This window comes from Wolffia australiana, chromosome 9 (genome assembly GCF_029677425.1).
Source record: "Wolffia australiana isolate 7733 chromosome 9, ASM2967742v1".
NCBI classification, from domain to species: domain Eukaryota; kingdom Viridiplantae; phylum Streptophyta; class Magnoliopsida; order Alismatales; family Araceae; genus Wolffia; species Wolffia australiana.
In genome coordinates, this window is record NC_135843.1 from 12,769,586 (window position 1) to 12,841,674 (window position 72,089).

Sequence of the window (72,089 nt, forward strand, 5' to 3'; positions counted from 1 at the left end):
TGCCCTTGAGCTGATCATGAATCTCATTATGGCTCTTCTGCAGGTGCTTCCAAACATAGTTATCGTCTCGTCTTTGTTTCTCTCAATAATAGTAATAATTGGAGGGTTGTTCCCCTTGCACACCATACATTCGTATGGTTGGGGTCAAAATCTTCAAAATAATGTATCGCCTCTGATTCTAGCCCACGTCACTTTCTATGTGAGGTTAACATAGTAGTCATATTTGTGCAAGTCTCCCATTTACGGGGACGACCTCGTGCCCTTTCAACATTTTCCTCCATTTGGTTTGAATTTCTGCCAGTCTCACCTTTGCCAACGCTCATCGAGGATACCTATATCACCCTATTGTTGGATATATTATGAGGTCCTAGAAATGAGGATTAGAGAAATCACACGTAGACATGGATCTACAACAATACTGATCAAAGATAATGACTCTACTTCTTTAGACACTTAGAAACCCTTTCCAAGACATCTCGAGTAAGAACAATGTAACTCGTTACATGTACATATCAATTCTCACTATTTAATACCACATGTCATAGATAGATGCATTGATAGATAAAAACATAGATTGACGCAATTGTCATTATCTAAATGAAAGATCAAACACATAAATATTTCTTCATCTCAACACTTAGATTCATTACAAACTACCAATCAATAATTACAGGTATCATTTGGAATATGCTTTATTGGAGATCAACAACAAATAGCAATGAAACACAAAAATATGTAATTCATAGGATTCCTTATAATGAAAACAATATCAGTAATCAAGTACCTTTTCCAGTTAGCTGGAGGGGATGCCTTGCCAAGGGGTGGGAATGAGGAGGAAGAGCCAAAGTAGGGAGGGGGGGGTTGCTGGAGGCAGGAATGAGAGGAATGACTAGGGGGCTTGCTGGACAGGGGAACGAGGGGGAGAGGTGGGGCTTGCCAAAGAGGGAAATGAGGGGAGAGGCTTGTTGGAAAGGTGAATGAGAGGAAGGGAGAGGGGGTTTGCAAGAGAAGGGAGCAAGGGAAAGGGAGAGGGGCCTTGATAGAGAGGACCGGAGAGAGCTAGATGGACCTTGTAAGAGAGGACGAGAGAGGGGGAGAGGGGCCTTGCCGGAGAGGACGGGAGAGGCTGAGAAGGGGCTTGCCAAAAAGGTGAACGAGGGGGAGAAAAGGTGAGCGGAACAAGAAGGAAGAGGGGGAGAAGGGACTTGCCTCGGGAACGCCAACCGTTTGTGAATGATTTGTCTGTTGGCGAATGGTTTGCAACCTCAATTGGGTTGTATTTCTCTCGTTGGTGTCCGTGTTCATCAGTGTTTGTTCACACATTCGCAAACAAATGAAACTTCTTTCTCCATCCCTGACAAGGATGGGAAGGGATCTATTCATATATCCACGCATGGATAGATCAGATAAGGATGGAACTGTTCCCAAAATTTAAAAACTAATTCTAGTTTATTGGATATCATTGTTTGAAGTTAGAGCAATCTAATCCATTCAATTTTATCTCTCCACCAATCTATGTAGAGGATTGCCAGCATGGCAAAAAAAAATTACAAAGAGCCAAAAAATTCAAAAAACTCAAAATACCATAAAATTATGAAAACTCTAAGCCTCAATCTAAAGTTGTAATAAATTGGCTTTAGCTATAATAACACACATTTATGATCATCTAAATGAAAATATGCACGTAAAGTACATACAATTACAGCTAAATAAAATATGTTATTTGTGATTATCAGAGAGGCTATTTAAAGATCTGATGGTATGGATGGATAGAGAAAGACAGACAAATGTACTTTCAAAATTTTAACCCAAAACTCCTTTTAGATTGTATATTATCTATGTGTTAGTCCTCTAGCATATCAATAAAGTCTTCGTAGTCACCTATGATTTTGCTCCAATTTTTTAACTTAATCATCTTGTGTTGCGTGTAAATTCACATCCTATGATTCTTCAAAAATATATCTTCATTTTTTGTTAAAGACCACACGCCCACATTTATAAGCTTTCTTAGTCTTCATAACTGCATTGAATACAATTAAAATTTTCAGATTTTGTTATACCAGCACATTTTCCTACCTTCACTTTGTTGTTATGGATATTTAAAATACAGAATTGCATTGTGTTATCACTTATCTATCACATACAACACATTTAGAGCAATAAAATTTGCCTTTTTCCCTGCTCACACATGTCCCTGTTCATTAAAAAGGCAGACACCATCTCATGGTTGGCCCATTTTGGCATGGCAATGTGTGATGCCATTATAGCACCTTTATAATGATTAACATATTTGATAATAAGTGTCTTATTTTTTGTCATTATTTAAAATATCAGACGCTGAAAGGCAGAATCAAAATAAACACAGAAACATTCATAAAAAACCAATAGAAATTCTAAAGAAATATAATCCATTTAAGAAAATTTGAAAATGTTATTAAAAAATCATTTGTTTATGAATCTAAAGTTGGAAAATCCCATAAATGTACCGAAAAAATAGAAAACCATTATTAAAATATATTTAATATTGCTAACTTTGATATCACATAAAATGACCATTATATTTAAAATAAATATATAAATCATTAATGAAATTAATAATCAATGAATTGTGAAAATCCAATGGAATCATCTATAGATTTGGACAATTAATGTGCATATACTTGCTTCAACCAATGCAAGGGGGTACCTTAATCCAAGTCGCACAAAATTTTCAAGTAGTTTTATTGGTCTTGTTGTGGAGTTAACTTCGGCGATTAATGATGGTTAGGCCATAAGACCGTAAATTCAAAAAATCAGAATATACCTTAAAAATAGATTTAATCACTTTAGGCTTGATAATGCACATATATATATATATTAATGCTGAAAATTGTTTAATTTTCATGGTATTAACTCAACAATTTATGTGGTATCATGGAGAAATTAGTGTGGTCCACATGCCAACTGTACATGTTTGACATTATGAAAAGTAGATATTAGAGATTAAATTTCAAGCCCTTTACGTTTATATATATATTCTTTTTAATGATATCTATTTGTTTGATTGACACTTACGAAAAAATGTGCGCTTAAACAATGTGAAAAAAATGTCAGTGCTCTACCAAGGACAGTAATAAAATGAATGCTTTGATGACAAGAGAATCCAAAAAAATTAATGCAGTTGGATATAAAATGTTTTCCTGAGTTCATATTACACAAAAAATAAGATAGGATACTTTTATTTCTACATAGAATACGAGATAAAGTCTAATAAAAACACAAGGTTCTATTTTAATAAGCCAAAGAGGTTGATAAAAATATAAAAAGAGTTTGATTTTATTTTATGAAATTCATTTAAAGAGTTTATGTTTTTAATTTATTACATGTGCACTCAGTGGACTAATTTGATTGCCTACATATTGATGCATACATCAATATTTTAAAATTTTAATTTCCATAGTTAATGTATTATTGTTTACAATAATTTAAAATTATTAAAAATGGGTTTGTCATGCATTTTGTTATGAATAGTTCATCAGAACGCATTCATCAGATTTAATTTTGTTTTAAAAATTTGATCCATGAGGCAATACTTAGTTATTATTATGAGTTAATTATAGTTTAAAATTATTCAAAAAAATAGCAGAATGAATTTTTAGTTATGATTAATTTATTACATAAGATACGACTGCCATGCACTCGTTGGATAAATTTAAGTAGCAATTTGTTGATGCAAGAGAAATTTAAAAAATCAAATACTTATGTGATATGCAATTAATTAACACTAGTTTAAAATCGAATATTAGAAAGTTGAGCATGACATCAGCCTGCCTTGAACTATATCAGAAATGAGGATATGAATATACCCCTAATTTCTGACTGGGTTCATTATAGTCGATAATATTACGTCAACCGTTCGATCATCCGCGAAGTTACCAAGTGGGCATTATCCGACCGTTTATTTGTTCGGTTTCGCGAGAGACAGAGATGTTGCCACGTATAAGAAGCTCAGTTCGACTTCACTCGCTTTAAACGTTGTCGCTTTCGAGTAGCTGCAGACAAATCCAAGAGAGTGCGATCGTGGAAGTAATCCTGGTATCTTGATTCTCCACTTGTTTTTGATTCACTTCTTGTGCTCCGATTGCGACAAGTTCGTTTGGTTTTTAAAAAATTACGCGATCGTTCGCTTCCTAGAGTATTTTCTGTTGTCATTTCATGCAATTGTAAGCGCTTCGAATTCGAATTCAGTTTCAAAATTGAAATGTTGTACTCACGAGCACTGTAATTTCATGTTGATTTGATCTGATTCCGATTCTAATTTGCAATTTAGTTTTCTGTTTTTTTTTTAAATTACGCGATTGTTCGGTTTCTAAGAGTGTTTTCTGTTGCCATTACAAGCAATTGTAAGCGCTTCGAATTCGAAGTCAGTTTCAAAATTGAAATGTTGTACTCACGAGCACTGTAATTTGATGTTGATTGATCTGATTCCGATTTTAATTTGCAATTTATTTTTCTGTTTTTTTTTAAATTACGCGATTGCTCGCTTCCTATAGTGTTTTCAGTCGTCATTACAAGCAATTGTAAGCGCTTCGACTTCAAATTCAGTTCCAAAATTGAAATGTTGTACTCTCGAGCACTATAATTTAATGTTCACTTTATCTGATTCTGATTTTAATTTGCAATTTAGTTTTCTGTTTTTCCTTTAAATTACGCGATTTTTCGGTTCCTAGAGTGTTTTCTATTGCCATTACAAGCAATTGTAAGCGCTTCGACGTAAAAAAAAAGCTCTTCGACTTTGAATTCCCTTCCGAAATTGAATTGTTGTACTCACGTGCACTGTAATGTAATGTTGATTTGATCTGAGTCTGATTTTAATTTGCGATTAAATTTCTATTTCTTTTTTAATGACGCGATCGTTCGGTTCCTAGAGTGTTTTCTGTTGTAATTACAAGCAATTGTGAGCGCTTCGACTTCGAATTCAGGTCCAAAATTGCTATGTTGTACTCACGATCGCTGTAATTTAATGCTGATTTTATCTGCTTCTGATTTTAATTTGAAATTAAATCTGGTTTTTGTTCTCAATTATGCAATTATTCAATTCATAGAGTGTCTTCTGTTGTCATTACAAGCAATTGTAAACGCTTCGCCTTCGAATTCAGTTCCAAAATCGAAATGTTGTACTCACGAGCGCTGTAGTTTAATATTGATTTCATCTGATTCTGATTCTAATTTGCAATTAAGTTTCAACGCGGTACCTAATAGAGGGTAATGTATTGACGAGTGTTTGACTAAGTACCGTTCTGGATTCTTAAACATTGGACTTGCTCCGTTTCTTCTCTGATGCTGAGATTGCGACAAACTCGTTTTGTTTTTAATCTACGTGATCGTTTGCTTCCTAGAGCTCTTTCTGTTGTCAAGCGCTTCGACTTTGAAGTCAGTTACAAAATTGAAATGTTGTACTCACGAGCTCTGTAGTTTAATGTTGACTTTATCTGAACCTGATTTTATTCTGCGATTAAGTTTCAACGCAGTTCCTGAATCGAGGGTAACAAATTTGATGAGTGTTTAACATTTGACTTTCTATCTCCAATTTTCATTTGCGGTACTGGAATAGCGAGAAACTCGTTTTGTTTTAGTCTACGCAATCTTTCTCTTCCTAGAGTGCTTTCTGTCGTCATTACAACCTATTGTACGCGCTTTGACTTTGAATTCAGTTGCAAAATGAAAGTGTGATACTCCGACCACTAGAATTTAATGTTGATTTTATCTGATTCGGATTTTAATTTGTATTTAATTAATTGATGAGTACTTAGAGTAGATATCGTTTGCGATGCTTGCAAATTGGCCCTTAATCTCCATTTTATTTTATTCCTATCCTTTAAGGATGCAATTTCATTCTTTCAGGTGAATAAACAATGTCATCAGAAGGAGCTGTTCCTTTGAGTGCAGACGCAGCTCTGGAATGGTCACACAAGGATAAAAAACGTTTCCTACACGCTGTTTATCGAGTTGGAGATCTTCAACGTACCATAAAGTACACTTTTCTTAAAGAATTTTTGTGATTTTTTATATGTCGTTATGCCTTCATCTGGTCATAAACTTTTGCCCGGATGCATCTGGCAGGTTTTATACAGAATGCTTCGGCATGAAGCTACTCAGGCAAAGGGATATCCCCGAAGAGAAATACTCCAATGCATTTCTTGGTTTCGGTCCTGAAGATTCTCATTTCGTCGTAGAACTAACCTACAGTATGATCATCCCCCTTTCTGACTTCTGATTGAATCTAAAATTTTGCATTTAACTTTCTTTATTAAATTTTAATGTGCAAGAAGAATTTAAATATATTATTTACTAAGATAAACTCTTTTTCTGTTACAACTTGACAGTGATAAAACCGGGGCCTGGGACTTCTTGCAAGAGGGATTTTGCAGATTGGGACAATGTCTTTTTTATTAGATTTTACATCCCTCTTTTCTTGTATCCCAATTAGGGTTTCTCACTCCTCAACCAACCGTCAGCCATCCCAGTTGACTATTGACCTTGACGGTACTGCAGACGGTTGATGTTGATTTGAAAAAATTCTCAAACATCGTAGTTAAATTAAAGGGGCAGATATTCTTCAACAGGTGAACAACCCATCAATGTCCCTTGAATGTCAATCGTCACATATGATATTGATGTTGACGATGTCATAATTCTTTTGAATTTATGGACGTTTGTTCTTGAGACAATAATCATCAAGTTGCCAACCGTCCACTGATGTTAATGTCAACCGGACATGCCAATCTCTAACCCCTACTCTATAAGTTTTTCTTGATTCTATAGGTTTCTTGATTCATATATCTTCTCTTATATTACTCATCGATTTCTCACACTTAAAGGGTATGTACAGACTACGGCGTTGATAAATATGAGATTGGCACGGGGTTTGGACACTTCGCTATCGCGACTGAAGATGTCAGTTTCTCCTTCTAGACTCCTTTAAGTTAATGCATTTTTTAAATATTATTTTACATTCATAAATCGAAATGTTACTTTTCCAAAGGTTTATAAGTTTGTCGAAAACGTTAGTGAGAAGGGCGGGAAGGTTACCCGGGAACCGGGCCCCGTCAAGGGTGGGACGAGTGTGATTGCCTTTGTCCAGGATCCCGATGGTTACCTGTTTGAGATCATCCAAAGGGATCACACGCCTGAACCTTTATGCCAAGTCATGCTTCGCGTTGGCAACCTGGACAAGTCCATCAGATTTTATGAAAAGGTAACAATCAATCTTTTTTCTTGAGTTTAAACAGGTCAGCCTTGATGGTAAAATATTTATGAAAAGGGCTTCCCGATTAATTTTCCCTAATATTTTTTCCCCCTGTTTGAGTACTTTTCAGTTTATCGAATGTTGAAATCATTTTTTTCAGATCAATCAATATTAATTTTGACTAATGTTAATTAAGAAAATAAATGTGAAAACATCAGAACAACGGGCAGCCTATTATTTACATATTCGTCTTGAAGCTTCTCCGATTTTACGTCTGTGGCTAGTGTTCCTCAAGTTCTGCGGAGGAGACTAACCTTCTTTTCTCTTAAGATTTTTGCTCGTTTTCTTACGCCACTGAATCATTTTCTTGTAGGCATGTGGTATGAAATTGCTGAGGAAAGTAGACAGGCCGGCTCACAAGGTAAACTATTTTAGATCTGATAAAAAAACAAGCATCTTTTGATTTTCCCAGTGTCGCATCTCTTGGGTCTCTCTTTATACTTTTTTCTTGCAGTACACACTTGCCATGCTGGGCTACGCAGAAGAACATGAAACCACAGTTTTGGAGCTAACTTATAATTATGATGTCACGGAATACACCAAGGGTAATGCATATGCGCAGGTAAGTACAGCACAGTTACCTTTGAAATAAGACCCTTAAAATAATAGTAATAATCGTTTAAATTGTTTTCTCTTAATTTGAGCTGATTTTTTTTTTTCAATTGACAGGTGGCTATAAGCACAACTGACGTTTATAAGAGCGCTGAGATTGTTAACGCTGTGACGCAAGAATTGGGAGGGAAGATTACACGGCAGCCAGGACCTATCCCCGGGATCAACACGAAGATCACATCTTTCCTTGACCCTGACGGCTGGAAAGTGGTGAGATTTGTGTGCATTTCTATTCCTCTGGATATGGTTGGTGTTATTATCATCGTCGTCCAGACATTGAATGAATGATGACAATAATGAGTCATCAACTCCCCCACATGTCATTGTAGAATTGAACTAATGATGATGAGGATGATGAGGATGCTGATGATGAGAACTTGCCATCATCACCTCGTCATCCGTTTGTAGAAGCTGAGGTTTCCTATGAAAATATCATTTTTTACCTCTACTTTTTACCACGGGTATTGACAAGGGCAATATCATTTTCATTGTCTTTGTTGATAAGCATGAATGAGTGACATTGAGGATGATGACTCATCATCTTTTTGTAGGCTGGAATGGTTGATGATGAAGAGTTGTAATCATCATGGGCCGCCATTGTCATCCATCGTGCAGTCCACTGACGAGGATGACTGCCAATTTTCATTGTCCTTGTCATCATCATCATCATCATCGTTGTCATGTTGGATTGGGAGAGTCACATCTACGGAAGAAAAGTTTGTAAATGATTCACATCATCCATCATCATCACCGCTATCCTTGTCATTCCACAGGAAGAATGATGATCACAATGACACATCCGAATTATCTTCAATAGCCACATTCACACGATGATGACAATGATGAGTCTTCATAGTCTTCATAGACAGATGATGATGACAATGGTGATTATAGTAAAACTTACGATGGCAAAATGATCACTCCTTGTTGTCCTTTAGCTGGTGTCATTCTGGTGTTGCATCTTGATAATCACAAATTTAATGTCTTATTCTAGTGAAAAATTGCTATAAATTTCACGGTTTATCTTATTTTTGATGCCGCAACTGGGAAATATCTCTCTTGGCTCGTCGAAATCTGCCTATTATTGAATGCAACTTTCCAGTCCTTGTTTGTGAAGAAAAATTCTTTCTTTTTCTCTGGATACAACTCAAGCTGTTTGTTCTTTCATCAAACACGAATAAGTAATGATGGAACAGTAATTAATAGATTGAGACAGAACTTGATTAAACTTGATCAACCAGCAACCATTGGTTTTTTGATATTTTTTCTTGTGATATATTGTTAATAAAATTTTCAGCTGACCATGAAACTGTCATTTATTCAGGTTTTTGTTGACAATGTGGACTTCCTCAAGGAGCTAGAGCAGGTTTAGTTGCTGATGTGATGTCTCCAATCGGTCAGTGAACTAGGGCTCTAATCTTGCGTCTGCTATGTGTCTGGACTTAGAATTTCTAATTTCTAAAACTTTTTGCGACGAGTTTCCACTTAGAGATTTACGTCGAGACGAGCTTTTCTCATTCTGTATGCTTGTTCTTTCTTATGCTTTTTTGGATTTGGGGGCTCCATTAGATTCAAGCTTCATCTAATCATTTTTAGTTTATCATGAGAATAATACGTTTCTATCGCTTATCTGATATTTTCATTTACCATGTATTCAACTATTTGAGAAGTGCATCAATTGTGGTAGAATTACATTCTGAAGCCAAATCACTTCAAGCAGAAGAAATATGTCACCGTCTCTTTGGTTTTTTGTTATCTCATCATTCCGTCAAGACGAGAATGCTGTGATTGACTGGATGATTCTTGTTGGGGATAAGGAGAAGATGTGTTTTCAATAACTCAAATGATTACTAGAAACTGGAAAGTTTCCCCCCAGTTAATAAAAATTCACTGATCTGTGCCCTTTCGTAGCCGGAATCCCGGCAAGGGGATGAAGACTAATCCACATGCTTACGGTTGTGACATGAGCGAAACATCCTCTTTGAATGGGGGATTATGTCAAATGACTGATGATGGAGCCATGTCGGATAGGAAAGGAGTATGGCTTTCTGCCCACCTTAGGCTTTAGGACTTTAGTGGGTTTCGGCTTGAGGCTCTAGAGAAAGGTGTTGTCAGTCGGCAAAGCCTCGCTCATATGTTCTCAATTGGGGAGTCTCACACCCTGAATCTTTTTAACAGGTTACCTTATGATAAATTATCGTAGTTAATCACAGAAACATGGCTCAGAACTAGACGTGGTCGTTCGGTTTTTTTTGTGCAAATTTGTGCGAATTGTTTGTTCTGTTCGGTTTTTCGAACAGAACAAAAACGAATTCGAACAGAACATCGCACAGACCCGTGTGCGGCTCTTTTGTTCGCTTTGTGCGAATTATGTTCTAGTTTTTTTCGAATGTGCGAATTTTGTTCGTTTTGAAAAAAAAAAGAACAGAACAAAGAACAAGGCCGTGTGCTGTTCTTTTGTGCGAAATTTTTTGTTCGTTCTAGACGAACAGAGAAGAACAACCATGTCTACTCAGAACTCTCTTGCCGTCGGGTAATAGACATGCAATCAATTTTTTTATCTCATCCTTCCCATGACTATCCCATGCCTAGTCATGGGAATGACTATCCTATTCCCATGTTTTGGAGAAATACCAGTAATACCCATCTGGTGTGCTGCTGACAACTCAAAATAATAGAAGGAACAATGGGGTTGAGGATGATAGTTTGATAGCACATGAGTTTGTGTCAAGGAGGGAGGACGAAGACGCCGGCCAGAATTGTCGTCGGCAAACAGACAGAAGACGGTGGATTGATCTTCGGTGAGAGGAGAGGAGGGGAGGCCCTGGTGGGGTGTACGCCGCTCAGGGGCGGCTCGTCGTCTGGATGGACGTCGCATGGCAGAGACAGAGGAACCAATGTGATTATACTTCCTTGTCTTCCCTCCAAAAGGGAATGCTGCCCTATTTAAAAGAAAATACAAGCATAGTGGAAAAATGACGAAAGTACTCCTAGACACAACAGGGAGAGGAGGATCGTATCACATTTGGGCACTAAATTTTCTTTATAGTATTCATCAATTATAGTTACTGACTGCAATGGCACAAAGTCTCATTGTGGCAGTGTCTCAATCTCATATCATGTGTCTTTCAATGCACATGTAAATCTAAAAGTTTGGTCCTTAATCTAGGATCATGAGGGAAGGAGGAAGGTGGACAAAAGACATTGGAGATGAGGGTGTCTTGGATCATTATTTCAATTTTTTTAATTTGATCTTGAGTTTTGCCTTTGTTGGGAAAACTCCGACACAAGAAGAATACACAACAAAAACTTAAAATCATAGAATGCAATATTATAATAGTGAGATACTTTCCACCAAATTGTATCTAAGGTAAAATTAAATCCATTAGTCCACTTACCGATCTCTTGCAGAAAGGGGTTAACAGATTATCAAATCTCAAAATCAAGGAAAACTAGGAAGATAGAGGGACCTTTGCCCATACTTGGATTTTTAATGTAATAAAATTATGCCCGTATATCTGAGGAACTGATGTAACATTTCTTAGATCAGTATGTGCAATTTTATATTAGAGTTACATGGAGTTTGAAGAATCCTAACTGATTTCATCATTTAGATGGTTTCATTAACCTGAGTTTTGTTTCCAGTATCATCCTTACCCTTTCTAATAACTTCCACTTTTTATTGAGAGTAAGCTTGCATTTGCAAAGTCTCCACAAAGGAGAAAACTATAACTCAACTAGAACATAAAAATCTACCCACAGTTTTTATTCAGAAAACAACTCAGCTATGTGTACCTCAAAATATGTCTCACTTTGTCTTTCATGAAACCAATTAGAGCTAGGTTGCAATGATTTTAATCTTAATTTCACCTTGATCCATCATATTTACTATCTGTTTAAGGAGATGAATTCACAGGAATGTTACCCCCAGAGCATTTTCAATCAGAGGAACATCTGGCATCATTGATTATATAGTATACCATAGAGCTTAATCAAGAAGTTCTTACTGTGGGATCATCTTGCCTTCCTGTAGCGCATGCTCAATGCAAAATTGCTGTGATGTGATAATTTATTACCTGTTATCTTATGAAGTCATGAATTTAAATTGTATCCAGCTGTATGGGATTGGAAAAATCTAAAAAATCAATTAAAAAGTAATTTTTTTCTGTTTATGAGTATTTCATTTGATTACTTAATATACATTTTTACTTGGCGAGGAGACATATTGAGATGTAGAGACATAATTCAATAATTCATACTGATCTAAGAAATGTTACATCTAGGGAACATAATTCAATATCCAAGACCTTGTGTTCTGGCATCACCCTCATATTCAAGTTTTGAGTTTTTAAATGGAAAAATATGTGATAAAATATGTAGGCTTGCAAAAAATATGTCCCATGTTGCCGTTTTCTTTCGCTAATAATAAATGTGTATCTTTTTAGAGTAAAAAATAATTCAACCGTCTGGGAGGGGCCAATCATAGAGTTTCATTTATGAAATATTTTTTGTTACCTTTCAATGACACATAATACCAATAATTTTTGTTTTAAGTTTAAGGATGATGATGAAAATACTTTCTGTGGTGATGACAATTGGGCTTCAACATATAAACTCAGACATTGGGTTTTCAACTTTCATGCATTGATTGTGTCTTAGTTCCACACTTCAATATCAAAAATTATGCCTAGTCCTTGCACAAGCAAAATATTGTTATGTTTCCAAAATGACTCCTAACGTAGAGTTTATTGAATTTAGAAACTAATTTTTAGTTCAATTTAAATGGGAAAAACTGTTGATAGAACAAGGATTTTTTTTATCTGGATATTTATGAGTAAATCTTGTATGAGCTACTCATAATTATGTAATAATAATATAATACAACCCTTTAGTACCATAATAAGGTGTAAGCTAATAAAAACAACAAATAATTTTTGAGGGATCTGAATAAATAAATTTTAAGATTACATCATTATTAATAACATATGTTTTAACTTCATAATTGAAGAGGGAATAAACTGTTTGAAAATCAGTTTTGGAGAGTTTTCAGGAAATAAACACCATATACATTTGTAGTATTGTTAAAATCAATGATAAATAAATTTGTGTTCCCTTATCATAATTATGATTTATTTAACTAAAGAAAATTAATTAAAAAAAACTACCTTAAACTTGGACTTAACAACTATAACTAGGAAATATTCAGGGTGTAAATTACGTTCATGAATATGTAAAAATAAAATTTAGAATTATGTAATAAGATAATATAAATTATGCTATGAGTGAGATTGGTAATATTAAGGACGTTATGAATTTCATTCAAGTTGGTATTAATACTCGGGTTAAGAAATAAAAGATAATAAACCATAGTTTAACTTGAAATCTAAATTTACATAGTTAACTTTACAGAAATTATAGTAAATACATTACTCTTTATTTGATATTATCTATATGGTAAACGTTTGAATGGATATACTTTTGGACATAAAATACCAGTTTGTTACATAAAAATTATTAAAGATAAACTCTTGAAAAAGGATGTAGAAGCGAGGCCTCTTGCCAAGATACAAAATATAAAGTTATAAATGTCTAGGAACTCCAATATCTCGAAATTGAGAAGGTATTTACACATATGCAAAGATATAAACCTAATAATATGATTCACCAGTTCCATCCTAGGTTTCTTATTTCTGTATGCAAAAATACGTGGATTCTAAATCTGTTGTGTGCGTGCCATTGAAAGTTTGACGAAAGTTAAAACTCAAATGTATCTCAAATATTTATTAACTCTCTACATTATATACTTACAAACACTTTCTATGAATTGCTCATGGCTGAATTGATATTTAACACTCAAATATGACTATGACTATAAATTTATAAATATAAATTTATAATGCCAACATATTTTTCTTACTCATTTATATTTTACATAATTAATAAATATACATCATAGATAGATATTCAGTTTTTATTAATAATAAAATTAAATTTAATTATAAAGTCATTTAGGAGCTTTATGATAGCCTTGCTATTTTTCAAATCTTTTATAATCATATTTATTATTTATTTTTATTAAATACCATTCTTTTAAATTAAATGAAATTTTAATCTAAATACATCAATGAACAAACTTAATATCATGCATTTTTTCCAGGTAGTTTACGAACTCACTAAATATAAACGTGATATAACTGACTAAATCATGATCATAATATTGGTCACATTACTAAATCATGATCCAAAACTCATATACTAAATAAAAAGATCAAATATAACTTATTTTATGCGTAAAGTATTTCAAATATTAATGCCTAAAGTAAAAAGATTAAATATTGATGCATAGATCAATATTTTAGGAGTATTCACAGTATAATAGCATTATAATTTTGTTTCAGTATAAACATTTTATGAATCAGTTGATGTGATAAATTAATATTGGAACCCAGCACCATTTTTCATGAAATTATTGAATTGTAATTGTGTTTCTCTAACGGATATACAAATTTTCATAATGATAATGACTTAATTTTACACCATATCATATTATAAATATATCTTAAATGAGATTAAACTTAAATATTAAAACTTTATGAACACACCTCATCACACTCTATATGAGCCAAGAGGTAGATGTTGGAAATCTTTAACATTCATGTGATATCCATTAGTTCTGAGATATTTAACCACTTGAAGCCAATTAATAAGAAAAGACAAAAAAGTGTTCATGTTATTGACAAAAGTTTCTCTTTTGGATGACATTTGAGCATTTGTATGACCTTTTTCAATGTTAAATCAATGATTTAATAATTAATCTAAATCCAACTCCTTATTTCTCGAAATTCAATGCCATCTATGAGTTATAATCATAAATATCATGTTATGTTATGTCATAAATTCATGCATCTTATGTGCACATTTTGATTAAAATGATTTTAAGTACATGTTATTAATGTTTAAAATGATTTAGTAAACTTTTAGAATGAATTTCAAATTTCTATTGATTCTAAGATATTTTAATATATTGTTACACATTAATTTCATGAAAAAATAATTTTACCAGTCATTAAATTTTTATTTAAATATTTTAAATAGGTAGCTATATTTTGAATATCATATTATAAATTTCCAAGATCTTTTAATATTTTATAAAATTTTATTATCTTAAATAAAATTTTAAGCTAGGAAATATAGTTTTGAAATTATTTTAGATATTTTTAATTACAATTTTGACTTTTTGAGACCTAGATATGCAGGCTACACTTGAAAGCCACCACTCAAAAGAGAAGAGAGAGAAAATTGGAAGAGAGAGAACTGGGTTGATGAGATTGCTCGAAATTCAAACCATCATATCTAACTTCAAAATTGAGGCTGGCAGTTTGAGGGTTGCTACATACTCATGGCTTCTATCCACCCAACATCTTGGATTTATAAATAGAACCCCACATGGTTATAAAATAGGCACCCTTGGCTTTGTTCCTAATTATAATTAACAGAATGATTTTCTAATTGAAGGTCTTGTCTGTGTTTGATCTTTCATTGTAAGAGTGAATGATTGATGGTGTGAATGAATGATTCAGATCAAGACACATGAAGAGAAATCACCACTCGGCCCTTTGGGCGCGCTAAGACGAGGTTTGTATGCTCTTCATCTCCATCTCCACTGTCAACGGTACAATCATCATCCTTTTATTTACTACTCCATTGCTTGTCGGCGAGTATCTGACACCACCTCCACCGCTCTCAACCATGGTATCTCATTCATCCACTCCACCCACTCATGCCATTGGCGTCACCCATCACCCTGATGCTCTTTAAGCACCAGCTAAGGTATTATAATAATTGGTATATCAATCAAATAATTGGTACATTTACCTTTCAATCACAATTCCTTTCCTAGGTATTTCAATAACCTGAGTTGATGAATTCTTATCCTCTATTTTATGTTCTTTCATTGAATACATATATTTATAGTAGGCATTAGCCCTAGATTTGACCCACATATCATAAATCAATCATTATTTTATACTTGAGGTTCCTTCAGTAAAATTTACCTCGAATCCCAAAAATTTGGGTCCCCAGTAATTCAGAACATACCATATTGACATGATGGCATCCTCATTTAGAGAAAAATGGCAGATATAAGATCCACCAAAGGGATCATGCCCTTCAAGTCACATGCTACTTTCCATTAGGTACAATTTTGATAGTTGAATCACTTATTTCTTTAGGAGAGACTATTCAAATTCAGATTTATTGATGTTTATACTGGTCAATCATTAAATACATATTCGACTCATTCATATCAGATCATGGTTCCTTCCTCTCAGATACAAGAAAAGTTTTCTCAGATACAAGGAAATGTTTCAGTTGCAAAGCCAAAGATCATAGTTCTCTATCAAACAATTGAAAGGATTAGGCGCATTCTCAGGATTAACTATTGTTCCACCAACCATTACTAACAATCACTTCTTGACGAGCTCTAATATGATAAAATTTATAAGTAAGAATCTATAGTAAAATATGGGCAACGACAAATCCCTCTTAAGCCCAAACTTCCATTTCTCTGACTCGTTGGTCTCCTTGTTTCCCCTTCCTCAAAGGGTTTGTTGTGTTACAAGTGCATAATGGATTGTATCAAGAACTTGATGAATCAATCTAAGTATATAAAGGACCTGCCTATTAGGGTAGGTTGTTCAAAAGGATCTCAAGTTCTTCCATAATATATTTTAATTTTTCCTGGGATATTTGGATTATTTCTTGTATCTCTAATCAAAAGATGCTATTCTTTAATGTCACTTAAGAGATCTCTCGCTAAGCTGATTGAACATTCCAATCTATCCAACACTCATTCATGAGGATACTCCTAAAGGGTTGAAGATCATTTCAACAGGAGTTCCAACTTGTGAATTGGTCATGTCTTGACTATGCAGAATTTTGGAAATAGTACCCTTATTCCCATGTCATCCAGCTATTTTATCAGCCATTTTGATTTCATGTTTCTGTGAAATATATACAAAAATTATTTTTAGATTATAGCTGGAAGCTCTTTTTTCCGATCCATCTCACCTCAATTACTTGACCCCTTGCACCTGTAGGTATTTTAGAGAAGTCTTCTTTGCAATGAACACCTAAATGAATGGTTGCATACAACCATTCATTTACTATCTGAAGTATTAATTTACATACTAAAATATCACATGTTTCCATCCAAAATCCAATCAGAGTGATGCTATTTCTGTCTAAATTGCAGAGTAAATGAGCTTCTAAAGGAGTATTTTGTTAATGATGATCTTCATGATGCATATTTTTGGATCTGAAAAGAAGCATAAATATTACAATCGACCAAATACTCACTTATATGTACCACATCTGCGAAATTTTAGCCTTCACATGGCATATAAGCTACCATTACATTTTTCCCCAACTGAGTTCTCCACCAATGGTATCAACCCCATCAGCTCTAATTTTTCCTTTTTTAACATATTTACCTTGTTAAACCAGAGGGTTTTGGTGCATAAAAGTATTTTCATTCGAAAGTTGATACATTGATAATTGAACATACAATCAAATATTTAGAATAACCTTGTCTATAGAAATATACAATTGAATAGTTAGAATAACCTTGTCTTTGGCTATAACTCATACTCTGGAATCTAAACCAGCTGGCGTTCTAGTCTGGTTCCTACAACTCACTTCACAGATAGAGAAAGTGGAACATTTTGAAGTTTCATGTTAAAACTCATTGACGCCCCATCGGCATCATTTTGTTCAATTAAAGGAATGAAAGAGGATCCAATAGAGTCACACTGAAAGGAAAAAATGCCTCAAAGATGAACTTGTTTCAATGGCAATAGTCAGGAATTCGTGAAGGCATTTGTCGGGGACAACTTATATGTATAATCATTATCCTTAACTAAGGATTATAGATATTCAATTCTTGATGGTGCTAAAAGTTCCATGAGAGAGTTCATTTTGTACTTAGTATCTTATAGAGCTCAAGATGCAGCCTTACACCCCATGGGCTGGAACTTTAACCTATCCAATGGGTAAAATAGATCATTATAAATTAAAATGTATATGTTGATTTAGTTAATTAATTCATTTGTACAATAAATGTTTTTGTGGCATTAAATTTATTGAGTAGAATGTGAGACATGGGCCCACAGGATTACATGCATAAGATTAAAATGACATTGGTGAATATACTTTATTTAAAGAACTTTTATGAAAAAAATTGATTAAAAAATAAATAGGGGAGGGGTTCCCCTTTTTAGGCACCTTTTTCAGCCAGAGATTCCCCCTATGCTTCTCCATTTCTCCGTCAAAAAAAAACAAAGTGTTGAAGGTGAGAATATCAACAAGGTCTTCAAGATGAGTTGGAGAATAAGTGGAGATCCAAGAGCCCCTTGATCGTGAGGATACTTCTTGAGGCTGGACACATGAATGGCTTCAGAACACTCTACACGGGCATACAAATTAAGGGTGGAACAATTTTCCCATAAGGATATAAAGGTTAGTTTGTTTTAGAGATCAATTTGAGATTCATATGACCTTATGCATCTTGTAAAATGTTTTTTCAAGCCCTCACTTCATGGCCGAGAGGCAAAAAACTATTTCGAGAAATATTTATTACAAATACAATGTTTATAGCCAATCCTTCAATGATAACGCACACCATAATTTTTTTCCGTACATACATCTGGTAATTCTAGAAAAAGTGATGTCATACTCAAAATAAATCAGAGGCAAATTTTGGGCCAATGTGGATTTGAACTGGCATGGACAGTTGCCAATGAATTTACAGTCCACCCCCATTAACACCTTGGGCTTCAAGCCACGAAGCAGCCATATCATATACATATATGTATGATATGGATATGAGTTTCCCAATTATTACTAACCCACAATCAACATACATTCCTAGTACCCTATCAGTTGGAGAATTTCACTGCTTTCTTGGCAGAAAGATGTCCTGAACTGCTAGAAGATAGGGGCATACCTGCCTGACCACTATTATATTGTTAGCATAGTATAAATAGAATCTTCAAACATCAATATGAATAATAAATCTAAGTAAACAGAAAAATACATAACAATAGCCCTATAATATATTTATTATAGTATATAGTTATAAATACAATATGGTATAATATTTTAAAAATTTAAAATTTAGGGCTATTATTAGACTTATTTAGTTTTTAATTTTTGATTTTTTAATATTTGATACCTATTTCCTTATATAGCCCCATAAATATAATATATAAAATTGGTTCAGCTCAAAAGTTATAATCTATTTACGTGGACTAAATTGAATAGGAAAAGATATAGGAAACCTCCCTACATATTCTATTTAATCTATGAACTAAATGATACCAAATTAAATTTATATTAAGATAGCAAAAAAACCTGATAATTTTATTAAGAGTCATAATAAAAAATGAATAATAAATTTATATTCTTGTAATTTAATATTTAACTCGATTATAATATTCAAGTCAATCATTTAAGTCCATACGTTGATATAAAATTTCAGAGTAGATAAATATTAAGTAAGATAAATGTTTTTTGTATTAAGAAAATGTGTCCTATGTAAACTTATGTATATTAATATAGAGTACATAAATCTGAACTTCATGCTAATCATCTCAATAGACACGTCAAACTAGGGGCATCCCAATCAGATACAATTAGATGACACTTGAATAAATGTAACATTCTTTGTAATTTTTTTTTTCAAGCGTTGAGCAACTGGAGAGCGTAATAATATATATCAAGCGAAATCCTAGAAATGAATGATTTTCATCTACCCTGCAAGATATTCCCATTTTCAGGCATTGACCATCTGGGTAAAAATTACAAGAGATCTCTGCAAAGAGTTGGTCAATGCTCAAACAGGGAAAGTCAAATTGTGCTAGCATTGACTAAACTCCAAGAAGATTGTCTAATATTCATCTGGATATCCCGAGAGAACTGCGTCCTCGCTTTGGCATATGAGGCTTCCCTTGCTGCATTTTTAACAAAAGGAAACATAAAATGTTAATATCATCTTTTTCCAAAATTAAAAAAAGGGTAATTCAGCAAGACCCACAAGTAGATATTTGTTGGGCACGAAGAATGTTCTGTCTCCTCTTCCTCCAGCAAATTAGACATATGGTCAGGAGAATAAGGCCAATAAATGATCCAGAAGCAATTCCGATCTTCGCCATCAAGGATAGATGAGGACCACATGAGGGCAAACCAGGAATTCCACAGAGCCCATCATTTCCAGTAAAACTGCCATTTATCAGATAATTAAAAATTAATATACAGACAATGACGAGGGAAAAAACTGTTTTAATAGAAATGAAGAAACAAGAATAGAGTAGCCTTGGTGATCGATGATGAATTCATCATCATCATCATCATCATCATTGTCCATGTTTGGGCTTGGATAAATGATGGTGCGGATGGTTATTTGAAATGTCACCGAAGAGGCTTGGAAAATGATCAAGAATTTATTTTAGTAAATCCTCCACTAACTTCATCCTCGTCCATGCTTGGGATTGGACAAATCACAAATACAACAATGATTTGTCATCAACATATAGATGATAATGTTGTGATAGGATCCTAGGGGTAATTTCGTCATGTTAGCCCGCAGGGGCATTTTAGTCATTTGGCTATTGTTGTATTTCCTTTAAATAGGGATGCCTTCCCTTTAGGAGGGCAGCCGAGAAGAAGTAGATTGAAGTAAGGTCTTTTTGTCTCCCCTCTCCTCGTCTGGGTCTGGTCTCTCTCTCTCTCTCCCTCAAGGATCCCCTGGCCCTCGTGATCGTCTCTTCTTCACCGTGTCTTCAGGCGGCTCGTCCCCGGCTGATCCCTACCCCCTCTGCTCGGCCCTTCCTCAGATCATTCCCGTTTCTCCTCTCTACCCCGGGAACTTCTATCTCTCCTCGTCCTCCACCCACCTTCCGATACAAGCCTAGATCCAGGTTGGTATCATGTTGATGGCAATTCACCATCAGCCCATAAAGAATGATGCCAATGGTGAACCATCATTGTCATTATCATTCTCCATGTCATTGTTGATGCCAAAACCCTAATCCAGAGTGACTTCCAGTGGCTCATATTATCTCTTCTTTGTAGAAAATTTCAACTATTAATGGGAATGGCAGGGCGTCAGAGAATTCAGAGCATGACCAAAAGCAAATATGTAATAGCAGATAGAATAGAAATGTTTATGGAGGGTATGAAAATTGAACTCTTTTGTTCTTTATTTCAGCCCAAATTGATAACTGTGGATAGTAAAATTATCGAGTCGTATCCTCTTTTCTAATGAGCACCTTTTGGGAATCCACATATATGAAAGCAATTGAGTCAAGCCTTTTACGTCCTTTCAAAAAAGAAATCAAGACTTTTAAATTTCAAAACAACCTTAAAATAAGAATAAATTTAAAACTAATAAAATTTTTAAAAATAGATAAATATAAAAAAATAATATCCAACAAAGATAAATCCTAAACTAAAATAAAAGAAAGTCTAAAAAATTTATATACCGATAAATAAAAAATTAAATATAATATTTGATTACGAAGTTAACATACAAATACTTTCAAAGGAGGAAATTAGTTTTTTTTCAAATTTTCTACAAAACCAAATGGTATTGAAATTTCAATTAAATTAAAACAAAAGTAAAGTAAAATTCAAATATAATTATTTTCAGAATAGAAAATAAAAGTAAACTAAAATTAACAACTTAAAGTAAAACCCGAAATAAAGGTCAACAAAAATCAATTAAAAATAAAAAAAAATAACCATAAATAAATTATAACAAATTAAGAATAATTATAATGTATTTTTTAAATTAAATTTGTAACTAAAATGGTTCTAAACGTTTAGAAAAACTCAAAAATAAATTTCAAATAAGAAATGAAATCAATTAACAGTAACTTAAATATATATTCAAAATAAAAATGAACTTAAATTAATTTAAATAAATACATAATAAAAATTTCAAAGAAAATAAATTTAAAAACCTGAAGTTAATGAAAATTAACATAGTTAATTAAAAATAGACAGATAAATTAAAAATAAATTATAAGTTCATGAAAAATAAAGTATAAAGAAGTTTTTTGAAGAAAAAATTACAATGAAGTTTAAATTAAAGGGATAACCCACAAACAAATGAAATTTAAAATTTTAAAATGAAATACAAGGAAATTAATTTTGTAATGTGCCTAGACTAATATTTAAATAAAATGAAAATGCGAATTAAGCTTAAAATATAACTAAAGGGCAAATATCTCAAAATAAAGTAGCAAAAAAATGAAAATAAGAATATAAGTGAAATGAAAAAAATAAAGTGAAAAAAAATCGGTATAAAAAAATACAAATTAAAAATAAAAAAACCGTAGATCTGAAGCTATGCGGTATAGAGAGGGAATATGTGCCTACTTGATGCTAGCTCCACGAAGAGGTAGGCCTCCCAGCAATGCCGGGACTCGCCCAGAGAGGAAATTGCCATTGAGATTCCTGCCAAACAGACAGAAGTTTCATTCAGAATGAGTGTGGACCAGAGATGTAAAGGAAAAAGATGAAACCACGATGCTATTTGTCTGCGCTCACAAGATCTTTAAGCGTTTCAGGCCCCCTAGTGCCTCAGGTATGGAACCGTTCAACATGTTGTACGAAAGATCTCTACAAAAAAACAGTCTCAGCTAAAATACCCATGAAAATGATCTTATATAAGAATAGCTGAAATTTTTATGCAAATTTGATAATAACTTTTCTATCGAGAATGACAAAATTGATCACTTAGACTAACGAAATTAAATAGTGTAACATGGCATTTGCATACTAAGGCGAACTTTTTAATATACTGATCAAGTGTATTATATAACGATCGAAGCCTCACGGAGATCTATCCAGAATCAAGAAAGGAAGAGGAAATGGAGAAGGGAAGGAGAAGATAGACGAACAAGATGAGAAGCAAGAGTGCCTTAAGAGTCAAGAACTTCTGAAGACGGACATCCTTCCCCTCATGATGGCCAGACACAGCTCAACTGTGCCAACAAGAACCTCAACTGAGCATCCACTTGACAGAGTCTTTTGGCACATTATTTGTATTGATAACCGTCTGGTAGCTCCCTACGGTTTTTTTAGTGGCATAATCATGGTGCCTATGCAATTGGCATAGCCATGCTCACAGTCAGTAGCTCCCATAGATATGCACTTTGCTGCCCAATTATTAGACGGCCCCTTATATGGCCCTTTTGGCCCTCCTATGATAAGTCCATTGCAGGAATCTAACACGTAACCAGATCTTTGATGTATATGATTGAAAATGTTATGAAACCACTTTTCTTTAAAAATAGGTCTGGATGCACCTAATGGCTTTATTCCAGAAGATGATAAATTCATCCAAAATAAACTTCAGTAAACTTATGATTTCCAGGTCAATTGATTTTCCTGGTTGAATGATTTCCCGCAAAAAATATTAAAAATTGAATCAATACTTGTTTGTCGTTATTTCTAAGTTTTAAAGCTGAACAAAGCCAACATGAACTACTATCGTGAATAAACAATATATGGACAAATGTATAAATTAAGACATTACAAAGTTTCTAGGATACTCATGTATCAGAGAGTTCATGAAAATGTCCATGACACATGTTTGTTCATGTGTGTGGAGTTAAGTTGGAAAATGAGCCGACTACAAACAAGACAGTCCAACAGTTAGTTATTTCGCATATGCACTCAAGAGATGCAGAGAGATACATGTGAACAATAAATGATAAAAATGTTTCATATAACTATTTATTCTGGCATCGATATGTAGAGGAGCATATCGGGCTGGATTAGTCAAAACTATCATGGATAACAGCTAGTATAGCTGTCAACTGTGTGCAGCACATGGGCCTCACACGCCGCATAGTAATGCCGTTATAATACATTTATCAGTTATTTTTCAATAAAGTTCCAGAGAAACTGATATGGGATTGTATCAGAAGCAAACTTTATATTATGATGAAGTAGAATGAAAACGCCAATCGATAAATAACTATATGAAGCTTACTCACAACTTTTCAAGTGTGGATATTCTTCCAAGAGAATCTGGTATAGACCCATGAATGCTATTCCCGCTCAAGTTTCTAGGTCAAGAAAAACAAGAAAACAGAAAGAATAAGTCAAAATGTACTATATAACTAATAGGACGATTGATTTTGGAAACCAATTTGTATCTATACACGATAAACATATACACTTGAGAATATACGATAAAAGTTAATTCATTATGCAAAAGAGTATACTTGCGAGAAAAAGATCAAACTACATGCCAAGTGATGAATTAACTCGCTCTATTCTAGTTACTAGAACTTGACAAGCCAAGTGTTCACAGATGTAGGTTCGATTGAAGATGGCTGTGCAGAACAGTAAGATTAAGACTTACCTACATTTGTGTATTAATCTCCTTGGGTAAACGGTTTCACATCCATAGGAAGAAAAACAAGATACAGAGTATATCTAACACTCTAAACATGCTCAGGAGATTTTAGACAGCTTGAAGAGAGGTTAGGCAAATTATTGAGGTGTTTCCATAATGCGACTAAGGAAATTTGGCATTCAAAACATGAAAATCCATCACCCACCAGTATAAGCGCCTCAATCAGAATCTTATACCGTGATGTTCCATGCTGAGGAGTCAAATTTAAATTCGTGAAAAAGTTTTCTGAGTCTCAAAAACCGCACCTGATCCTTTTGGGAATAGGATTCCTAGATATTTCACTTGAAATACTTCCATAAAACTCCAAGGTTTGGTCCAAGAGTTAGAAAAGGACCGCGAGAAATAAAATTGACAAGATGAACGGGAACGGAGAGGTGGCCCCATAATAAGATCTTCACAGAACAGCTGAGGAATATCACATTGACAAGATGAACGGGAAAGGAGAGGTGGCCCCATGATAAGATCTTCACCGAGCACCTCAGGAATATCGCAGATTCGCAGGAAAGAGCATACGCAATGTCAGAGGCAAAGGGAGAGATGGGAGGGAGCCAAAGAATTCATAATTCAATCTTGGATAGCCTTGTCCGTGTGAAGCCTGAGCTTTAAATAGGGCAATGGGTTGTTACTGTGCAGACATTTCTCATAAATTCAGCCTGGTATCATATCACCCAATCAAGAAAATGAGTAGACATTCACGCATTGACAATTTGTCAACCTATGGATGTATCTGGATTTGGGTTGGGACCCAACATCGTGCATCCTATTCATCCCATACCCCAGGATGTAGGGACGGGATTCACACCTTACCCTGGAACGTGTTCTGCGACAGACGTCACGAGGGACCTGATGGAGAAGGGAAAGACCTGACAAATTGTGATTGGACAGTGGGCCCTACTTCAGGCACTGTGTGGCCATGGACATGGGTTGAGACAGAGCTCATCTCATCCATGGACTTATCAAGCTCTATATGTGTATCTCAGGAAAAACACTTCCAAACAAATGGAACTAGGATGCCTCCAGAATTGCTTTAACAATGTACAAACAGAATTTCATAATTAGTATCTCCTCACAGTTGGATATTATGATGGTTCTGATAAGGTCAAAAGGACTTAATAGTTGAAGAAATTAAAATGGAAGCTGATACGGTCCCAGCCGATGATCGTATTGTGAAGGAAGGAGTTGGCCCTGGCAGAATTGACGACGCCGAGGGACGAAGGCCTTAGAGGTGCGGTGGAGTGGGCATTCCCAGAGGGAATGAGACCCCATGGAGTGGATGTTGTCGGGGAAGATGCCAGCTACCAAAGGGGAAACATTACATTTAATTCAAATCCTGCCCTCCAATGGGGAGGGCTACATATTTCAAGGGAAATGCAAGACGGAAGGGAAAGACAATAATGCCCTAGTGGGCTTACAAGAGGGAGTTGATCGTAACATGACACATGCCAACTATTAGGCATATGCTTTTCTAATTCAGAAAAGGCTGAAAGTTCCAGACACTACAAAAAGGATACAAATTTTCTACACAAGGAATCGCAGACGCAGACTACAGGAGCAGGGAGATCCACCTTTTTTTGGCCTTGAGTGCATTGGTGACCTCATCTCTTCTCTCATTCATTAATGGTTCTTGTCAATGACATTCCACAATCAACTCTTTTCTTGACCCTTTCTGGAAGTTGTCACGGGATCCCATATCAAGTTTTGGACACTGATACAACTGCCGGAGTTGTATGAGGTCAGCACCAGAATGAAACGGAGAATTGAAGACTTGATCAATCAATCAAGAAAGAAAAAAAGAAAGAGAGAAAAAAATTGTGTGCGACTTTGAAATTTGTGTGATCCGAGAAGAGAAAAGAGGACAGTAACGCGAGGAGCCCGCTGCCCTGGGAGTAAGGAAATGAACCCCAGAAAAACAGTAAAATATCTCATCATTTCTTCACTCTATCTGCTGTAAATATATGTATAGAGACATACACTCTCACATAAAACCCCCCAATAAAGTAGAAAGGAATAAATTTAATACTGTAGCCTAACAGTGATTACAGGCTATAAAAGAAAAAGATATTTTCATAATTCATGTTGTAGACAGTTTCTCGGCTACTTCTGACATACTATCCAGATCAAGTGTCCATCTTAATCTAGAAGTACAGTTTCTCAAGTACCTACAGAGTCCCCTTGAATATCTCATAAGGAGTATCTCCAACTTACATGGTCTGTAAATGACGTAATCGAGATATTCCACTTGGCAGAAATCCTCTTAGTCCTTGGTTATCAAGACCACTGCAAAGAGATACAAGCAAAATCAAGACCAGAACACATTCATATTAAAGATATCATAAAAGGGAACTAACAAGGGTTCACGATAGTCAGTAACAGAAGCATAGTCAAAGGACTAAGACAATGATGAACTTGGGTAGGGTTTAGCCATCCAAACCACGTTGATGTGGGAGGTAGATGAAGATGTTGAGGATTGATTGATGATTTGTTGATGATGCAGTCAACATCGATGACCATCAACGTCAATGGTGATGCCAACCATCCAGGGGTGCCCATCATCATCGACGTCATTGTCAACCATCAAAAATCATTAACCTCATCCTAACCTTTGCAACCGCTCTTCATATCTGCTTGTTTATTTTGGACACCATGTTGACATTGATGTTGACCCTGTCCTCAATGTCAACTATCCAGGGCACCCCCTCAACATCAACTACCCTGAAATCATCAACGTCATCATCAATAATGGTCAGTGGTGTCGACGATGATGTTGATGAAAGCTGAACCCTAGTCGGAGGATTTTCCATGCCGGAACGGTGCATTCAGGATAAAAAACGAGGAATATAAAGCATTTGTAATAAGTTACGTACAGTCCGTCTATGACCCATTTGGCAATTCTACTGTTGAATTGGCAATCAACGCCACCCCAAGGGTGCTGCTGTGGAACACATGGATCTCCATTCCATCCAAAACGAAGCGGAAGCCCCAGAGCATTCTTAACAACTTCCAATGCCCTTACTGTTGAAAAACTCAAATAACTGAATACAACGCTTAAATGAGAATATCAGAAGATGGATCAGAAGGAGCAAGACAGATTATCATCTGAATTCAGAAATTTTCTGAAATCCAACTAAAGTCCATCTCTTCTTCAAGATGCATTAAATGCCAATGAGAAATGTTATACTTTGCAACATTCTCATACGACCATGGAATGAAGAACCCCAACGAGAGAAAGTGAAAGTTAAATTCTACAACAATCGATAACATAAACCCTTCTACTAGTTGAATTTTTTAAGTTTCTAAGCCGTACAGAAACATAACACATTTTTCCTGATCATCAAGATTTGAATGTTCACTATCTTTTGGTTCTCAAGCATCAATGAGAAGGCAATACAGTAAAGTGCACTGAGATAGGATAAATTATATAAAATTCAATAACACAGTAACTGAATAGGCATGAAAGCATTTAATTTCATAATTCACACTATTTCCACTTTATTTTCTTATCTTTATTGCCATTATCATGAGAGGATAGATCATTCTGGTATTTTTTACCCAGCTCAATTTTTTTATTAAGTTGCATAATTTCTAATCTGACACTCCCGTCCCTAGTTAGCATGAAATCTTCAGGGATCAAAAATAAAAAATGGGCAACTAGTTTGGTAATGGTTTTAGCCTTGCTTGAATATAAAGCCAGAAACCACAACACATTAAGTGACAGACCAGATTAAATCATCTGTTAACCAGAAATTGCGCCCAAGTTCATCCTCATCTCAGATAATGGAAGAGACAGCAGTAGTCTTGGCCCTGTAGACAAATATTAGGCTCTGGTGCACCAACATCACTAACAGTCTTGGGAGAGCCGCATATCGCTGAGAGGAGGCCAGTTGGTATTGCTTCGATCAGTGCTCTCGGCTATTCCGTTATTTTATCTAACAGCAGTTAAGTAGCTGCAGGGAATCGAAAGTCACTCGGAGATCATGGTGACGAAATTATTTTGGAAAGGAACTGAGGCAGGAAATAGCAGAGGTTCCGCTAGGGTCTCTTTGGATGTGGTTTTCCAGCCAGCGGGATGAGGGGGGCTGGGGGTTTTTATACCTGCATGACATGAATAAAGCACTGCTTGCAAAATGGGTGGGTAGGATTATGGGTCAGATGAGGATATGGTCATTCAGTTCTTACGCAACATATATGGTACAGAGATGAACTGGGAGTGATGCTCAACCTCATTTAGAGGACACCTCCATTCTGGCAAGGCATGTGAAAGGTTTTACCCCATGTCTAACAGTTCTTTTGAAGCCAGACTTGAAAACGGTAAAGTATTTCGACTTTGGATGGATGGCTGGCCAGCCTGAGGCACGCTATGGGTGGAGTTCCAAGCCTCATCCAGCTGGCAAGGAACACCCATGCAATGGTTAGCAAATTAAGGGATGAGATAAAGAACCCAATGCTGGAGGGCATCCTTTCAGACCAGCGGGTGGAAGAATTGATGAGCATGCCGCAGGCATTTCTACACTTACGGCATTCAAAAGGGACACAAGATGGAATGGGGTAGAAAGACAACTTTTCTGGTTCGAGAAGCATACAAGAAGGTTCGAGAAGACCGAATGGAAGAGGAACATAATGTTATTAGCTGCCAACTCCTTAGGAAACAAAATGTGTCCCTAAAAGTGAAGAATTTTTTATGGCTATCGATAATGAGAAGAATTATGATCAGAGTCTTCCAGAAGCGTATATTACCGGATTCATCTGTAGTTTGCTCCTGTGCACACATGGAGAAGAAGACTGTTCTCACCTCTTATACAAATGTTCCTTTGCCCAGGCAATCTGAAGACCGCAGAATGTTACACGAGTGGATGTGGCTTCTGATGCGTCCTGCTGGGGTTCAACTCAGGAAGCCGCATGCAGGGGACGTAGGGACTTGGGGAAAGTCCTCTCGGTATTATGGCCTATATGGCTGCACCTCAATGAGGTGGTGTTTAAGGGAAGGGTTGTGTCGGAGGACAACCTCCTACATGATGTGGATAGCCTCATTTCATATCGGTTTTGAAGGCAGGAATGATGGGAGAAAGGAACATTTTGGCCAGCTGTATATTTCACGTTCATATATCTTGTTGACTTCGGGTTGATCACTGTTCTCGGGTGATATTCCCTCTTTCTTTAAAAAAAAAGCACTATGAGGCAGGTTATTTCTGACAGTTGCCTGTTCTACGCTCTTGAGATAATTGAGAGGCAGTCTCATCTTGAGGCCGCCTTATGTACACCTGAACATTTCAGGTTTCATGCCCTCTGACATTGCATCATCCTACATAATTGTATCCAGTATTCATTTTTATTAATTTTGGCTTAAATTTCTCTAGAACTGGTTTTTTTTTAAAGAAAGATAGGGGAGATCACACAAATTGGTGACCTTCCCAATGAGATAAAATATATTATCTTTAAATACGTGTAGGGCCTCAAAGGCTGGCCAGGGCCTTGGCCCCGGGCTTTTACACCATGCAGTGGTAAAACCCATGGCTGCTTTACACCATGCTTCCCGTTCATTGAAGAAGACTTCGTTCTTGTGCAGCCGTGCTCATAGCACTGAGAAGGATCGAACCCACCCCTCTCATCCCTTGGGTGCTCCACTTTGTATAGAGTTCCAAAAGACCTCTGCTGAGACATCAACCCCCATGAGTGGCTCGCAGGTCCACACCGTTCGAGCAAAGGTTCAGTCAAAAAAAAGGTGAGGACTGGTGAGATTTCTCCCTTGGATTTCAGGAGTACAATCATCTACCAATAAGACAAACCATCTACATTTAGATAAGCTGGATACAGCACTATAAATGCAACCGAGGAGATGCATAGTTCTTTCATCCACAAAGAACGTGCTTAGTTACTTCACATGATAGTGATCAAACTCATACCATTACAAACCGAGTTAAACCAAGTTTTTAACAGCCCAAGAGAGGGATGGCCCACACAATTAATAAGCAGAAATGTCTTATCCACAATGGCCCGAGGAAGCTTTGGAGAGGAGAGGCATGTCATACAGTGTGATCTTCTAGGAGACCGAGACCAACATGTTCAATCCTCTGTCTAGACTAGGGATGGGAAAAAATGTTTTGGTTGTTTACAATTGTGCGAACCTTAGGAAGCAAACACAAACATGAATGGGAAAAAGTAGACGCAAACACTGTTTGCAAACTATTCATGTTTGCCAGTGTTGATTTTCCGTCTTTTGTTTTTAATATTTCCGTTAGTTGCTAAGTCACTTGTTCTCCCATTTGAGAATAAGTGACTTAATATGAGTGGGCCCTGCCCATTCAAGAACAAATGACTTAACATGAGTGGGTCCAGCCCATTTGCTTTTATTGGTTGGTATCAGTTTGTAATAGGTGAATGAGTAAGTTCTATTCTCATTTTTGTTTACCCTAGCCACCACAAGAGGGGTTTAGGAGAGGATGATAGAGAAAGAACTAAAGCTGCACAAGGGAAACAAAATTCAACAGTTCACGAACAGATGAACAGTTTGTGAAAATAAGGCTCCGCATAGATATTGGCCAGATGATGCATCAGATATGGTAGCCATCGGGGCTGATGTGGACGAAGGTGCCCTGCAGACACACCACCAATCTAGAGCTAGAGGAATTACCCTACACTAACGCGGACCAGATCTTGATCTCATGGTGAGCTGATTCTGTTAATTCGGCTACACTTTTTTGGATCTTCATAACCATGTATCTCTGCAGCACAAGTTTTAGATAACATCGGAAATTGTTGATTTCCATGGTACATCTGATCTTCTCTAGAATAAGTCATTTGGGATAAAGAAATTGATATCTAGAATGAATAATTTTTCCTGCGAGATTGTTTACTTTTCAGTTTGAGGGGAAATCGGTGGTCACCGGTGAGATCATCGATAGGAAAATCAATAGTAGAGGAACATCTAGAATGTTTGTGGACAGAAACTTTCGGAGGACGAAAGTCGATCTTAATATTCTCCTGTCAACACCAGATGAGTTCCACTATATCCATAGGTAATCGGTATAGTGCAGTTCAATCTTGACAAGAGCAGAGATTGGGATAGAAGGATCCACGAGTAGAGTGAGGGATGAATAAGTGAAACGCAAGAGAAATCAAGAACAGAAAGATACGGTGGAGAGGCGACGCTGCAACGGCTAGGCAACTTCTCTGGATTTGGAGCATCTCAGGAGCAGCCACAGACCTTTTTGAATTCAGATTAGGTTCTTCCTCCATATCTTGTGGGGTGAAGGTCTTATTCATAGAGCCTCCATACTATCCCAAAATACCCCATTCAAATGGGATCCCTTTTGAGGCACTTCTTACCTTCTTTCTCTCTCAAGTAGTGTCTTGAGAGGTTCATATCATTCCTCCACCACAAAGACCAAGGTATGTGTTACTAGCGTAATGATAAGTTTACACTGGGTCACTGATGTCAGAAATATTCGGACATCCAAGCCGTCACTCATCAGACTGACCACCTCTACCCCAAAGCGACAACTTCATTTCAAACTCAGAGGACGATGCTGAGATGGTGGAAGCCAACTTAACAGTTGTCCAAGTCATTCTCCAATCTGCGCTGGGGTCTCTCCTAATTCCCTCTAAATCCAGGCTTTATCTGGGGCCAAGAAGTGTGGGTCCTCATCAACACTGTCATGTCAGCCACTTTCTTCTGTTCCTGGGCTGGCTGGGGAACTAAAAAACCCTTTCAGTGCCGCCCCCTTATCAAATGTATTATGGCAAAAGTGCAGTGTCACATGGCAACAAACATATCTGCAACCTCACCGTCCACCTATAAGGTTACACAGTAACTGCAACGTGTTTACTCGTACACGGACTCAGCAAAAGTGTCATTTTAGGGTATTCTTGGTTGCAAACAAGGGGATTGTGATAGACGCTATCATAAAAAGTATCAAAGGAAGCGACCCAGATCTGGTCAACGGGCTGTTGACCAGTCCAACTGAATACTGGAAGGGGTGGGCGTCGCCAGGGCTCCTATAAATAAGGGCGTCACCATCCAGGTACTATCGATCTAGTCTTTTCTTGGCCGTGGACTCAGGAGCTGCAGGAGGGAGCTCGCCTGCCGCAGGAGGGAGGAGTCTTCCAGGAGAGGGGACTGCCCTATTGATCGAGGAGAAGCTTCTGCCAGGAGGGAGGAGCCGTCGCGATCTGAGCCAGTTCTTGTTGAATCCTCATCTACATTTGCCATTTCTGGAAACTCTTGAATTGCAGTACTATCATATTTTGCCATTGTTACAAGAGTGTGTAACAGATTGACAAAAGTACACTGGGATCTCTTCTTGCCCAAGTTCCAAGTTGATGGTATGTGGCACACCCTAGAAGGGAACCCCGGCAACAGTTGTGCGGAACTCCCATAACACCAGGCGAGTCCAGCATTGTCTTTAAGCATGCTATATGTGTCAACATCAGGGCAGCCATCAACATGTCTGAGGACGCCAGCATGGACTCGTGTCACTTTGAGCAGCAGTTTCCGTCTTGATTTTCACAAACTTTACGACCATAAGTCCCAACCAGTTTCCAATTCCGATGGTCGACGAGCAGTTAGAAAAGCACTGGGTCATGCTGTTTTCCCAAAGTACTTGAAATCCGATTACCATCAGATTCAGATACATGAGTGAAAAGTCAAGAAGACGGCTTTTCAGATCCACCTGATTCACTACGAGAACCTCATCATGCCCTTTGGCCTCTCCAACTCCCTGGCAACTTTCAAGGGACTCATGAATCATGTCTTTCCCCCTTATCTAAAAAATTTGCGCTTGTTTTTAGTGACAACACCAGGGTTAGAGCCACTCTGCCTCCAACACCACACCCAAGTCTTCCAATGCCTGGATGAAAATCACTTGCACGTGTACCCCAATAAGAATTTTGTTTTGCAGCTGCAGCAAAAATACCTGGGGCACCGGATCTCATCTTCGGCATTCACCACCCACAGACAAAATTCAGGGTGTCCAAACCTGGTAGACCTCACCCACAGCTTACCACCTCTGGGGTTTCTATGGAAGGAGTCAAAAGCTACTACCAGCCGTTTGTCATGGGATAGGCAACCATTGCCTGGTTGCTCAAAAGACTGCTGAAGAAATGTGCCTTCTCCTGAAACTGACACACAGCAGAATTTTGGTCAACTGAAGTTGGCCATGTCGTCGGCGCCAGTCCTTGTCCCCCATGACTTTACCCAAGCATTTATACTTGAAACAAATGCATCCAGTGTGGGGGTGTGAGTTGTCCCCATACAAAAGGATCGCCTAATGGCCTTCTTCAGACAGACCCTTCCGCCCACTGCAAGCAACCATTAGACCATCGTGTTCGCCATACACAAATGGCATCACAATCTTACGTTTTGTTGCCTCATCCACACCAACCAACACAGTCTGAAGCATCTGTTTGAGCAATGTCACATTCACAGCGAATACCACAAGTGGGAGTCCAAATTGATGGTTAGCAGTTCGATATCCCTTTATTGATGGGCCCATCTCTTATTGTGAAGCATTGTATACTAATCTTACTTCAAACTCTGGGCATGGATAACATTTATCTGCCAGCTTGAGGGTGAATGAATGCACATTAATCAGTATTATTCTGACATGATCGCACAACAAACCATCGAATGTCACCAAGAGGATGGGTCCAATAGGCCCAACATGGATGCTATTTAAGGGCAACTCACACATTGGAGACAAGAAATTATGACTGAGTGAACCCCTCTCAGTTACCTTCCTTTCTCACTCCCAACACCCAACCCTCATCTCTCGTTCGGCTCGCATAACTGTCACGTGGAGCAGTCCTCAGAGTTTCCTTCTCCCCCCTCCGATCTAGCTTTCATTGTCTCCCCTTTCCTGCTCTGACTGAATTCTGTGTTTTTTAAAATTTGGACACAAGCAAACTTACTCCATGCTCTATCAATGAAACCAGGGGTACAGTGATTTGGTCTAGATAGAGCCTACAGGGTCCTATCGCATTCACTTTTCTATCTTTTACTTTTCTCTAGTCTTCTTTATGGCACTATACTCAACTGGTATGTGAACGCATGTAAACATCTATTCGTTTCTATCAAGGTGCCTCTGCTGCTACACAATTTTATGTTGTACGTTGCAGCAAAAAGAGTCAAGAAAGTATGAAAGGCAATTTGAAAATAAATCTTCGTTTTGTCCCAGCAAAGAAGGGAGAACAAATAAGACTTCAAAGAGATTCCAGACAGTACGCCAAAGTAACCAACACGATGATGCATTATTGTAACTCATGGCTAAAAAAAGTTGCTCTTTACACGTTAATATTCACACAGAATCGTAAATAATGCAAAAGGATTGGCCAACGGAATGTTCTCCCTGAGTTATCTAAAAGAAATATAAATCAAAATATTGATTCATGAAGTTTGTTCGAAATATATTATCTCAGAACTGTCATTAGCTGAATACCCAAACATCTCAAAGAGTACTAAAATAATATATGAGCGGGGGAATCATGATAATATGCACACCTTCATCTGTTAGCGTTTTGAACTCTGCAGGAATAACATGAAAAATTTCGATGGCATTAATGATGGCATGGCTCCCCTTGGCAGGACTCAAAACAATCGTCAGAGTCCTGGCGCTCACAGTAAGAGTTTTGTTGAGCACTAGAGCAGCATTGGGCTTCCCAGTCATGCCAACGATGTCGACATCCTTAAAGATAATGTCATCATTGACAAGTACATCAAAAACCCTTTGCCCCTTCTTGGTGATTGTGGGATCTATCTCCGCAAAATGCAGCCAGAGAGAATAGTCTTGGTTCGGATCAACTTCCATTTGAAATGAAATCTGAGGATGATTATCAACACTGACAACAGCCGACTGATAAATTATCTCCGGATAAAAATTGGGCCCATCTGATGCGCCTAAAATGCTCTTGTTTGTTGATATGGGCTGGTCAGAGTTAGCACCAAAAGTTTTGATAGGAGCCCAAAACCTGTTACCACCCCAAAGGCTGCCGTTCAAATCTTCCTCAAACCCTTGACTTCCATTGCCACAGGTCAACCTTCTCACTGTCCTAAGAACTATATCCTTCCATTTTGGAAGAGGAAAGAAGTAGGCTTGTTTGTCAACTTCAAGAACTTCAATGGCCATTACTGAGGGGTCGCCATGACCAGTCCCATGGAAGCAGCAGGAGACAGTGTTGTCCGTGGCGAACATCCGGGCTTCAACAAATGATTGATCTGGCACTGAGCTCCAGCCAGGCTTCAAGGAATAAACCTGTGTTCCTTCGACAGAAACATCGAAGATAGGCTCATTCCCAGAATTGGCTTCGTCTGCCAGTGCAAAGAAAAATCTCACAGAGTAATGTCTGAGGGGGATGTAATTGAGGTGGTAGCAATTTTCTAGACCATCTGAGAGAGGAAAATATCGAAGTGTCTTTAAAGGGGGAAAGATGGGGCTGGAATATGTCACGTTTCCCACTCTTCCACCAGTGTAAGCAAAATCTTTGAACCAGAGTGTCCTCCCAGGGGGGGCGCGAAGATCGTAACGAGCTCCACAGCTCAGCCGAAGTGCAAATGGTTCTACAGAGAAATTAAGCTCTTCAGAAAGACCATTTAACTGGGTGGTAAAATTAAAGAAACCAACGGTTCTGATTCGTGGAAGTAATTGTGGATATTCAGTGTGAAAATTATAGATCAGGATAATGAAATAAAACCTTGGAAAATTCACATTTATCTGCAGCAGATGGAAAACGTAAAGAAAACGGAGGTTCAGATTCGTGAAGAACTATTCAGGAACTGAAAATTGAAAGTTGATGATGGACATTTCATCGGAAATCAAACAGCGGATTGTAAGGAAATAAAACATGGAGAAACTCACATTAATCTGAAGTAGATTGGAAGTCTAAAGAAACAAAGGGTTCGGATTGATGAAAAAAATTTCGTGAATGATGGGAAAATATTCAATAAATGAAAATTTCTTTACCCTTGTCCAAACCTAGAGAAATTCGCATTTTTCAGACCTTACCATTTCCAAAAAAAAACATGGGTTACCAAAAAAGGTAAAAACTTCCCAAGTGAGAGGTGAACGATTAAGATCCCCGCGATTAATATAACCAAAAACAACTGACGGACGTTTCCCCGTTGACACTTCAACGAAATTAGTGATCGATGCTTATAGACTGGAAAGTGTTATTCTTGATAGAAACGGAGAAATTTGAGTTCTAGTAGTGGAAGAAGAATTTTGTGAACCAGTCGCTAACTGATGAAAGATTACGAAACCTTACGAGGGACGAATCGATTACAAAGAATCAGGAAATTCTCCGATCATGACAAGAAAAACAACCCAATAGCAAATTCGCGCAGAAATCACAGTTCTTTCAATCACCCGATACAAAAAACACGGTGGGTATGAATAAAATCCATCAGTTTCACGGGAGGGAGCACAGAATCAAACAGAGAAACGAATGAGATCACCTGTTTCGGCCCCGCAGAACCTGATCAACGCCAAAATCGAGAAGAACAGCAACAGAGTTTGAGACCAAAGGAAAATACGCAAACGAGGAGACATCCCCCACCACAGCAAACTTCTTCAAACAGTCGAATATCATGAAGATTAACTACTCTCTCCATTGCCCATTGTCCATTCTTCTTCCCTAAAGCTCTCTCTCTCTCTTCTTTCTCTCTCTTCTTCCTCTCTATCTCTCTCTTCTTTCTCTCTCTTCTCCCTCTCTTCAATGGAGCCTCAGTATTGACTGAGACAGTCTACAGTGGAGAAGAGAAGGAGAATTTGTTTTTCTGTTTTTGCTCCCAATTTATTTACTTAGTACAACATCACCGCGTTTTTTTAGTATTTGCATTTATGACCTCCGTTACTATATTTTAGAAAATTCATTTAAAAACTTTCCACACGTGCGAGGACATTCCTCTCTATAATTTAATCACAGCAAATGCATGCCACTTGATGCGGAAATTCGGGGCTGCGTGAATATGCAGTAATTAAATTATTAAAAAAATAGAATGTTGAATTTATTAGTTTAAAGCCTGGAAGATATTATATATATTCCAATGGTATAATTGCTGTGAATTGGCAAGGCTAGCAAGGGGTGGAATGAGTGGAAGGAAAAGGGTTGAATTAATTAATTTACAGTATTTTATATTTTATATTCCTATAGTATAATTATTGTGAATTGACAGGGTGGAAGAAGAGGTGTACAGCAAGTTGGCACCTGTTTTTTTCTTCTTTAAAAAAGTTTCTCTCGAAACTACACAACCGCTCCGTCCCAGACCTTGGGTCAATGCGGGCCACCAGCACCGTCCCCACCAATGGTTAGAGCCCACCAATGTACCCCACTCATGATTAGAATGGGGTATGTCAAAAGCCTATGGTGATCGGAACGGAGTGGGAATGGGATCTGAATGGGATTTGCCAGAACAATGTGACATTATGTTAATTTGATTATATTTTGGACAATTTTCATGTCGTTATCATCTCAATTATGGTATAAACTATTGTTGATACTACTATTGGGTTCTAGGTCCAGAATTTACATGAAACCTTTATTATTCGTACAGTAAAAACTTATCACAAAAAGTTAACAGTCTTTAAAATCCCTTGAACAAATTACCTCATCAAGGATCAGATTTCTTATTTCTCAAGTAAGACATGTTATGCGGCTCAAGTGAACCTCTAAATATTTCCACCTCAATCTTGATGATCCCCATTATTAATCCAACATATTTATTATGCCATTTCCATCATATCGGAGTGGAGGGGACCCAAGGATTTCATTCGACATCTGATGAATTTTAAGTATATCTTTTGATGTCCAAAAGACCTTTAGCATGTAACCATTTAGGCCCCTGTATCAGTCTAAATAATTACTAAAATGGTCTAAAATAATTTATTGAACAACCTAATTAAATATTGATGTCAACATATAGATTAGTTAATCAAGGAGCAATTTAATACAATTGATAGGTTGTGTTTCCAGCCCATGGGGTGCTAAGTTATACCTCGTACCCTGGAAAATAAAAAATAGTATAAAAACATTCTTATGGAACCTTACTACGTAGGTTCCCTTTTACGTACAGTCCATCATCATCTTGATGCTCCTAAGACAACTTAGGGTACGGTCAAATTCCAATATATCATCTTGATTAGTACTTATGCATTTGGAAATCATCAGATAGCTCCCCTCTCACATTTTCTTCCTTAAGTTGCCTCCTGTTAAGCTGAGGGTATCCTATCTCTTCTTGCTCACTCAATCATCTTTATGAACATCTTACTACACTAGACCTTAGATGGTTTGGACTCCCATGAAGTGGAACTTTTCGGTCATAGTTAATGCAGAATTATATTTGGTGTCTACAAACCACTTAGACAACCACAATATGGACCAATATCATTAATTTTTTGGTATAATATCATTCATTGATTGATGCAAATCAATTTAATGAACTCTTTCTCCTATAGAGCACCCACTATATTTATGTAGTGTCTCCACGTTTATCGCTATGGGATATGCCATACCCTTTAGTGTTTGACATTTTGGACAAGAGATGGGTAAAACCAGACCACCAAAATTTCAGGGAGGACTAAAATGGGTCAGAACCAGATATCAAAAAACAAGTATTAATTTGTTGGTCAAGCTCCTTCCCCCTTGTCGTGCTCCCTACTCTCCCTTGTTTGCGTCCCCACCTCTTGCCCTCCACCCTCTTCTTTTCATATTGTTTATTCAGCTCTCATTTCATTGTCTTCTTTTCATCTTACGTTCTTCTTCTTTTCATCTTCTCTTCTTTTTTTTGTATTTTTTTTCTTGATTTATTGGTTTCTTTGTTTCATCTTTCGTTCTTATTTACTTATTCTTCTCTTTTAGTTTCCTCTTGTTTTATACTTATTTTCTTCTTTTTTTATTATCCTTTTGATATTTCATTCTTGATCTATTATTGTTCTTTTTTGTTTATTTTATTTATTTATTTTTTGAATCTTTCGTTTTTTCTTCTTCTTTTTATCTTATTTCTTCTTCTTTTCCTCTTGTTTTGTTCATTTTTCTTTTTTTCATCTTCTATTCTTCTTATATTTTAATTTCATTATTTTTATCCTGTTTTTATCTCATTTTATTCTTATTTTTATTTTTTGTAACTTTTTCTTCTCTTTGTATTTTTTTGTACTTCTTTTATTGTTCTTATTTTGTTCTTAACTTCTTCTTCTTCTTGTGCTTTTATTTGCTATTTTCACTTTCTGTTATTCTTTTAAAATACGTTTGTTTCTTATTCCAACTTATTTTATTCTCCTTTGATTATTATTTTTTCTTCTTCTCTTATTTTTCTTTTCTATTTCATGTATTAATCTTTTCATCTTTCATCCTTCTTATTTTATTTTCTTATTGTTCTATGTTTCATTTACTATTCTATTATTATTGTTCTCTTTTTGTTATTCTTTTTTCTTATACTTATTTAATTTTTATTTTGATCTTTGTTTATTCTTATTTTATTTTTCTTTTCATCTTCAAAGATGCACTTAGCTAAGCATTACATCTATTTTTTTGGATTTTCTTTTTTTACTGGTATACCTGATTGCATTGGGCTGAACAAGGCTGCACCTAAACCAGACAAAATTTTAGGTAAGGTTTAGATCCTTGCTAATAACCAGGACTGGACTAAGACTTTTAAACCCTAATACTCATCAAATGAGTGAGACTGGATAATTTTATCCTTTTCAGATATCTTGATGTCCTTCTCGAATATCCTTGGAATAGAAATTTTAAGAATATATGTTTAAAGGTTAGTGGTTTTGTATCGAAGCATATTGAAATGTGCAATTGTCTTGACGTCACTTCACCTCACCCACGTAGTCCCTTCATCTTATCTCATCTTGATATTTTTATCTTGATATTTTTTGTCCTACCTTTTTCTTCTTTTTCTTCTTTGTGTCCTCATTCCTCCCATTCTTTTTTCTTCATATTATCTTGGTTTTCTTATTTATTTTTATGTTCTGTTTCCTTCTTCCTTTTCATCTTCCTTTCTTATTCTTAAAGTATTCTTTTATTATTATTTTTTTTAATATTTTCATGTTGGCCTTGTAGTAATATTCTAATATTCATCTTTTTTTATTGTTATTTTAATGTTCTTTTCATCTTCGAAGTTGCACTTAGCTAAGCATTGCATCTAGTTTTGGGGTTTTCTTTTTACTGGTATACCTGATTGCATTGGGCTGAACAAGGCTGCACCTAAACCAGACAAAATTTTAGGTAAGGTTTAGATCCTTGCTAATAACCAGGACTGGACTAAGACTTTTAAACCCTAATACTCATCAAATGAGTGAGACTGGATAATTTTATCCTTTTCAGATATCTTGATGTCCTTCTCGAATATCCTTGGAATAGAAATTTTAAGAATATATGTTTAAAGGTTAGTGGTTTTGTATCGAAGCATATTGAAATGTGCAATTGTCTTGACGTCACTTCACCTCACCCACGTAGTCCCTTCATCTTATCTCATCTTGATATTTTTATCTTGATATTTTTTGTCCTACTTTTTTCTTCTTTTTCTTCTTTGTGTCCTCATTCCTCCCATTCTTTTTTCTTCATATTATCTTGGTTTTCTTATTTATTTTTATGTTCTGTTTCCTTCTTCCTTTTCATCTTCCTTTCTTATTCTTAAAGTATTCTTTTATTATTATTATTTTTTATATTTTCATGTTGGTCTTGTTTTAATATTCTTTTCTTCATCTTTTTTTATTCTTATTTTATTTTTCTTTTCATCTTCAAAGATGCACTTAGCTAAGCATTACATCTATTTTTTTGGATTTTCTTTTTTTACTGGTATACCTGATTGCATTGGGCTGAACAAGGCTGCACCTAAACCAGACAAAATTTTAGGTAAGGTTTAGATCCTTGCTAATAACCAGGACTGGACTAAGACTTTTAAACCCTAATACTCATCAAATGAGTGAGACTGGATAATTTTATCCTTTTCAGATATCTTGATGTCCTTCTCGAATATCCTTGGAATAGAAATTTTAAGAATATATGTTTAAAGGTTAGTGGTTTTGTATCGAAGCATATTGAAATGTGCAATTGTCTTGACGTCACTTCACCTCACCCACGTAGTCCCTTCATCTTATCTCATCTTGATATTTTTATCTTGATATTTTTTGTCCTACTTTTTTCTTCTTTTTCTTCTTTGTGTCCTCATTCCTCCCATTCTTTTTCTTCATATTATCTTGGTTTTCTTATTTATTTTTATGTTCTGTTTCCTTCTTCCTTTTCATCTTCCTTTCTTATTCTTAAAGTATTCTTTTATTATTATTATTTTTATATTTTCATGTTGGTCTTGTTTTAATATTCTTTTCTTCATCTTTTTTATTCTTATTTTATTTTTCTTTTCATCTTCAAAGATGCACTTAGCTAAGCATTACATCTATTTTTTGGATTTTCTTTTTACTGGTATACCTGATTGCATTGGGCTGAACAAGGCTGCACCTAAACCAGACAAAATTTTAGGTAAGGTTTAGATCCTTGCTAATAACCAGGACTGGACTAAGACTTTTAAACCTAATACTCATCAAATGAGTGAGACTGGATAATTTTATCCTTTCAGATATCTTGATGTCCTTCTCGAATATCCTTGGAATAGAAATTTTAAGAATATATGTTTAAAGGTTAGTGGTTTTGTATCGAAGCATATTGAAATGTGCAATTGTCTTGACGTCACTTCACCTCACCCACGTAGTCCCTTCATCTTATCTCATCTTGATATTTTTATCTTGATATTTTTGTCCTACTTTTTTCTTCTTTTTCTTCTTTGTGTCCTCCTTCCTCCCATTCTTTTTTCTTCATATTATCTTGGTTTTCTTATTTATTTTTATGTTCTGTTTCCTTCTTCCTTTTCATCTTCCTTTCTTATTCTTAAAGTATTCTTTTATTATTATTATTTTTTATATTTTCATGTTGGTCTTGTTTTAATATTCTTTTCTTCATCTTTTTTTATTCTTATTTTATTTTTCTTTTCATCTTCAAAGATGCACTTAGCTAAGCATTACATCTATTTTTGGATTTTCTTTTTACTGGTATACCTGATTGCATTGGGCTGAACAAGGCTGCACCTAAACCAGACAAAATTTTAGGTAAGGTTTAGATCCTTGCTAATAACCAGGACTGGACTAAGACTTTTAAACCCTAATACTCATCAAATGAGTGAGACTGGATAATTTTATCCTTTTCAGATATCTTGATGTCCTTCTCGAATATCCTTGGAATAGAAATTTTAAGAATATATGTTTAAAGGTTAGTGGTTTTGTATCAAGCATATTGAAATGTGCAATTGTCTTGACGTCACTTCACCTCACCCACGTAGTCCCTTCATCTTATCTCATCTTGATATTTTTATCTTGATATTTTTGTCCTACTTTTTCTTCTTTTTCTTCTTTGTGTCCTCATTCCTCCCATTCTTTTTCTTCATATTATCTTGGTTTTCTTATTTATTTTTATGTTCTGTTTCCTTCTTCCTTTTCATCTTCCTTTCTTATTCTTAAAGTATTCTTTTATTATTATTATTTTTATATTTTCATGTTGGTCTTGTTTTAATATTCTTTTCTTCATCTTTTTTATTCTTATTTTATTTTCTTTTCATCTTCAAAGATGCACTTAGCTAAGCATTACATCTATTTTTTGGATTTTCTTTTTACTGGTATACCTGATTGCATTGGGCTGAACAAGGCTGCACCTAAACCAGACAAAATTTTAGGTAAGGTTTAGATCCTTGCTAATAACCAGGACTGGACTAAGACTTTTAAACCCTAATACTCATCAAATGAGTGAGACTGGATAATTTTATCCTTTTCAGATATCTTGATGTCCTTCTCGAATATCCTTGGAATAGAAATTTTAAGAATATATGTTTAAAGGTTAGTGGTTTTGTATCGAAGCATATTGAAATGTGCAATTGTCTTGACGTCACTTCACCTCACCCACGTAGTCCCTTCATCTTATCTCATCTTGATATTTTTATCTTGATATTTTTGTCCTACTTTTTCTCTTCTTTTTCTTCTTTGTGTCCTCATTCCTCCCATTCTTTTTTCTTCATATTATCTTGGTTTTCTTATTTATTTTTATGTTCTGTTTCCTTCTTCCTTTTCATCTTCCTTTCTTATTCTTAAAGTATTCTTTTATTATTATTATTTTTTATATTTTCATGTTGGTCTTGTTTTAATATTCTTTTCTTCATCTTTTTTTATTCTTATTTTATTTTTCTTTTCATCTTCAAAGATGCACTTAGCTAAGCATTACATCTGTTTTTTGGATTTTCTTTTTACTGGTATACCTGATTGCATTGGGCTGAACAAGGCTGCACCTAAACCAGACAAAATTTTAGGTAAGGTTTAGATCCTTGCTAATAACCAGGACTGGACTAAGACTTTTAAACCCTAATACTCATCAAATGAGTGAGACTGGATAATTTTATCCTTTTCAGATATCTTGATGTCCTTCTCGAATATCCTTGGAATAGAAATTTTAAGAATATATGTTTAAAGGTTAGTGGTTTTGTATCGAAGCATATTGAAATGTGCAATTGTCTTGACGTCACTTCACCTCACCCACGTAGTCCCTTCATCTTATCTCATCTTGATATTTTTATCTTGATATTTTTTGTCCTACTTTTTTCTTCTTTTTCTTCTTTGTGTCCTCATTCCTCCCATTCTTTTTTCTTCATATTATCTTGGTTTTCTTATTTATTTTTATGTTCTGTTTCCTTCTTCCTTTTCATCTTCCTTTCTTATTCTTAAAGTATTCTTTTATTATTATTATTTTTTATATTTTCATGTTGGTCTTGTTTTAATATTCTTTTCTTCATCTTTTTTATTCTTATTTTATTTTTCTTTTCATCTTCAAAGATGCACTTAGCTAAGCATTACATCTATTTTTGGATTTTCTTTTTACTGGTATACCTGATTGCATTGGGCTGAACAAGGCTGCACCTAAACCAGACAAAATTTTAGGTAAGGTTTAGATCCTTGCTAATAACCAGGACTGGACTAAGACTTTAAACCCTAATACTCATCAAATGAGTGAGACTGGATAATTTTATCCTTTTCAGATATCTTGATGTCCTTCTCGAATATCCTTGGAATAGAAATTTTAAGAATATATGTTTAAAGGTTAGTGGTTTTGTATCGAAGCATATTGAAATGTGCAATTGTCTTGACGTCACTTCACCTCACCCACGTAGTCCTTCATCTTATCTCATCTTGATATTTTTATCTTGATATTTTTGTACTACTTTTTTATTCTTTTACTTCTTTGTGTACTCATTACTATCTTTCTTTATTATTCATATTATCTAAATTTTCTTATTTATTTTTATGTTCTGTTTCCTTCTTAAATTTCATCTTCATTTCTTATTCTTAAAGTATTCTTTTATTATTATTATTTTTATATTTTCATGTTGGTCTTGTTTTAATATTCTTTTCTTCATCTTTTTTATTCTTATTTTATTTTTCTTTTCATCTTCAAAGATGCACTTAGCTAAGCATTACATCTATTTTTGGATTTTCTTTTTTACTGGTATACCTGATTGCATTGGGCTGAACAAGGCTGCACCTAAACCAGACAAAATTTTAGGTAAGGTTTAGATCCTTGCTAATAACCAGGACTGGACTAAGACTTTTAAACCCTAATACTCATCAAATGAGTGAGACTGGATAATTTTATCCTTTTCAGATATCTTGATGTCCTTCTCGAATATCCTTGGAATAGAAATTTTAAGAATATATGTTTAAAGGTTAGTGGTTTTGTATCGAGCATATTGAAATGTGCAATTGTCTTGACGTCACTTCACCTCACCCACGTAGTCCCTTCATCTTATCTCATCTTGATATTTTTATCTTGATATTTTTGTCCTACTTTTTCTTCTTTTTCTTCTTTGTGTCCTCATTCCTCCCATTCTTTTTCTTCATATTATCTTGGTTTTCTTATTTATTTTTATGTTCTGTTTCCTTCTTCCTTTTCATCTTCCTTTCTTATTCTTAAAGTATTCTTTTATTATTATTATTTTTATATTTTCATGTTGGTCTTGTTTTAATATTCTTTTCTTCATCTTTTTTATTCTTATTTTATTTTTCTTTTCATCTTCAAAGATGCACTTAGCTAAGCATTACATCTATTTTTTGGATTTTCTTTTTACTGGTATACCTGATTGCATTGGGCTGAACAAGGCTGCACCTAAACCAGACAAAATTTTAGGTAAGGTTTAGATCCTTGCTAATAACCAGGACTGGACTAAGACTTTTAAACCCTAATACTCATCAAATGAGTGAGACTGGACAATTTTATCCTTTTCAGATATCTTGATGTCCTTCTCGAATATCCTTGGAATAGAAATTTAAAGAATATATGTTTAAAGATTAGTGGTTTTGTATCGAAGCATATTGAAATGTGCAATTGTCTTGACGTCACTTCACCTCACCCACGTAGTCCCTTCATCTTATCTCATCTTGATATTTTTATCTTGATATTTTTGTCCTACTTTTTCTTCTTTTTTTCTTCTTTGTGTCCTCATTCCTCCCATTCTTTTTCTTCATATTATCTTGGTTTTCTTATTTATTTTTATGTTCTGTTTCCTTCTTCCTTTTCATCTTCCTTTCTTATTCTTAAAGTATTCTTTTATTATTATTATTTTTATATTTTCATGTTGGTCTTGTTTTAATATTCTTTTCTTCATCTTTTTTATTCTTATTTTATTTTTCTTTTCATCTTCAAAGATGCACTTAGCTAAGCATTACATCTATTTTTGGATTTTCTTTTTTTACTGGTATACCTGATTGCATTGGGCTGAACAAGGCTGCACCTAAACCAGACAAAATTTTAGGTAAGGTTTAGATCCTTGCTAATAACCAGGACTGGACTAAGACTTTTAAACCCTAATACTCATCAAATGAGTGAGACTGGATAATTTTATCCTTTTCAGATATCTTGATGTCCTTCTCGAATATCCTTGGAATAGAAATTTTAAGAATATATGTTTAAAGGTTAGTGGTTTTGTATCGAAGCATATTGAAATGTGCAATTGTCTTGACGTCACTTCACCTCACCCACGTAGTCCCTTCATCTTATCTCATCTTGATATTTTTATCTTGATATTTTTTGTCCTACTTTTTTCTTCTTTTTCTTCTTTGTGTCCTCATTCCTCCCATTCTTTTTTCTTCATATTATCTTGGTTTTCTTATTTATTTTTATGTTCTGTTTCCTTCTTCCTTTTCATCTTCCTTTCTTATTCTTAAAGTATTCTTTTATTATTATTATTTTTTATATTTTCATGTTGGTCTTGTTTTAATATTCTTTTCTTCATCTGTTTTTTTTCTAATTTTGTTTTTTTTTTCATCTTCAAAGCTTCTCTTGGTTAAGCATTCCCAATTTTTTTTTGGATTTTCTTTTTTTACTGGTATACCTGATTGCATTGGGCTGAACAAGGCTGCACCTAAACCAGACAAAATTTTAGGTAAGGTTTAGATCCTTGCTAATAACCAGGACTGGACTAAGACTTTTAAACCCTAATACTCATCAAATGAGTGAGACTGGATAATTTTATCCTTTTCAGATATCTTGATGTCCTTCTCGAATATCCTTGGAATAGAAATTTTAAGAATATATGTTTAAAGGTTAGTGGTTTTGTATCGAAGCATATTGAAATGTGCAATTGTCTTGACGTCACTTCACCTCACCCACGTAGTCCCTTCATCTTATCTCATCTTGATATTTTTATCTTGATATTTTTTGTCCTACTTTTTTCTTCTTTTTCTTCTTTGTGTCCTCATTCCTCCCATTCTTTTTTCTTCATATTATCTTGGTTTTCTTATTTATTTTTATGTTCTGTTTCCTTCTTCCTTTTCATCTTCCTTTCTTATTCTTAAAGTATTCTTTTATTATTATTATTTTTTATATTTTCATGTTGGTCTTGTTTTAATATTCTTTTCTTCATCTTTTTTTATTCTTATTTTATTTTTCTTTTCATCTTCAAAGATGCACTTAGCTAAGCATTACATCTATTTTTTTGGATTTTCTTTTTTTACTGGTATACCTGATTGCATTGGGCTGAACAAGGCTGCACCTAAACCAGACAAAATTTTAGGTAAGGTTTAGATCCTTGCTAATAACCAGGACTGGACTAAGACTTTTAAACCCTAATACTCATCAAATGAGTGAGACTGGATAATTTTATCCTTTTCAGATATCTTGATGTCCTTCTCGAATATCCTTGGAATAGAAATTTTAAGAATATATGTTTAAAGGTTAGTGGTTTTGTATCGAAGCATATTGAAATGTGCAATTGTCTTGACGTCACTTCACCTCACCCACGTAGTCCCTTCATCTTATCTCATCTTGATATTTTTATCTTGATATTTTTTGTCCTACTTTTTTCTTCTTTTTCTTCTTTGTGTCCTCATTCCTCCCATTCTTTTTCTTCATATTATCTTGGTTTTCTTATTTATTTTTATGTTCTGTTTCCTTCTTCCTTTTCATCTTCCTTTCTTATTCTTAAAGTATTCTTTTATTATTATTATTTTTATATTTTCATGTTGGTCTTGTTTTAATATTCTTTTCTTCATCTTTTTATTCTTATTTTATTTTTCTTTTCATCTTCAAAGATGCACTTAGCTAAGCATTACATCTATTTTTTGGATTTTCTTTTTTTACTGGTATACCTGATTGCATTGGGCTGAACAAGGCTGCACCTAAACCAGACAAAATTTTAGGTAAGGTTTAGATCCTTGCTAATAACCAGGACTGGACTAAGACTTTTAAACCCTAATACTCATCAAATGAGTGAGACTGGATAATTTTATCCTTTTCAGATATCTTGATGTCCTTCTCGAATATCCTTGGAATAGAAATTTTAAGAATATATGTTTAAAGGTTAGTGGTTTTGTATCGAAGCATATTGAAATGTGCAATTGTCTTGACGTCACTTCACCTCACCCACGTAGTCCCTTCATCTTATCTCATCTTGATATTTTTATCTTGATATTTTTTGTCCTACTTTTTTCTTCTTTTTCTTCTTTGTGTCCTCATTCCTCCCATTCTTTTTTCTTCATATTATCTTGGTTTTCTTATTTATTTTTATGTTCTGTTTCCTTCTTCCTTTTCATCTTCCTTTCTTATTCTTAAAGTATTCTTTTATTATTATTATTTTTTATATTTTCATGTTGGTCTTGTTTTAATATTCTTTTCTTCATCTTTTTTTATTCTTATTTTATTTTTCTTTTCATCTTCAAAGATGCACTTAGCTAAGCATTACATCTATTTTTTTGGATTTTCTTTTTTTACTGGTATACCTGATTGCATTGGGCTGAACAAGGCTGCACCTAAACCAGACAAAATTTTAGGTAAGGTTTAGATCCTTGCTAATAACCAGGACTGGACTAAGACTTTTAAACCCTAATACTCATCAAATGAGTGAGACTGGATAATTTTATCCTTTTCAGATATCTTGATGTCCTTCTCGAATATCCTTGGAATAGAAATTTTAAGAATATATGTTTAAAGGTTAGTGGTTTTGTATCGAAGCATATTGAAATGTGCAATTGTCTTGACGTCACTTCACCTCACCCACGTAGTCCCTTCATCTTATCTCATCTTGATATTTTTATCTTGATATTTTTTGTCCTACTTTTTTCTTCTTTTTCTTCTTTGTGTCCTCATTCCTCCCATTCTTTTTTCTTCATATTATCTTGGTTTTCTTATTTATTTTTATGTTCTGTTTCCTTCTTCCTTTTCATCTTCCTTTCTTATTCTTAAAGTATTCTTTTATTATTATTATTTTTTATATTTTCATGTTGGTCTTGTTTTATTTTTCTTTTTTTCTTCTTTTTTATTCTTATTTTATTTTTCTTTTCATCTTCAAAGATGCACTTAGCTAAGCATTACATCTATTTTTTTGGATTTTCTTTTTTTACTGGTATACCTGATTGCATTGGGCTGAACAAGGCTGCACCTAAACCAGACAAAATTTTAGGTAAGGTTTAGATCCTTGCTAATAACCAGGACTGGAATAAGACTTTTAAACCCTAATACTCATCAAATGAGTGAGACTGGATAATTTTATCCTTTTCAGATATCTTGATGTCCTTCTCGAATATCCTTGGAATAGAAATTTTAAGAATATATGTTTAAAGGTTAGTGGTTTTGTATCGAAGCATATTGAAATGTGCAATTGTCTTGACGTCACTTCACCTCACCCACGTAGTCCCTTCATCTTATCTCATCTTGATATTTTTATCTTGATATTTTTTGTCCTACTTTTTTCTTCTTTTTCTTCTTTGTGTCCTCATTCCTCCCATTCTTTTTTCTTCATATTATCTTGGTTTTCTTATTTATTTTTATGTTCTGTTTCCTTCTTCCTTTTCATCTTCCTTTCTTATTCTTAAAGTATTCTTTTATTATTATTTTTTTTTATATTTTCATGTTGGTCTTGTTTTAATATTCTTTTCTTCATCTTTTTTTATTCTTATTTTATTTTTCTTTTCATCTTCAAAGATGCACTTAGCTAAGCATTACATCTATTTTTTTGGATTTTCTTTGTTTACTGGTATACCTGATTGCATTGGGCTGGACAAGGCTGCACCTGAACCAGACAAAATTTTAGGTAAGGTTTAGATCCTTGCTAATAACCAGGACTGGTATTAGACTTCTAAACCCTAATACTCATCAAATGAGTGAGACTGGATAATTTTATCCTTTTTAGATATCTTGATGTCCTTCTCGAATATCCTTGGAATAGAAATTTTAAGAATATATGTTTAAAGGTTAGTGGTTTTGTATCAAGCATATTGAAATGTGCAATTGTCTTGACGTCACTTCACCTCACCCACGTAGTCCTTCATCTTATCTCATCTTGATATTTTTATCTTGATATTTTTGTCCTACTTTTTCTTCTTTTTCTTCTTTGTGTCCTCATTCCTCCCATTCTTTTTTCTTCATATTATCTTGGTTTTCTTATTTATTTTTATGTTCTGTTTCCTTCTTCCTTTTCATCTTCCTTTCTTATTCTTAAAGTATTCTTTTATTATTATTATTTTTATATTTTCATGTTGGTCTTGTTTTAATATTCTTTTCTTCATCTTTTTATTCTTATTTTATTTTTCTTTTCATCTTCAAAGATGCACTTAGCTAAGCATTACATCTATTTTTGGATTTTCTTTTTACTGGTATACCTGATTGCATTGGGCTGAACAAGGCTGCACCTAAACCAGACAAAATTTTAGGTAAGGTTTAGATCCTTGCTAATAACCAGGACTGGAATAAGACTTTTAAACCCTAATACTCATCAAATGAGTGAGACTGGATAATTTATCCTTTTCAGATATCTTGATGTCCTTCTCGAATATCCTTGGAATAGAAATTTTAAGAATATATGTTTAAAGGTTAGTGGTTTTGTATCGAAGCATATTGAAATGTGCAATTGTCTTGACGTCACTTCACCTCACCCACGTAGTCCCTTCATCTTATCTCATCTTGATATTTTTATCTTGATATTTTTGTCCTACTTTTTCTTCTTTTTCTTCTTTGTGTCCTCATTCCTCCCATTCTTTTTCTTCATATTATCTTGGTTTTCTTATTTATTTTTATGTTCTGTTTCCTTCTTCCTTTTCATCTTCCTTTCTTATTCTTAAAGTATTCTTTTATTATTATTTTTTTATATTTTCATGTTGGTCTTGTTTTAATATTCTTTTCTTCATCTTTTTTATTCTTATTTTATTTTTCTTTTCATCTTCAAAGATGCACTTAGCTAAGCATTACATCTATTTTTGGATTTTCTTTTTACTGGTATACCTGATTGCATTGGGCTGAACAAGGCTGCACCTAAACCAGACAAAATTTTAGGTAAGGTTTAGATCCTTGCTAATAACCAGGACTGGACTAAGACTTTTAAACCCTAATACTCATCAAATGAGTGAGACTGGATAATTTTATCCTTTTCAGATATCTTGATGTCCTTCTAGAATATCCTTGGAATAGAAATTTTAAGAATATATGTTTAAAGGTTAGTGGTTTTGTATCGAAGCATATTGAAATGTGCAATTGTCTTGACGTCACTTCACCTCACCCACGTAGTCCCTTCATCTTATCTCATCTTGATATTTTTATCTTGATATTTTTTGTCCTACCTTTTTCTTCTTTTTCTTCTTTGTGTCCTCATTCCTCCCATTCTTTTTTCTTCATATTATCTTGGTTTTCTTATTTATTTTTATGTTCTGTTTCCTTCTTCCTTTTCATCTTCCTTTCTTATTCTTAAAGTATTCTTTTATTATTATTTTTTTTAATATTTTCATGTTGGCCTTGTTTTAATATTCTTTTCTTCATCTTTTTTTATTCTTATTTTATTTTTCTTTTCATCTTCGAAGATGCACTTAGCTAAGCATTACATCTATTTTTTGGATTTTCTTTTTTTACTGGTATACCTGATTGCATTGGGCTGAACAAGGCTGCACCTAAACCAGACAAAATTTTAGGTAAGGTTTAGATCCTTGCTAATAACCAGGACTGGACTAAGACTTTTAAACCCTAATACTCATCAAATGAGTGAGACTGGACAATTTTATCCTTTTCAGATATCTTGATGTCCTTCTCGAATATCCTTGGAATAGAAATTTAAAGAATATATGTTTAAAGATTAGTGGTTTTGTATCGAAGCATATTGAAATGTGCAATTGTCTTGACGTCACTTCACCTCACCCACGTAGTCCCTTCATCTTATCTCATCTTGATATTTTTATCTTGATATTTTTGTCCTACTTTTTCTTCTTTTACTTCTTTGTGTCCTCATTCCTCCCATTCTTTTTTCTTCATATTATCTTGGTTTTCTTATTTATTTTTATGTTCTGTTTCCTTCTTCCTTTTCATCTTCCTTTCTTATTCTTAAAGTATTCTTTTATTATTATTTTTTTTTATATTTTCATGTTGGTCTTGTTTTAATATTCTTTTCTTCATCTTTTTTTATTCTTATTTTATTTTTCTTTTCATCTTCAAAGATGCACTTAGCTAAGCATTACATCTATTTTTTTGGATTTTCTTTTTTTACTGGTATACCTGATTGCATTGGGCTGAACAAGGCTGCACCTAAACCAGACAAAATTTTAGGTAAGGTTTAGATCCTTGCTAATAACCAGGACTGGACTAAGACTTTTAAACCCTAATACTCATCAAATGAGTGAGACTGGATAATTTTATCCTTTTCAGATATCTTGATGTCCTTCTCGAATATCCTTGGAATAGAAATTTTAAGAATATATGTTTAAAGGTTAGTGGTTTTGTATCGAAGCATATTGAAATGTGCAATTGTCTTGAGAACAGTTGCTTTTAATATAGTTTCTTCAAAAATTTCTCAAACATGTGTTACATATTTTAATACCAGGAATTAAGGCTAACATCATATGATATCATTTATGTCAAACTATGGCTAGTGGTTTAATGGACAATCAAATTTGTGGAAACATGTCATTCATTTTTTTTAATAAAGATGATTCAGATATATTTATAAAAAGTAAAATCCTTAAACACTATTAAACATTAAACTAAAACTAAAATATTATTATCCAATGTATGTTATTTAAATGATAAAATAGTTTGAATACTACATTTTTCATGGACTTCTTACTATTGTTTACATGGTGATAATTTATACAAGGAAACGATGCTACCAATAGATCGCAAGTATTTTTTCTCTATCAATGTTGGGGGAACTTAGGTATTTAAATTTTATAACAAGATCTCAGCATATATCTCTTATGTATTTATAGACCTATTTGGGATGATTCCAGAATATATTGAAGATATGGGTTATTGCATAAAACTCAGAAGAATTTTCTTATTCATGAATGATAACTCACAATATTAATAGGATAATATGATGATGTTTAAATATATTGATGATAGGATAAATCACACTAAATTCATGTATGATAACTCAAAATATTAAAATCAATGCCTCAATGACATTTAATGGTAACAACATCTCTTTCTTATTTCTTAATTGCAAGCGTAACGAGGCCCAATAAAAAAGGGAGCACTTTGTTTGCAATAAATGTGATGGGGAGACCAAGGCTTCAAAACCTAAAATAACAATCTTTTCTCTCTTTGAGTAGTCCAGTATTGTGGCGCAACTAATGTGTAGTGAGACATGTGACATCACATGTATATGTGACTCGCACATATCTCACTCTCATTAGCCATTAAAGAGGTGTGCTTATGTGACACACGATGATGGGCACCACGTCACATGTCCTCTTGTTATTTTAATAATATAAATATACCGTTAAAACTTACCTTTGGTCTTTTTTAATGGACAAAATGTGGCATAACGTGATTCATTTATTGTGAATGACAAGGATAAATCTGGGACAATTATTGCATTAAATGAGACAATGAGACAAAACCCTAACATAACTACATGATTTTTACAATGAAGTCCATGAATATGTGCAATGATCTAGTGAATTATGATGATATCATAATACAGTGAAGATTAGTTTTTAAACATGTATGCCAGATATTTCAATCCGATGGATAGACTAGATGGACATCAAATTATCCTCATAGAACATCACTATCTAATCATACTTATACAATAAGTATAGTTGATCCTATGGCTATTAGTGTTGTGACACTAAGGACAGATAGTGTGTGCTCTTTGGAGAAAGAGTTCATTAAATTTATCGAAAGAATCCATGAATGGTATTATACCTAAATGTCAATTAGGTTGATTATGTCATAGTTGTATAAGTGGTCCATTGACTTGAGACACCAAGGATATTGGAGAAGGGATTCTACAATGAGAATATTGGAGAAGGTATACTACAATGATCCCCATTACAATGATGGATTAGGGTTTGAAGATCAACCATACCATAAGTCGTTCGAGCATCTTGCACGGATGAAGGTTTATACATATATGGTAACTGATGGCGTTAAAGGTTCCATGAGAGAGTTCAAACACTACTCGATATCTTTTAGAGCATGGGGTGTAGCTTAACACCCCATAGGCTGGAAACTTAACCTATCGATTGGGTTTAGTTTATTAATCTATATGTTGATATAGCTATTAATAAGGTATTATAATATTCGTGTTGGGCCTCTAAAGTTATTAACCAGAATAATACATTGGCTTAGAGGGTCACACACATTAGATCAAAGGGGCATTGTTGAATATATTTTACTTGATGGTGTTTTGAAAAACATCTTAAGTAAAATAGAAATAGGGGAAGGGATACTCATTTTAGGCACCTAGGCCAGCCAAAGCTTCCCCCCCCCCCATTTTTTCATTCTAAACACTTCTCCACTTATCCAAGAATATAGTCTTCATGGTGAGAAGGTTTACAAGATTTTGAATAAGAGTTGGAGAAGAAGTGGAGATCCAAAAGCAATGTGATTGCATGGATAGTTTAAGAGGCTGGGAACATGAATGGCTTTAGAAACATATCAAACTGAGTAAGTCAGGGGTGGAACAAGTTCCACACATGGTACATATGGTGTATTGATTTTAAAGATTGATTTTAAATCCATAATTGCTTCCATTGTATAGAAAAATAATTTTTATATCATTCAACCATAATCCAACATATCATACTCATCATCAGTATCTACCATCATCCATCCCCATCTGCCATCATCTACCATCCACATCACGTAAAACCCACACTATCACAATCTCCTCATGTGTTTCCCTCTCTATTGTCTACGGAAAACTAAACCACCATCTTCATCTCACTCATCACTCAACTCCTACTTTCTATTGCCTTCATCACCGCATTTCATACCAATGTTTTGACCCCGTCTCACCTTTACTCCCACCAATATTTTATTAAACCCTAAATCAGGTAATTCTTATCATTAGTTCGCATCTCATCTCATCATCACATCTTCACGTTTTCATTCATCCTACTCGTGTGTTTTCAGTATCTCTGATCAGGACCAACACTTGTGTAATACTCGTGTCACTCTTACTAAATAAGAGTTAACTGAATCTCTGATCACTACCTTCATCTAACTGCTGCTTCTTAGGCTATATGTATTCCTTATCATCAGCTCAAATTCACCCTATAGAGAGATTTATTCCCTAAGATACATTCACAGTCGAGACAAGCATTGCTAATCACTATCTAGTCACATTATTCATTAGGGTTATAAATCTCATTGATTAAATTCAAATTTCCAATGACGTAATTTTATGCAAATATTGAGTTTATCAATGTCCTATAGTTTTAATCAATATCTTCCATCCCCTATCAAGGATCTATGCCCCTAAAGCCTAAGGACAATCAAACATTGCTATAAAGCCTCACAAATAACTCCAACAAAGTATACCCCTGGAGATTTTTCTTACTTCCTTGCCACCAAAGTTTTCCACGAATTTATACGTTGTCTCCTAATCTGAATCTGGTCATTAAAATGGCCATGAATAGTAAATTTTATTGTCGGTCTCTTACCCACACATCCAGATATTTTCATCAAGATAATTTAACAAACACCATGATATGAAAATTAATGCATTAACATCATGTGTATTGCATTGAATGGTGCATATTATTTAATCTAATGTGCATTTTATCATTTAATTTGATTGTTAATTAATCTTTAAATGAAATTTATGATGTTCAGTTTGTTTTTTTTTCACTCAACTTCCTCCCACAAAGTGATGGCTATTATGTGGTCGTCAAGCCAATCATGGTTCCATGTCATGTTAAGTACAATGAAATACATATTTGGTAATTAATATCGATATGTGATGTTTATAATGAAGTTCATGAATTCATGAAACGACTGCGTAAATTATGATAAAGTCATAATATATTAATCAGTTGTCTTTAACAATGTATTCCAAATGTTTTTATTTGAAGGATACCTAAGAAGGACATATAGCTATCTGAAAAACTATTCCTATTGGATCCCACTTCTCTGTTGAGTATGGCTAATCCAGTGTCCATTAGTGTGGAGACACTAAGATAGATGGTAGTTCTCTTTAGGGAAAGATTTCACAAAATTATTCTAAATGCCTGAATTGTATTTTACCTAAAATGTCAATCTTCTTGATCCATATCATGATTGTATAAGTGGTCCGTTTAGTTGACACACCAAGGATGTCTTGCATATGAACAGTTGTATTTAGTCTAAGATACACTTATTTTAGCTTGAATATAATAAGAAGTGAATGAAAGTGATTTCGAGTGGTCAAGATGGGATCATCCACACTTAGTATTTATGGATATTGATTTGAGGAAGATGATGATGGATTAGGGTTTACAGTTAATCACACCCAAGTTATTTGGGGGTCTCACATAGATGAAGGATTACACATATGCTGTAACAAATGCTTGTAAGTATTTTATAAGCTACTTTAACTAGTATATATCTTCTAGTGTTTCACATAGTGTATCTTGGAAAGTTTTGAATTTACTAAGCCAGAAGCTTCTTATTTCAACATATAACCTGATAACATATGAGTAAAAAATTCTTTGATTACCCCATGGTATGTGTACTTTGTTCCTATCTTTGGTTAGTTGCACTAATCATTGTAATATGCTTCCATATTGAAGTAGTCACAACCTCAGAATTGCTTTTTAATGCACAGGTACAGAAGGCACGATGAAAAAATGTGTCAAGTTTATTTGTAATAATTGCAATGGGCATGTTGAAACATATCATTGTAACATAATTTTGCAATTTATTTGCTCTAAATGTGATTATAATGGAAAAAGGTTGTATAGCGACAAATTTGACAATTTAAATCACAATAAATGTTGTAAAAAATCTACAAATGTATTTATACCTGGTCTTTCTAGATTGTCCAAAAATTTAAAAATGTGTTGATGTGGTTTATTTCTATTACACCTTATGGTATGTTTTAATGCATTTTTAGGGATATGTGTCAAGCTAAAAGAGGATCAAGGAAAAAACACAGAAATTGAAATCAATCATTTCAGAAATCTGAGGAATCTTTGACCATTCAGAGGATTCCATGATAATCATGAAATCCATCACATAGATTAACAGAATAAATACAAAATATCAACAACTTTGCTTCATTGACTTGAAAACGTGATATCCAATAATCTAAAAATAGTTTTGGGCTGAATTTAAAGGACAGCTTTGTTTCTGTCTCTATCTCCTCTATCCATCTATATCCGAAGATCTATGAAAGACCCTACGTCCATTAGAAATCATATTGAATTTTTGCATGGGTTTGTGAGACTAATCTGGAGCTGTGATAGCTTCATGACGGCTTGGCCAACTTAGGAAGGTGTCAATGAAGCTTAGAGAGGACGAATGCTGGAGAAACGTACCAACATTCAGGAGTGACAATTGGCTCCTTTTTTTCCTTCTCACTAAAATCAGGGCGATTCTGATGAACTCTGATCTCTCTTTCCTATGATTTCTATCATTTATCCCTAGTGAATTGAATTCAATAATTTTCACCTGAACATTGTATTCTGATTTAATTCAGTTGAGTAACCTCTTTGAGGCATTGTGTCAAACACCGTGTTCCCCATCTAAATGTTGTCAATGATCTTTCAATTTATTTTTTATTTTGTATGCGTGTAACTGTAAACCTTAGATGAATCAAAATTGACACATACAATCTTACATCTTTTATGATTATTTTTGGTATCATTATGTCCATATTATTCTTATGATAACGAAAAATTACTGTTAATTTAAGTCATTAATGAATAACCTGGTGATGGGGGGGGTATTCACATGCATGTGTCATAATGGGCCAATTTAAGTGCGACGAATAATCTCGAATGCCTAATCTTCTTAAATAAAATCAGATGGTGGGATTTAAAGAACATAATTTTAATATTGTTTCTCTCTTTTGCAGAGTTCTGATTGGCTGCAGCTACTAACATGGATAGCGGGGCCACAAAAGATGGCAAATCAAGAAGAAGGCGGTTGATGTCACCTGATGACGAGGATGGATGATGTGGCATGGTGGGTGTATCACTTAAGAGTGGACATCGACTATAATTTAATTGTAGCTATGGGTCCAACTCTTAAGGAGATCGAACCACCAAGGGCAGGTCTGTCCATGTATGCCCTTGGCCGTTGACTCCATCGTGCAGGCGGTGTATTCTAGTGATGAGTGACCACATGCCATATAGTGGCCCGCAAAGGACCCCTAAGGCCAGACCATGAGATCGACTATCGGGGGAGATCCTTTCTATGCCTTAAAAGGGGCTTATGACCCCCAATTTCATCATCTTCCAATCGAGACACACATCAGCTATGGGAGAACCTTCCAGCTAGAGAGCGAGCAATAGGACGAGTGTGACACTTCTCAGATGGCTCTAACCTCCCAAGATGGAATCAGAGAGAGTTTGTGGAGACTGATATTTGTGCCAGAGCGCAGGAGAAGAGCCATAAAAAGTGCACACCGATGTTAGGTGGCGGCGATTGATCGCCCCACCCTTCGCTCTCCAAATCATGGTGGATCTGGTATCATCTTGACTCAGTCAGGTTGAAAAAATAGTTTATGAACAACTTTGATTACATATAATTCAATTTGAGTAGAATAGAAACTTGATTGGATCATATTATTATGGATCAGCCACTTTGAGGCATTCCATCAAACATGTTCTGTGCAATCGGCTTTTAACACTACTTTCACTATTTTTCTCCCAAATGTTACCTCATAAAACATATAATATATATTAACTATTAAGTATTACACCTATATCAGTCGCTCTCTATTATTATAATCTCCCTATAATTTATATAATATTATAAACACTCATAGTTAATTAGTTTTATTATCCCTAACTATCCCTTTCTCATCATCTCCCTCTATAGCTAGTTAAATAAACTCTTATAAACTAGATTATACATATTCTACTCCTATCTTATTTAATCATAAACTCCTACCATATACATATATTTCTCTATCTCATTGAGATCTGATTAAATAATATCTTCCATATAATCATTAAAAATTTTAGCCCCCTTCTTCTTCATGTTTTCTCTTCTATTCTGACAAAACAAATACACCTAACAATTAACTTCTTACATCTTATTAAAATAAAAATCTTAGTCACTATCTAGGTAAATCTTAAAACCCAACATTATTATATCTATCTCTTATTTTATATAATTTATTTATCTTATATAACTCTTCCACTACCGATCGTAATACATCCCTTCACTGTAATACTATAAATAATTTCTTTCGCCCCCTTAATCACTACCTCTGATACTTATAAGATATATTAACTATATCAATAATATAAATCTTGTTTTTAATAACTATAGTATCTATCCCTTTTCTAATTCTCTAGTTCCCTAGTTACCTCTTTCATTATTATTGTCCTTTTCACTATCCTTACTATTATTATAACTTCTCTTACTCAACTTTCAACTTATCTCTTTAATTACTTTTATTATTTTCCTAAATTAACTATTTACATTACTTAAATATTAATTCAACTCTAAAGGCCAGTCCATGTGGAGATGACTTTGCTCTCATTATAAAACCTGAGTGTATTTTTTAAAATTATAAATTTTGTCCATTAAAATGAAGATATACTGCTCTAATTTATCATGACTAAGCCAAAGGCTAGCAAATGAGTGGGTCAGGTCTACATGTCTTGATTTGAGTAAGAGAAAGTTCAAAAAGTTTTGACAAACCCATTTAGTGCTCTATGTAAATTTAATGTTGAGAAAATATTAATTTATCGTTTCACCATAAACATGATGGGTGATTTTCTAAATCTACACGCCTTTAAAAGCTATGTGATGAAAGTAATGGCTTACTTATACATTTTTAAAGTTTTATTTGTTTTTCTATTTTAATACTTATCTTGGAATCAAGGTATGGAAGGTACTCCAATATATCTATTTAACAATATTCTCTGACCTTTTTCAAAATTTATATCATTTCATATGTGATGCCTATTATTTGTTCCTTCTTTTTATAAATGGTTTTAGTTTTTCATTCGTAAATAATATTCGTTCACAACTGAGTTCTTTCCTTTTTCTTGTCTATCAATGTCGCGCCCACACCCAAGATTTCTCCTCTTTCCAAAAATATCTATTAAACCCATTCTTTTGGGACTAATTCTCATTCCCCCAACACATTTATTTTAACGTTTTTTTCTCTCCATTTATGATTTTTTTATTGGCAAAAAGCATGGTGTAGGGTACAGCCAACTCAAGGGTTGTGCACGTAGACTGATCCTGCCGTGCCTTGGACACCACCTAGGGAGGTTTGATTTATTAAGTGAAGCATTTCTAAGCGTTCATAGGTGTGGAGAAAACATAAATGTCCCAATTACACCTAGACCCTACTCACCCACACCCATGATTCAAAAAAGGAAAGACACAAATATGATATTGATGAAGCTCTCTGAGAAGGCCGCGGGCACCCATAGCATGCTAATGTCCACTGAGATGGTGATGCATAGAGTATAAGAGGTCTTCATGCCATCATTAGATATCATCGAGGAGGTGCGCAGAGGGTACACAAGAGGTCACGTAACTCCTCCCTTTAGTACTCCATGCAATACAACACTTGTGAGGGCTAGCATTCGATAGGACGCGGCGTGTGTAGAGAGCGGGCCAATCGAGGCTCTCAACACGATGGACGTTGCGAGCTACTTGAGGAAGGTCTTGAGGGAGGGAGAGTGAGAGCATACTTCATGGTTGGCAAGGGCATTCAGTGTCTGGTTCCCCTCGCACGTCTAATGAGAAATGGTGACCATGTGTGGGCGACATCGCATGATGTTTTGCCAAACTCTCTAGAGAAGCCACTACGAGCATGAGCTTGCATGGAGCATGTTGACCAACAACTGTAATTTTGATTCTATGATGATACTATGAAGGTTTTGTTCCTCCCAAAGGAGCAAAAAATCACATATCATCATAGCTTCAGTTGCCATATTAGTATTTACTCCATCAAAAGATGATAAATACAAAATGGTACTCCATGTGTGTTCTTGTAGGATACCACCTCCATCTGCTGGGATCCGATTCCCTTTGGCCACACCATCCATAGTGAGCTTTAGAATGCCTACCAGAGATTGATGCCAATGGACAATATGCAATCGAGTGGTGATGGAAGTCAAAGTCACCGGGATTCACAAGGTGCGAAGTATATCGCATGTAAGTGGGGAGTATCAGACAATGGGCGGTGCAAGATGGTGTGTTCCTAATAGCCATTATTTGATTCGTTGCATGACATGTAGTGCTCTCATGGTAGACCCTGCAAAATGAGAAGATTTTCACCCTTTTTATAGCTCCCATAGAAAGTATGTTGTGATGATGTGTAGAGAAGGGCTAGGTTTAGAGCATATTGAGGAGATAAAGATCTTGTCAAAACACGCTATCGGTAATATCGCAGTATAGGTGCATAACAACTGGAAAGTATGTTGTGGGAAAGTATGTTGGTGCCAACAGTCTATAGCAATCTTACTATGAAAGAAAAGGTGTTCCATTGTCTCAACCTAAGGAGATATTGGGCAACAATGGCATTGTGAACTAAGTGAATGACCAATAAGGGTCACCGGATCATTAGTAAGGAGGCTATGGTGCATAAATCTCCAAAGGAAGGATGAGACGCGAGTAATAATCACCATATGCTAAATGCATCAATCCCAAGTGATGGGGGACTATAGTGAAGCTCCTGCTCAAGCTTGCTAGCAGCCGCCGACGTGAAGGACATGACCTTCAAGTACATTGATTGACGATGGGTCTGGTAATATGCTTATTTATGCATTTCTTTGTGTTGAAGAACAGTTAATGGGCCACCTGTTTGGAACTAGTTTGTGTTTTGTGTTGTACTTTGTTTTTTGTTATTTGGTTCATTAGGGGAATGTCTCTCTATGGACCATTCCCCTAATGGCCCATTAGGGCAACCATCCTATCTATATAGGAGGCATGCCCTAATGGAAGATTGAACGGCCTTTTGTGAAGAAAAGAAGAAGTCATTTGTTCTTTTTTGCTGGTGGGTCCTGCCATTCTCCTGCACGGAGACTTGAATATTCTTCTATAGATCAATAAATAAAGAAAGGAACTTTTTTTTTCACAGAGTGGAAGTTTATTTTCTTGCCACAATTGTCTCCAGCCACGCCATCATCGTTGGATTTGCCGATCGATTTCTTCACCTCATCGGTAACTGTTTTTTGCTGACTGTTCCTGGAAGTCCCGACCTGGGATCTCCACGTTGGGATTGTTTGTTTGGCTCTATCTATGCATTACTTCAGAGGAATATTGTTTGTTGCGGCCATCGAATACACCCATTGTTGGAAATTTCATCACATCCTTGCGACTGTCAATCTGTCGCGTGTTGAAGATCAAGGAGCCACAAAATTGATCGACGTCCTCCATTGTCGCCCTGTTCACTTCCCATTGAAAATTCTGAATTGTCAACGACAAATCATCTCGTGGTCGTCCGTCGATCTCAGTCTACCCAGGTTGCACGACGTCAACTTTCGTAGATAGTTACCACCATCGGAATTTTGATTGTCGGAGTCTGAACCCTACTAATGACTTTTGACTATGAAAATGGCAAACGAGTGTTGGAGAACGCCTTGCCATTCCCATTTGGTTCTGACTTTTTCTATTTCTCATTCAAACAACGCTATCTTCTTCTGCCTGGATTCTTCTGTGTGATCGGTGCCTGAATTTGGGAGTCCCCTTCCAAGAACATATATTCACTTAGCCAGACTTGAACATGACTTTTCAAGGAGTCCATTGCTCAATCATCGGTTAAATCAACCAACAAGGCCTACTCTCGGTCAGTAGTCCATTTTCCGATTTTGTCCGGTCTTCATCAACAGAGTGCCGACAATGGAACCATTGACAGAGGATAAGCCTTAAGTGAACATGGTACCAATTAGTTAGTTGACTAATCATGTTAACCACCATCACCAGTTAAAATCCAAGTGAATCATACTTTTCGATGTAGTCACCTGATTTACTCTTTACCGAGTGGTGGACCCTTCAATCTAAAGAATTCTGGCTGACCGTGCATCTTGTGGCTTCCTTCGATTGGATCTCATTGTTGAGCGTCCACTGGTTACGCTGGGTCAAATAAGAATTCAATTTTTCTGGTTACGCTGGATTTGAGTGTTGAAGAATGTGGAAGACTGAAACCAGGTCAAGCTCTTTCCTTGTCTCTCTTTAGTTTTCAGCTTAATTATTTTCTTTAGTGCTGACGACATCATTCCTCTGGCGAAAAGAGTTCTCTTATTTAGGATTAGCCACTTCATCTTTAAAGTAAGTTTCTCTTTCTAGGTGTCGGAGTAGAATTAATAACGGCGAAGGTTGAGGATGCTTACGAGCAATGATTGCTTCTCTGCTTCATCAATGTTCGGACTGATCGATCAGGTCATCAAGAGCCTACCAGTCCTAGACTCCTCCTGTCCCCTGGCTCATCGTTCTAAATTGGTAATAATTGAACTACTTCTCGTTATTTTTAAAGTTGCATTATTCATTCTCGGCATCACATTCGTCTACTTTTTGTGTTGTAAACCAATTCGATGGTTTCGTGGAATTGTTTTACATCAACAAGTCTCTGTAGGGAATCTCTCTCGAAAGTTATCTCAAGAGGACTAGCATGAAAAATTCCCATCAAGTGTGAGTGTCCACATAGGTTGATCTGAGAAGGTTCCTATTGTAGTAGCCATAGCCTATGGTAAGGGATCTAATGGAAGGCCATGTTGCTCCAATTGGAGTCACACATTCCCCACTAGAAAATATGCAATGGTGAACCATAGGCTATGGTGGACATAGTTAGAGTGGCCAACTAAGGGTGTGTCAACGAGCAAAGTATCATACAAAGCACTCGTCAGGCCTTGGCTGACTTGCCAACATGTCACATTGGATACCTCTAGCTAATTACGTTGCCAAGGACACCACCTTTTGTGGCCCTTGATATCTAACTCCCTACAAGCCCACTTATAGTACTTGGCCGATATGAAGCATCCTAACGGGGAACTTGAGCTACGCATATGCCACACAAGCTTCTTCTTGAGCATGTCTTGGACGTCTTGAAGGGAACTTCATCACTAGACCCCCCCTCATCGGTCGGTCGACAGGCTTTCTGCCAATAGCTCCAATGGTGTATATGGCCTCCCTCAAGCTGACCCGACCAGAGGAAATGTGCACATAGGATCTCTACATGAGGAAGAACAGAGAGCAATAACGAGTGTACTACTAGGGTACACAACGAGAAGCTCATGAGTATGTGTCATATGATTTGGATGCACCCCTAGGGGATAGAGAGCAAAGTTTTCATCCATCTAGTTTCTTTCTCATCTTGGCCATCAAGGCATCAAAGTACTGATGTCATGTAGGGCCGAGAAAGATGGGGCATCCAAGATAGTCAAATGGAAGGCATCCTCGTGAGTATTGAGTATATTGTTGGATTATAAGTGAGCTACTCTTCGAGGCATTGAAAAGCTGGATGGAGGCTGGCTTGTATGCAATGAGTACACTCATGAAGCCCTTAATGGATTTTTTAGATTCATTGAGGAAAGAATAACATCATATGCAAATATAGAATACGAGATGATCAGCCAACCACTTTTCAAATAATATGGTTCAATGAGTTCTCATGCTGTCACTCGTGTGAGTGATCGTATAAAGACCTTTTCCATCAATATGAAATGGGTTGGTGAGACACGGCCACCTTGCCGTAGACCTCGTGTGACAGTGATGAATCTAGTGGATTCTTTGTAATAAAAGCATCAACTAGATCGAAGAATCCATTAGTGAAACAAAATCTCGTAACACTATGTTAAGGAAAGTCCTTCTCCATATCAAGTTTGATGATGACATTTGAAACCGAAATATGAGTGTCCACTAATTTTGTAAACTTGTGAACTAGCATGATATTGTCGTGGATTTGCCGACCATTGACAAAACCACATTTCTCTAGAGAGATGAGTCTATTAAGGAATCTCCCAAGTCAGTTTGTAATGATTTTGAATATAACCTTATAGGATACATTACAAAGACTAATAGGTCAAATGTCTCAAAAAGAAAGTAGATTATCCACTTTTAGAATACGCACAAGAAAATTGAATTTACAACTTCTAAGGACATGTAAATATCTTTTTGATTGCTTGCACTAAATCTGTGCCTAGTATATCCCAACAGACGACGTAGAATTCAGCAGAAAACCCATCCAACCCCGGGGCCTTGTTCTTACTAAAGGAGAAGACCACCTCCTTGATCTCTAGGATAGTAGGAAGGGCTGTAAGTATGGCATTTTCCTAGTCAGTCACGAAGTAGATCCTCTATCGCCTCAATCTGTTGTGAGATATGAAAGGAATTAAAGTACGTGACAACATTTATCACTAACTATTCTAGATCCTGATTATATGCCCTTAATAGGGTCATATAGTTAGGTCAAGCTCTATGACGAATTTAGGCGTGCAAGAAATGTGTATTTCTGTCACTTTCTCAAAGCCATTGGATGCGCAATTTCTAGATATAGAAAATCTCCTGTCATCGCATGACATCCTTGAGTTGCTTGCTAATCCTAATCCTGTGCTTCTCAGAGGCATCAAGCCAAGTTCCATGAAGTTGTCACTCATTTGCTGCAAGCTTCCTCTTCAGCACCTCCACCTGTGCGTTCATGTCAAAGGATACATGTTGATTCCACCATTTTAGCTGAATTTTGAGATTTCTCAGTCGATAACTGAAATTCTCCATACCCAATGGAGAAATCTCACCATGCTAGTGATGTTGCACTACGATGTGAATCGAAAAGGAGGTCGACAAACTCTAGCACTTGTGAAGGGGAGGAGTGGTGAGTGATCAGAATAATATAACGGTAAAAGCGTGATGATAATAGTGTAGTACATAAGATCAGTGTTGTTTGTGAAAGTAACTGTCAAGCTGCTTGTACATACGTGCATCTGCCATGCGCTCATTGCCCGGCGTCCACATCTCACCTATGGTAGGCAGGTACATGAGTGATGCATGGTGTATTAAGTCATTGGATGCTTGCATAGACCTCCATCTTTGGGGGCCATCTGCCCTGACATTGACTAACTAGGCGTGTGCAATTGAAATCCCTAGCGATAAACCAAGGGAGATCAACAAGACGAGGGTATTCTTCAATATGCTATGTGAGTTACCCCAGAGGGCCTCATGCAATAGGTGTTGATGTGATGCATAGACCACAAGGAGGGTGTACGGTTGTGAGAAATACGGTAGTACCAAGGTAACATATCGAGTACCTTTGGCAAGTAATTCCAATGAATAATCTTGCATCTAGAACAACTAGAGCTTATTCAAGGAGTGATAGTAGAGATGATCCATTTCACATTTACTCATGATGTATTCAGTATTATCTTATGTAGTCATTGGCTCAATAAGGCTAAATATTCCTAGTTTGTGCTTATTGATGAGTGAAAGTAGATGCGACTAATTTAGAATGGTGCCAATCCTTCTACAATTCCAAATTAGACTTAGAATCATAAAACTATCTGCTCGAAAGACGCACCCGAGATCGGGTGTTATAGATATGATGTTGGTGTGGGGTATCCAACAGGTTGCCGAGGGGGGGTGTTAGTATCTGAATCCTTAGATATGGATTTATCATTCTCCTCCTCATCTGTGGAGGCGAGTCCACTAGTGTCCTCATAAGTATCACCGTTAGGGAGAGAGGCTTGATGGATCAAGCATTCTTCCCTAGCAAATGGTATATGGAAACTCCAATATTTGTTTCCAAAGATTTCTACCCTATATCCCCACTTAATGAATTAAATTTAATAATTGAAAACACAAGATGGCATTCTGATTTATTTAAGTCAACAATCCTCTTTAATGTATTTTTCATACACTTGTGGCCCATTTGAATTTTCTCAATTTTCTCTCATTTTTATTTTATGCATGTAATTTTACACCTTTTATGAATGAAATTTGATGCATGTAATCACGCAGTTTTTAAAATTAATTTTGGCATCATTATATCCATAGTTACGACATTGTGTTGATTTGACATTTTTATTATGAATTTTACATGCTTTTCATATTCAATATTTTAGACCATGGAATTAAGTTTAGTTTGATAATGTGATTTTAATAGGTCTCCAAGCTGTTCTATGGAGGTAAATAATTTATGGGTGAGTTGAAATAAGAAAGGAGATAGAAGAAGCAAAATAAGCTAGGCATTATCACTTAGCAGCCAAGCCATCGGCGTGCAATTGCGCTGAAGCCAATCATATGCCAGTGAGTGCAGTAATTCTCAAGCCACCTAGTGACCAATGAGTGCAGCCATGGACCCCTCTCAAAGATGCTTCTACTGGTTAGCAGCAGAGATGCCAATCCGTACCCATGGATTTCGATAAGCGTATTGGTGGACAACAATCATCAATAGTAGATAGAAGCAACTCCTTTACGCTTAAAATGATATCTTCTCACTTTTTTAAACTATGTTCTGAAGGAATTCTTTACTCCACTAATATACCCATTATATGGTTTTTACGGCTAGAAGAGAGATGTGAAAGTCTCCAACAGCTTGGAAAACTCGAGAAGGTCCCAAAGGAGATCCAAAACACCTTACATCTGAAACACAACAGAGGAGGATGAGTGGAGAATCACACCAAAGTCAGAGTACAGCAATCAGCACCCCATCATCAGCTCCTGTGATTCTGGATAGTTGCATGTTAACTTCTAGACTCTTTTGTAATACATTTACATTTTTTTCATTGTATCATGCTTTGAATTAGAGTGGATGGAATTAGGAATTGAGTTTTAATTCATATTTCAATGATTAGCATCTTTAACACATTTCTTCAAAAATAAAGCTCATCAAGCATTTTCTTTAATTTTCTCTCATTTTTTTCCATGTTATATTCTTGATAATTACCCTGAATTAATTCTGAAATATATAAATTTATACACATTTGATTATATCAAGTAATCTATCCTCCTTCATTTTATATTATTATTTAGGATATTATATGGCCACGAAGCATAATCACACCGCCATTTTTATGTAAGGTCATTGAATAAAATAAAATGTTCATTATTACTCTAGTGTGATATTTTTAATGAAGTCCTAAATACATGCAATGACATAGTGAGTTATGATGAGATCATAAGATAGTGATCATTGGTCTTTACATATGTATTCTAAATATTTATATTCGATGAATAGTCAAGATGGACATTCATTTATCCGTATAGAATAGCAATAGTTGATCCTACCTATACAATTAAGTATAGTTGATCCTTTGGCTATTAGTATGGTGATACTAAGGACAGATAGTGAGTGCTCTTCGGAGAAAGAGTTCACTGAATTGATTTGTATCAATCCCTGAACGGTATCAAAATTCAACGATTTGCCAATCGCGGATTGTTTATATGAGGCATGATGCGTTATATGCGCGTACGATTTTCCTCGGCATGCAGACTTCTAATATGATGTTAAATTCACAAATCGCTATCTGAGACTTAGTTGGTATGTAACATTGGTATTGGATGGTAGGGGTACGTGGAAGCCACATTTACAAATTTCAATGATCAGCACCATGTTTGGTTTGACTGATCTATAAGCAAATTCGCACGCGAATGGATGGTCCAAGAAGACCAGTGGTTTCCACCCACAATGATCGTAATAGGTTATCTTTGGATGCGTGTGTTGCGTCTGTCCCGACCTGCGGTGGCGTGCGTGAGGCTGGATGTTGGCGTCCTCGCCATCACATACCTAAACGTCAATTAGGTTATTCTTGTCACAATTATACCTAACTTGAGACACCAAAGACAGCTCGTAAAGTAACGACTACATTTTGACTACAACTTATGAGCCTCTAATTATGTGATTCAAACAAGTCATAGCTCGGATACAGGAAGAAGCCCACGAAAATGATTGAGTGATCACGATGGGTTCATCTGCCCTCAATATAAGAGGAGATTGACTCTAGGAAGATGATGCAGCAAATCCTTGGCCAGGGCTGTGAGGATATTGGAGAAGTCATTCTCAAATAATCCCTGTTACACATAAGTACTAATCGAATGAAGGATTAGTGTTTGACAAAATCATTGTCCTTTAATCCAGCTGTGGGGGGGGGTAAGTTCCATGCTCTTCAAATACTTGAAACCATACGGGGACAACTTCAATGTTTATCTATTGTACTAAAATGTTGTTATCCATGTTACACTCAACTCTAATGCCTCCATACTTCTGGGATGAATCACACGCTACAAGCCCACACCTCATCAATGGGATGCAAACACTAGTTTTAGGAAAACAAATCTCCTATGAACCTTTGCATCCAATTACTCCTGGATACCCATTTCCTATAGTTGTGGGATGTGTTATTTTCCTAAATCACTTACCTTTGTCGTAAAAAGAGTCATCATTGAGTTCCTAATGTTGTTTATTTTGGAGCTTTAGTTAATCCCCTTCATAAATGCTGCACTCGGATTTATCTCCTTTTAAGATGCATCTATATTCTAGAAAAGTCATTTTAATAAGACTTTTTTTACAAATGGTGACTGTCTATAACTTAGTATTTTTTTGATGATTCAATTAGAGTGGGGGTACCCCCCTACAGCTCATTATTTTGTACAATTTATTTTTTATGCAATTCACCTAAGTTTCCACAACACCATGTATCGATACTTCTTGCACTACACGTTAATGCTTGTAATGAAGTTTATGAATGCAAGATTGGGGTCAGTGAATTACTATGATATTTTAATACAAATAACACTAGTATTTAAGCATGTCATCTAAATAATCCTATTCAAAGGATACTCGATAAGGACATCCGAGTATCCTGGTAGAATAGCACCATCTAGCCTCATTCATATGATGAGTATGGCCGTTCCTATATCCATTAGTATGGGGACACTAAGGATAGATAATGGGTGCCCTTTAGCGGAAAGTGTTCAGTGAATAGATCCGTATGAATCCCTGAATGGTATTATATCAAACTGTCAATCAGGTTGATTCACGAAACACGTGTAAATGGTGCCTAGCCCTTCGACACCAAAGATGTATTACGAACGGAAAGTTGTAATTTGAATATGATGTATGAGTTTCTAATTATGGGATTATAAAGAGTCTTAGTTCGCGTGCATCTAGAAGTTCACAAAGACAATTAAGTTGTCAAGATGGGATTGTTCACCCTCGATATAAGAGGTGACAGCTTAAGGAGAACGATGTGATGAAGTCATTGGCAAATGTACTAAAATATCAGAGAAATGTTCTCCAAGATTTAGGAACACATCAATACTAATTCGGATGATTGATTAGGATTTGATAGTTGTCCATACCCTAAGTTATCCATGGAGCATCAAGTGGATGTGGGACTTTGTATACACAATATTGACAATGAACAAGTTCCATGAGTGAGTCGATACACACTCCTTTGTATCTTGTAGAGTATGAGGCATAGTTTTACACTCCATGTGTTGGACACTCAACCTATCAATTGGTTTAAATCGACCTGACATTAATTAATCCATGTAATGGTATAGTTAATTAAATTTGAAAGACCAAGAAATGATATTGGGCCACAATAATCATTAACTAGACCAATAACCTTTTGGACGCAAATAACCTTTTGGACGTTAGAAGATATGCTTAAGTTGGGGAGTTTTATGAAAAATACTCACTTAGTATAAATAGGGGACAGCCTTGAATGCAATCAGGATGGCATAACAACGACGATGGAGGTTGAACAGAGATCACCATGATAATGAAGGAGATTCAGCATGTGAAGAATCACATGGATACATCTAGAGATTGCACATATGAGCAGCTTGACTCATCTCACTCAAGGATCCAAGAAATCGTGGATGCAATCCGTGCACATATTCTTTGTTTCATGTTTTATTAATATCATTAATGTCTTCCGCTGCAAATTGTTTTGAGTTATTCATCCAGATCGATGCCTCAAGAACCCAACCGTACTTGCTTTTTTGGTAAAACTACTTGAAACCCATCTGGTAAGATAATGGTGTATGACACACCTACTACTTACTCAAATGGAATGATGTCGGATGTTGTCTAAAACGTCATCCGGTCGATACGGAGTATGATGGCTTGGTGCCGATAAAGGATAATGGTATCGAAGGTCGATGGTGTCATCGTCCAACGGATGCAACCCTAATGGGTTTTGTAACTACAACATGATGAATGGGTGTCCTACGTGTCGTATGTGTAGGTTCTAACTCGAGGGAGGCGCCGAGCTCCAAGCTAGGACAGTGTCGCCAAGTGACGGCGACAGTGGCCTCTCGAACATCGTCAGAGCGACGAAGGTGTCAACGGCCGAACTGATTCTATCCGTAGGGCTCGAACGTAACGGACGTACTCGTCTGTACCGGTAAGACACTCACAGAGTCGTTATTTTCTCTAAATTTGTCTCTCTGACCTAACTAGCCCGAGCGCGGTGGAGTCGAGACAAAAGTATACTGCAAAAGGTAAAAAATAAATGAGCTTTGGGAGAGGATAACATACCTCGTTGGCGTGGCTCGTGGAGCAGAATCTACGTCGATGCGGAAACCAGTGCGGGTAGGGATGGCATAGGCGGACCGGGGAGGAGCCCGATGTGGTGGGATAGATGGCGCAGAGGTACTAGAGTGGCGTTAGAGAGCTGCGTGATCGACAACCAAGCTGGCAGCAGCGACCCGAGGGAACTATCCAAACACACCCAGTATGGACCGTTGGATACAAAGGCGACGTTATGGTGTCTTGTGAACACCGGAGGGGTGATGAGCATACAATGT

At 35.6% G+C, this 72,089-nt stretch overlaps 2 protein-coding genes across 2 annotated transcripts; one reads left to right on the forward strand and one right to left on the reverse strand.

The window, feature by feature from the left end:
* The first annotated feature begins 3,918 nt into the window (after positions 1-3,918).
* Positions 3,919-9,475, forward strand: LOC144707800 (lactoylglutathione lyase GLX1-like). The gene is made up of 9 exons (XM_078581048.1): positions 3,919-4,074; positions 5,884-6,013; positions 6,103-6,227; positions 6,872-6,936; positions 7,025-7,237; positions 7,602-7,649; positions 7,743-7,850; positions 7,958-8,110; positions 9,225-9,475. Exons 2-9 carry the CDS (start codon positions 5,895-5,897, stop codon positions 9,270-9,272), a joined length of 879 nt encoding a protein of 292 aa, XP_078437174.1. The 5' UTR covers positions 3,919-4,074; positions 5,884-5,894; the 3' UTR covers positions 9,273-9,475.
* A 10,208-nt stretch (positions 9,476-19,683) lies between these two features.
* RLP4 (receptor like protein 4) lies at positions 19,684-37,107 on the reverse strand. Its single transcript, XM_078580688.1, has 9 exons — positions 36,829-37,107; positions 34,879-35,934; positions 27,251-27,398; positions 26,592-26,663; positions 23,962-24,033; positions 22,508-22,579; positions 22,337-22,414; positions 19,992-20,176; positions 19,684-19,908 (listed from the first exon to the last, which is right to left on the reverse strand). Exons 1-9 carry the CDS (start codon positions 36,920-36,922, stop codon positions 19,805-19,807), a joined length of 1,881 nt encoding a protein of 626 aa, XP_078436814.1. The 5' UTR covers positions 36,923-37,107; the 3' UTR covers positions 19,684-19,804.
* Positions 37,108-72,089: the final 34,982 nt, after the last annotated feature.

What these genes read in the sequence shown, in the direction of transcription:
- RLP4 (XM_078580688.1), bottom strand. Translation starts at nt 36,922, where the DNA reads ATGTCTCCTCGTTTGCGTATTTTCCTTTGGTCTCAAACTCTGTTGCTG. An exon ending in GTTCTGCGGGGCCGAAACAG is followed by an intron (nt 35,935 to 36,828) that starts GTGATCTCATTC and finishes ATTTCTCTGTAG; the next exon opens with AACCATTTGCACTTCGGCTG. An exon ending in CAAAACGCTAACAGATGAAG is followed by an intron (nt 27,399 to 34,878) that starts GTGTGCATATTA and finishes GTTTTTCAACAG; the next exon opens with TAAGGGCATTGGAAGTTGTT.
- LOC144707800 (XM_078581048.1), top strand. Translation starts at nt 5,895, where the DNA reads ATGTCATCAGAAGGAGCTGTTCCTTTGAGTGCAGACGCAGCTCTGGAA. An exon ending in GATCTTCAACGTACCATAAA is followed by an intron (nt 6,014 to 6,102) that starts GTACACTTTTCT and finishes TGCATCTGGCAG; the next exon opens with GTTTTATACAGAATGCTTCG. An exon ending in TAGACAGGCCGGCTCACAAG is followed by an intron (nt 7,650 to 7,742) that starts GTAAACTATTTT and finishes TTTTTCTTGCAG; the next exon opens with TACACACTTGCCATGCTGGG.